Source organism: Strix uralensis, chromosome 23 (assembly GCF_047716275.1).
Source record: "Strix uralensis isolate ZFMK-TIS-50842 chromosome 23, bStrUra1, whole genome shotgun sequence".
Lineage (NCBI taxonomy): Eukaryota > Metazoa > Chordata > Aves > Strigiformes > Strigidae > Strix > Strix uralensis.
In genome coordinates this window covers 9,721,275-9,790,814 of record NC_133994.1, presented here as the reverse complement: position 1 = coordinate 9,790,814, position 69,540 = coordinate 9,721,275, and the positions used below count along the sequence as shown (strand labels likewise).

General features: G+C 49.2%; 4 protein-coding genes and 1 pseudogene across 4 annotated transcripts; 4 read left to right on the top strand and 1 right to left on the bottom strand.

Moving 5' to 3' along the window:
• Positions 1 to 2,862: 2,862 nt before the first annotated feature.
• CNTROB (centrobin, centriole duplication and spindle assembly protein) lies at positions 2,863 to 5,609 on the bottom strand. The gene is made up of 4 exons (XM_074892878.1): positions 5,527 to 5,609; positions 5,048 to 5,191; positions 4,319 to 4,617; positions 2,863 to 3,061 (listed from the first exon to the last, which is right to left on the bottom strand). The coding sequence occupies exons 2-4, from the start codon at positions 5,099 to 5,101 to the stop codon at positions 2,863 to 2,865; spliced, it is 552 nt and encodes a 183-aa protein (XP_074748979.1). The 5' UTR covers positions 5,102 to 5,191; positions 5,527 to 5,609.
• A 1,893-nt stretch (positions 5,610 to 7,502) lies between these two features.
• On the top strand, positions 7,503 to 10,768 carry LOC141953932 (E3 ubiquitin-protein ligase PHF7-like). The gene is given in 12 exon segments (XM_074892877.1): positions 7,503 to 7,560; positions 7,801 to 7,892; positions 8,152 to 8,253; positions 8,504 to 8,628; positions 8,745 to 8,915; positions 8,917 to 8,961; positions 8,963 to 9,100; positions 9,313 to 9,426; positions 9,577 to 9,695; positions 9,872 to 10,066; positions 10,190 to 10,324; positions 10,731 to 10,768. Coding segments are annotated over 12 exon segments (1,332 nt in total).
• Positions 10,769 to 24,958: 14,190 nt separating this feature from the next.
• LOC141953931 (serine/threonine-protein kinase pim-1-like) lies at positions 24,959 to 27,801 on the top strand (annotated as a pseudogene).
• Positions 27,802 to 33,816: 6,015 nt separating this feature from the next.
• Positions 33,817 to 41,871, top strand: LOC141953847 (TBC1 domain family member 22B-like). The gene is made up of 8 exons (XM_074892735.1): positions 33,817 to 33,950; positions 34,841 to 35,019; positions 35,518 to 35,588; positions 36,026 to 36,154; positions 36,612 to 36,677; positions 37,585 to 37,699; positions 38,088 to 38,181; positions 41,495 to 41,871. The coding sequence occupies exons 2-7, from the start codon at positions 34,950 to 34,952 to the stop codon at positions 38,114 to 38,116; spliced, it is 480 nt and encodes a 159-aa protein (XP_074748836.1). The 5' UTR covers positions 33,817 to 33,950; positions 34,841 to 34,949; the 3' UTR covers positions 38,117 to 38,181; positions 41,495 to 41,871.
• A 2-nt stretch (positions 41,872 to 41,873) lies between these two features.
• Positions 41,874 to 48,080, top strand: LOC141953849 (guanylin-like). Its single transcript, XM_074892736.1, has 3 exons — positions 41,874 to 42,463; positions 45,421 to 45,610; positions 47,017 to 48,080. Exons 1-3 carry the CDS (start codon positions 42,389 to 42,391, stop codon positions 47,082 to 47,084), a joined length of 333 nt encoding a protein of 110 aa, XP_074748837.1. The 5' UTR covers positions 41,874 to 42,388; the 3' UTR covers positions 47,085 to 48,080.
• The last annotated feature ends 21,460 nt before the right edge of the window (positions 48,081 to 69,540 follow it).

The window sequence follows — 69,540 nt, the reverse complement described above, 5'->3', positions numbered from 1 at the left end:
GTACCATTCGGATAAACAATCACCTAAATGAAGTTTTTAGCCCTCTGGGAGATAAAAACACAACTTATTTTCAAACCCCAAGGACTGCTGAGGGACCATTTGCCAAAGGTACCAAAGCCAAAAAGGGCCATTACTGGGTATGTGGACATACTGCCTACAAACAACTACCAGCAAACTGGTCAGGGATTTGCTATGTAGGGATCATCCGACCCCTGTTTTTCCTCCTTCCAGAGGCAGATGGTCCTCAGTTAGGAATAAGACTATATGATAAGCTAGGGAACAAAAGGATTGACCGCAATAAGCGATCTGTTGAGTTTAAAATAGGCGGAACTCAAAAGTGGGGGAAAAATGAGTGGCCCCCTGAAAGAATTATTAAACACTATGGACCTGCCACTTGGAATCCCAATGAACTGATATCAGGGGCAAGAGAACCAATTTATAATTTGAACCGTATAATTCGACTACAAGCAGTTTTAGAAATCATTACTAATAAAACTGCTAATGCTATAGATCTTTTAACTCAACAATCTGAACAGATGCGCACTGCAATCCTTCAACATCGCATGGTTTTAGACTACCTATTAGCTGAAGAAGGTGGAGTATGTGGAAAACTAAATGTTTCTAATTGTTGTTTGGAAATAGCCGATGTAGGTGAAGTAGTCCTTCAACTAACCACAGACATTAGGAAACTAGCTCATGTCCCCGTTCAAACATGGAATGGCTGGAGCGGTGATTTATGGTCTTGGCTACCCGGAGCAACATGGGTAAAGCAGCTTCTATTTTATCTCATATGCGCATTTGCCGCCTTGATGTTTTTGCCGTGTATTATTCCTTGCTTTATTCAGCTAATTCAACGTGTTGTTTCTAATATGCAATTTGTATCTACTGTCTCACCTGATGGTGTAAAGCAAATTCGTATCGTTCGCCAACCGAAACCTGTAGCTGTATCAATCATTTAAACCTTAATATTAGGATAGATGTTTTTAGGCCTAAACAGCACATGCGCTCTGGACTGAGGGCATCCATTTTGGCAGGTCCCCGGCTCAGGCAAGTCCGACCACCATTCGTTTTTTTTTGGCGTTGCAGCTTGGGATAACAATCAGAGTGTATGCCCTTTTAATACTCGATTTTTTGGCTCTTACTTTGTTGGCTATTGCTGTATTTACTCTTGCGTTTTGTATGTTTTCGTCCGGCAAGTGTCCATGTAAACCGTCTTGCAGTTGTGCTGTCTCGTGTAAACAACCACCTCCCTCCCCTCCCCGCCGCCAAGGGCCGAGAGCACATTTCTCGGTCCGCCCTAAGACGGGACCAAGGGCACATTCCTTGGTCTGGTCTGAGACGGAGCCGAGAGCTCATTCCTCGGTCCAGTTTGAAATGGAACCAAGATCACATTCCTCAGTCCGGGTTGGGATAGAACCGAGGACGCATTTCCCGACCCTGGCTGAGACAGCGCTTTAACTTTATTTAGTTAAAAACCTGTTAATCAATACTGTTACTGTTATCGTTTTATAAGTTTATTTAGAATGTTGTTAATGTTGTTATGGATAGTGTTGTTCATTTACCTTTAAGTTTGGGAAAGAAGTTTCTAGGCCCTAATGACGCACGCGCAGTGGGAAAAGGGGGCAGGGAAAGGAATTTTTTCCTGCTGCGCATGCTGATCCCAACTGCAGCGGACGGCGTGGACGGCCAGAGACTCAAACGTTTTGTGGTATTTTTGGTTAAAACTGCGGGCAAAGATGGAAGATGTGTCGGATTTGATTTTGATTCACGTTGTAATCTTTGCTTTCTTGATCACTATCCTAATTGTTATGCTTATTCTCCTTTTTTGTCCCTGTAAATGTCAATCATGTAAACTGCCATTACGTTCTTCTGTCAATTCTTCGGAGCCTTAAAATTAGTTCATAAGATGCTTTGGCTTTATAAAAGTGATTAGTTGTAAGCATGATATATCTGTTAAAAGATGTTATTGGTTATATGTTTGTCAGTTAAAAATGTTTATATTTGTCATTAATGATATGTTTGTTAGTAAAAATGCTTATACCTGTTAAAGATATTGTTAAAGACATGTTTATGGAAAGAAAATCTGCTGGACATCGTGTTTGCTATTGTATTTTGCACTTTTCTGGTCTTTCTCTCTCTCTCTCTGTACTGTTATCTTTATCGCCACCACGAAGACAGCAATGTTGAGCCACGGGGTGGTGTAAGGAACTGTGTTGGACTTTTGTCTCAACATTGCTGTAGCACCACCACCATTTCCTGGCCCCAGCACCCCGTTGCCATGGAGGAGTATGCCCTGAAGGAGACGAAGGGTCCCAGACAAAACCACAGCATCCGCCCGAAGCTAAATCTGGATGTGGGAGATGCGCCAGCCAGCATGACCAGCGCCTGGGCATCTGCGCATGGGGGACCATGAGACCAGGAGCCCCATGATCGGGGTGAGACGTGCAGGCTGGCACGAAATGGGCGGACTCCTTGGAAAAGATCGAGGGGACTGGGACAATAAAAGGACTGCGTACTCCTCCCAGGGGGCTCCCCTCTTCAACACCTGCTACGTGGGGCCGGGACCTCAGCAGAGCTTGGAGCACCACCACCCGCACCGAGTCCGAGCCACCGGAACATCGCTGGATCCCTGGTGGTGGTGGTAATTAGCTGCATACCTACCGTCTTTCTTGCTTAGGGTTTCTGACTTTCCCCTTCTTTTCCTCTCTGTCCTATCGCTAGTACTAATTGTTATAGCAAATAAAGTTTACAAGGTTATACAGCATCTGACCTCGTTTGCATCTTAATCTCGCTCTTGGGATCGTTTAAGAACCCGCCCCGATATTGGATCGGGACAGAGGCCTACAAGCTGAAGGTGGTATTCTATGCCCCTGGAGAAGAGGATGCTAGTGCACAGGTCACCTGGTTGTTGAGCTCTTGTATTTCTCTTCTGTGGTTTGAATGGAGCTGCCCGGCCTGGTGAAGAGCAGAAAGAAGCTGAGACACCTTGTTGTGCTGGGCAAGGTTGTTTTCTTCCAGGGTTTTGAGGCTCAGTTCCTTTTCTTCCAGAGACACAGTCAGCCTGAAAGTCAGAGCATGCAACTCATTACTACATGGTATATAACATTTAATAAACTCTTAGGACTTCCACCACCAAGGGGAAAATTGATTTGTCTGATGTGGTTTGTCTGAACAACTAGGCTGCTTGTTCAGTCCTCAGCCAGGCTGGCAACCACACCCAAGCACGTGCCCACTACGCTTTTTTTCCACAGAAGAAAGGTGAATTATTGGCTAAATACCCTATTGTTTTTGAGATGGGAATGTGAATAGAAACACAACAAAGTCTTGAAATGAAGACATTAGGGCAGAGGAAAACTTTTCTTTTGACTAATGAGACTCCAAGGGAGAGGTTTTGTCAATAATGAAGAGACATTTTCTTCCCCTAACTTGTATGTCCTGGTAGGAACAGCAGCAACTGACAGCCAGGTGATCTTTGGGCAGTTCCATAAGACTTGCAGCACCCATATTACTTTCAGCTAGAGAAATGAAGGCTGATACCAGAAGCAGTAATGGAGCTTTGGAGGAAATACTCAGATCCTTACATAAGATGCCAGATCCCTCACGGGGGAAGCAAGAGGGCACGGCCTTTTATTTCTCTTCTTCAATGAAGGTGTGTGTTGAAGGCTGGCAAGACTTCACCAGGTGCAGTACCCTACCTACCCTTTCTCTTCTTTCTTGCTTTCCTTGGACAGTCAGTAACACCTGTAACTGGTGAGGCTGGCAGGGACCCTGCTCAAGCCCTTCCAGACACCGGCTGGGATTTTTTGAGGAATGAGGAAACAGATGGCAATAAGAAACATGCTTATTTCTTGGGTGCCTCAGAGGGGAATCTGGCTTAGTTCAAAATCATGGTTTTAACCAAAGGTATCAGGATGGAAGACTGATACAGATCCCAAATGTTTAAAATTTACTAGACCCAAGACAGAGCTGATGGATGTATCTAGCTCATTACACTGCAGCTCGTTCTGCCTCCTTTGGTGTGTTTCAGGTTTGAAACCCCTGAAAGTTCCATTTAACAGCATTAACATGCCGACCTAACAAAACACCACCTCATTTTAAGGAAAGGACTACTCCAAAAGCGTCTGTCTTCAGAAAAACTGTAACTGAAGGATTAAAAGAAAAGAAAATGAAACACCACATCAAGAGAATGAAACCTATCTGCATGGATAGTTCAGAACTCTGCTTTTTATGAAATGCTGCCAGAGCCACTTGGATATGTGAAGATCTGAAAGAGGGAATCCATTAAACAGAACAGAGAGTTTCACAGACTTTCTTTTACCTGGCTTTTTCATTCTCTAGGGCCTTCAACAAAGCCTGAAATTCTGTGTTGTGACGCTTCACTTCTCGTCGACTCCTTTCCCTCTCCAAAGACTGCAGACACACTTGCAGCTCCTTGTTCTGATGTTCTACCTTCTCCCATTGACTCCTCTTCTCCTCCAGGATCTTCTGGAGGTGCACAACCTCCAGCACCTTCTGCCTTGACAGTTCCTGTGCCTCACTCAGATCTTGCTGAGCTTTGCGGCCAATCACTTGCTGGGACTCTTTGGAGGCTGCTAGTTGAGATGTCAACTCTTCCACCTCAAGGAAAACACAACAAAGCAGTCAAAGACTACAGCTTGCCACTGTCAGCCATATCATATACTGTGAGGAAAGGGAGAGAACAACTTTAAATTTCACCCTTTCATGACAGTACCAGATTCACAGTGGATACAGCTGGCTTGTTTAAAAACCTAAGTGGGTCACCATGTTCATCTGAAAAAGCACCTTAAAAAACAAGGCTGGCAGTAACAGGCCAGCAGAAATCCATTCTGATGAGTGCTGGCAAACAGGCACAAAGAGCAGCCCACCTGTCCAGGGCAGCAGCTGGCCGGTCAGTCTCCTTCAGCCCAGCTGAGATGGAGACCACAGTGTGATGGCAGCCAGAGGGACTCACCCCATCCCCTGCTGCTCTGCCATGGGGAGAGACCACCTGGTTGATGACTGCAGTGGCTATTGCTGTTTCACTCACCTGGTTTTGTAGAGCATCCCTCTGCTGAAGGAGGACATTAATTTCTTCTTTCATGGTTTTGATTTCTTCCTTGTGCCTTTTCTCCACTGCCTTGATCTTACTCTGAGTTTCCTGCAGCTCTGCTTGCAGTTTTTCTGTGATGTTCTGCAAACACAAATGGAGAGCAAGCTGCTGGGACCTGCCATCAGGTTCAGCTTTCTCTTCTTTCTGTCTCAAAATCACATTCATTCAGCCACTTCTGCTTTTCTACCCAGCTCTGCTTCCACTGTAACACTTCCTTCCTGTTGCTGATCTCTGGAGCTCATCAGGCTCTGGGCTTTCAGTGCCTGCAGCAGTCCCTGCCTCCTCAGTCACAGCACTTAGGCTTTATTTCCTTGTTACTGCCCTTCACTCTGTTACCTGGGTCTCTCAGTGTCTCTCAGCTTACGTCCAGTTGCCAACGGCCTGTTCCTTCAACCCACCCTACTAGTCAGACTTACCTGCCCATCCTCGCGCTGCTCTTTCACCTCCTGCCTGAGCTGCTCCAGCTGCTGGTTGGCTTCTCTTAGCTCTGCCTGAGGCTGAAGTACTGTCTCTAACAAAGCACTCTCCTCACGCTCCTTTTCTTGCAGGACCTGCACAGAAACAAAGAGAAGACAGGTTTAAACTTCCCACACAGAATTTGTGTGGCAAGGCTCCAACACTGACAGGCTGACGCGTTCTCAAAGTGCTGTGCTGCTGCTCTCCCAGGCCCTTCTCTGCCCACTTGCAGACACAGCTTCCTAAGTGAGACTGGCCGTATGAACATGGTCCAGCCACAGTCCCCCTGTGATTGAACCTCCAACAAACATCTAACGCCTAACAGGAAAATGTGTGGCACTTCTCAGATGTCTCGCCTTGCTGGTGAGGGTATCTCTCATCTTCTGCTGTGTCCTGTTTGTCTTTCAATAGCAACTTTTGCACCTAGTTAGCAGCAGAGAAAATGCAGGGGTGCCAGAGGGCTGAAGCGAGCAGCTCCTTCAGAAAACTCATGTATTTCAAGTGGTGTTTGGTGAAAATTACTTCATTTTTAAGGTATTCATTAGACTTTGGTAAAGTACTGATATTACAGGGACACACTGTCATCTCTGAGCACTGCCCTGGCATTTCAATGCCTGCAGACACAGTTGGGGTACTGCTGTCCCCAGGCAGACTCCGTGAAGAGGACTTTGGGTGGGACACAAGAAGGATCTCACTGTGTGACAGGGTTGCACAGGAGATCTGGGCACAAAAGAGCTTACCAGCAAGTGACTTAAAGCAGCCCAGAAGACACCCCTGTTTTACTGCTCAGAAATATTTCAGAGGAGTCTTTAAATTTTTTTTCTTTTGTCAACAATCTTGCCATGCTCCCCTGTCCCCCCCAGACAAAAACCCCATCCTCATGGGGATTCAGTCCTACAAATTCAGTTTGGTCTTTAATGGAGTTAAGGTTATAAGCATGTATCAGTAAAGATCAAAAGAGAACTGCTAAGAGAACTGTGAAGAAGTCTTAAAAAACCCAGCACAACAGCAGCACAAAAATCTCAACTGAAAGGGGATGCTTCTGCCCGGCTTCCTCTGACAGGTCTCACTCCTAGTCCCAAAGAGAACCCTGCTTGCCTTTCACCTCACCAAATTCAATGTAGAAAACATGTAGAGCATGCTCCACACAGCCCAACATCCAGACATCTCCCACGGCTCTAGCCTTGCAAAAAAGCTACACAAATTCTCCTTTCACAGTCTTTACCTCTTGCTTGGCATTTTCAACTCTGGTTCATTCCTCCTCTTGTTGAGCTCGCATGGTAGCAACTTTCTGCTTAATATCAAACAGCTTCTTCTCGTGTTCCCCTTCTGTCTCCGCCTTCTCTTTTTCCCATTGCTCCAGTATCTTCAGCAGCTCTGAATGATGCCCTTCCCGCTCGCTTGCCTGATGAGTGGAGGGAAAGACTTCAAGGTGAAGTCCCAGTCACGCTCCTCAAAACAAATGTGAAGCTTCATCCCTCCCACAACCCCCCACCTCAACAGTGCACAACAATGGCTTTGTGGTCTCCATAAATCATGTCCTGTCAAGGAACTTAAAAGGCGGGTCAGGGGTGTCCCTGCCCATATATGGGGGTGTGATGTCACCGTGGCCATGGTAACCTGCCAGGGGTGTCCCTGCCCATATATCTGGGGTCCCAATGTCACAATGGCTGCTGTGACCCATGGGGACAAGCCTATAAAAAGGATCGCTGGGCTCCAGCCGAGCATCAGTGCGACCTGGGAGGTGAGGAGAGGGCAGGGGAGGGATGGGGCTTGCGGGGGGCTGCCAAGGGAGAAGGGGGGGATCCCATGCCTCGGGGCACTGGGGCTGTGCTGAGACCTGACCTGTGCCCCGCTTCTCCCTCAGAGTCAGCCGAGGAGCATCTGGGAGAGACACCCCGGTGCTGCTGGGACAGGGACGCTCCCAACACTCGCTATGGATGTGTCCATGTCTGAGAGGAAAGAGGAGGAGACCCCCGACTCGATGGATCAGGGTGAGAGCAAAGTTTCCCTCCTGCAGTGCAGCAGAGGGGCTGTCGGGGCGGTCAGCGTGGGGCCGAGTGCGGTGGCAGGGGGAGGCAGTGCCTGCGAAGCCCCTTCCTCGCCACGGCCCCCAGCCCTGCCCCTCAGCCCCTCAGGGACGGAGCAGGCCCCTGGGGACAATCCCTCAGGGACGCTTCCCTCGGCCCCGCAGAGGTGCTCATTCCCGCCGGCATTTGCTCTCTCCCCTCCAGCGTGCGTGCTCTGTGGCCAGGCAGCGGTGGACCTGGTTCTCTGGGGGCAGAAAATCGAGCAGGAAGAGCTCTATGCCCATTTCTTTTGCCTGGTGAGTGCCCCGGGGCTCCTCCAGCTCGCCGACAGGCACTCCCAGCCACGCTCTCCTCATCAGCTCCTCCTCTCCTCTCCTCTCCTCTCCTCTCCTCTCCTCTCCTCTCTCCTCTCCTCTCCTCTCCTCTCCTCTCCTCTCCTCTCCTCTCCTCTCCTCTCCTCTCCTCTCCTCTCCTCTCCTCTCCTCTCCTCTCCTCTCCTCTCCTCTCCTCTCCTCTCCTCTCCTCTCCTCTCCTCTCCTCTCCTCTCTTCTGCAGATTTTTGCCAGCAAGCTGCTTTACTGGCAGGACGAGGAATCAGGGCAGCGGAGATTTATCCCTGAGGACATTCCCTGCATAGTCGAGCGGGTAGTCGACAAGGTCAGGGAGATTTGTGTCAGGAGAGGTTTGGGGGAGCTTAGCCCAGAGCCCAGGAAAGAAAGCCCAGCCCCTCCAAGCAGCTCCGGGACAAAAGCCTTGTTCCCAGCAGCTCCAGCCCAGGAGCCTCGTGCGCCGGGTGGATCTGTGGGCTGTGGCCCAGCAGCGGCGACATCCTGCGCCCTGCCCAGAGGCGGGCTGGCTGGGGAGGCCCTGAGGCTGCTGCTGACGGGGGCTGTTCTGCTCTTTCCAGCAATGCTTCGTCTGTGGTGAGAGCGGGGCCGCCATCACCTGCTGCCGGGAGGGCTGCGACCGCAGCTTCCATCTCCCCTGTGCCGCAGAGGGTGAATGCGTCACCCAGTACTTTCTTCCGCACAGGTACCTCCTCTCCCCTCCTCACCCCCAGTGGGGAAGGACTCAGCGCTTCTCACCTCACCTCACCTCACCTCACCTCACCTCACCTCACCTCACCCATCCCTTCCCTCTTCCCCCAGGTCCTTCTGCAGGGAGCACCGCCCAGAGCAGAAGGTGGAGGCAGTTCCAGAGAAGGACACTGCCTGCATCATCTGCCTGGAGCCTGTGGAGGACAGAAAGTCCTACTACACCATGGTGTGCCCGGCCTGCAAAGACGCCTGGTTCCACCGGGGCTGCATCCAGGTAGGAGCTGTTCCCTCACCCCCAGGACACGGCAGGTGCTGGGCAGCACCAGGGCCTCACTCCTGCTGCTCCTGTTTCCACTGCAGGGCCAGGCTCGGCACGCTGGTACTATTTCCTTCAGCTGCCCCCTCTGCAGGGACAAGTATGAATTTCTGCATGACATGCTCACCATGGGCATCCGAATCCCCGTGAGGTTGGTGTCCTGCCGGCTCACAGGACAGGAGGCTGCAAGCCCTGTGCCATGCCAGGGGCTGCCCCTGCAGTCCTGGCCCTCCGCTGTCCCGTCTGCCTGGGCTTCAGCTTCACGGAGGAGCTGTAAACCGGGCAGGGGGGAGGAGCAGGGCTGCCCTGCATCGGCCTTGTGCCGGGGCAGCAGGGGCTCAGCCATTTCCCTTTCTCCATCAGATTGCCATCACAGGACAACGGGCCTCCAGACGGAGCACTCATCGAGAGGCACAGCCACTGCGATGCCCGCGAGTGCCTTTGTCCCGGAGGCAGGGAGCAGGCAGAGGAACAGGGGTAAGTTGCCAAAGCGGCACCCTGGGCTCTGCACGGGATCTCTGTCTCGCCAAGAGCTCAAAGCGGAAGGACTGAGAACAGGAGCTGTGCCGCACAATCCCGTGCTGCAGTCACTTTGTCCTCACAGCCATGAACCATTTTATTCCCCAGGCCCTGGGAACTGCTCCTGTGCAGCTCCTGTGCTGCCGAGGGCACCCACCGGTGCTGCTCCAACCTGGGGACCAGCAGCACCAGGTGGGAGTGCGAGAGCTGTGCTGGCCAGGGCACCGGTAAGAGGCAAAGCACCTTCATGGCCCTGGGCTGGGGCCAGGGCCCAGGCAAGGCCTGGCAGCGGGTGCCCAGGCTGGGCTTGGTAGAGCCTCTCTGCCCCAGGAGGGCTGGGGGCAGCGCTCTGGCCTCTCCACAGTGGCCTCTGTGCCTGTGACCTTCCTGCTTCCCCTTACAGACTCCAGTGACAGCTCAGAGCTCGCTGGCTCTGGCACCGGGCCATCCGACGACTCCCCAGCGCGTGAGGGCAGCAGCTGCTCCAGCTCACCTGGGCCCGACCACAGGCAACGTCGCTCCCGGGTGCAACGTCGGGCCCAGACGCCCTACAGCCGGCCCAGGAGGCACCGGGAGAGGAGCCGCGCGCCAGCACCAGGTGCTGAGAGCAGCACCCCCAGCCAGGCAGCGCTGGGGACGTCCTGCAGCTCCCCAGTACCGGCGACCAGCAGCCCCAGTACCGCCAGCCAGCTGCCATCGGGGTCCTCCTGCCCGTCTCCAGCACTCGAGAGTGTCAGCTGTTCCAGCCGCCGTGGGCCCGTGCGGATGAGGGACTGCTCCCGCATGGAACGTCGGGTCCAAAACCCTTACAGCCGGCCTGGACACAGACGCAGGAGCAGCCGTGTGCCGTCCCCATGTACTGGCCCTGATCCATCTCCACCAGCGCAATAAAGTGAGCCGTTAATCTCTGCCCTGGGAGAGTCCACGCTCATTTGTCGGCTTCCTCCTCCTCTCCCTTTCTCGAGGGGCAGCGTTTGGGTTTGGACCCAGAGGGTTTTCTTCCCCCGGGGCCTGGCAGCCCCTTGCCCAGCCCTCCCTCCTTGCGGGCTGGCCTTGGCTGGCTGCCCAGCACCATGGCCGTGTGCTTCGGGCCTCGCTGGCCCCGCAGCCGGCTCAGTCTCCCTGGGGAAGGTTCACACCAGTGGCAAAGCTACTTTTCTTTACAAGTTCCGCTCAGTGTCATGGCTGGAGTTGTGACATGAAGATTGCTGTAGATTGTCTTGTGACAGTAGCCAAAGGGCGTTCCCGTTGCCCAATTCCAGGTCCTGTTGCCCACCATGATCGCTGCTATACCAACTGAAGCTTCCTCCTTACAGTATAAGGCAAGAAATCCTTTAGCGCAGAGACTGCAAACTCCTGGTACGGAATTTACTCCACAGAGCTCAGGGACCCAGGGCAGTACCTGTGACTGAGGGCCAGAGTCCCCTCATACGCCTCCGAGAGAAAAAAAATCACACGTGCTCTACGGGAGGGTAACAAGGGGCCTGGGCAATGTCCATCGTCCGGAAGGATTTCCCTCCTGTTGGAGACCTGCAAGTACCCTTCTAGTGCAGGGAGGGGAAAGGATTTGGTTGCAGAGTCACTGCTGAACAGCTCTGTGGAAGCTGGTGGCGAGCTAGAAGGCTGAATCAAAGAATGATGGTGACCAAAGCGGGAAGGAAATCCCATGGGGTGGCTGTACAGATCTGAACAACCCTCTGCTCTTCAGGCAAGCTGCTGGTGGTCTTACGGTGTGTGCGTTAAGGGCCTTCCTGAGAGGCCTCAATGCAGCATGAACGTTGACTCCTTCCAGGAGAGAGCAGCTGTCCTCTGGGAGGCAGGCAGGGGAACTGGGGAGACCTGAGGGGCTTTTCTGCCAACAAAGAGACAACGAGGAAGGAAAGGAGGTAGAGAGGGTCCAGAAGAGAGCTCGGTGGCAGCACTTTGTCCTTCCATTCTTGACTGCTGTGACTGGGAAGCTGCGAGGTCTGGACGTGGCCAGAACAGGTCGTGCTCTGCAGGGGGATTGAGACGGGAGCTCCGAGGCCCCCCTGAGCCCTGGAGCTCGAATGGAGCTGCCCAAAGAGCTGTGGGCGTGCACAGCCCCGCTCTGAGCCGAGGCGCTTGTTCCCTGGCCCCGTTCCCCTCTGCCGGCATCTCGCCCACGGAGCTCTGTAATGCCCGGGCGTCGGGAGGCTGAGCGGTGTGTCTTTTGTGGGACTAGAACTTCTCTAATTCACTGTGCTTTGTTTACCTTAAGTTCTATCAATAGCAACCAAGTTCTGCCATAAATCTGAAACGGCTGTGAGCTTTGTTCTCTCAGTTATTTCAGTAAAACAAAGCAGCTTATGCTTTAAACCCTCAGTGAAGTTTACAGTTTGCCTCAACTTAAAAAGGCCCTGCATGCTATCATAAGATAGTGACAAAAATGTACACATAGAAATTGATAATTGATCATGTAATTATTCAGCGGTTACTACGCACATACAATTGCACATATGGGAAGAGTATCGCCTTGAAACCTAATCAGCATTTTAAAAAAGACTTAATATCAGTTATTGCCTTCTCCTTGAGGGCTGAGGGTTTGCTTTGCTTTCTTTTACGTTCAGCATTTCTTTGTAATAGCTTGCATTCCTCTGTTTTTAAATAGACAGCTTTACATAAGCAGAACTGAAAAAGATGCTTTTTGGTTCAACTTTTTGGTTGATCGTAAGAGTTGTACAAGTGATAAGTGCAAAATACCACAAACTACTGCTGCCAAAATTGTATCCAAACAAATATTTCTTGAAGGGGCAGAAGAAACCCCAGCAGACATAAATTTACAAGTGTTTTCTTGTTGTCCTTTCCCAAGATTTATCAGAGCTGTATCCCATCCTCTGTGTCTCAGAGGTGTGTGGTTCCCAGGAGTGAAAAGATGGGCCAAACAGCTCCTCCAGAATCTCCACAGGCCAGCACTTGAACGTGCCACTGCTCACAGCTCCTTCTAAAAAAAGGTCTTCATAACTGTAATAGATTAAAATCCCATGAAAGGGTAAGAACTGTCAGGGAAAGGCACCAGGAAAAGGGGGGAGAAAGCAGCACCCAGAGACGGGGTCAGGGAAACAGAATTTATTTTCTAGTTCATAAAGCCCTGCTGCAGCCCTGCTAGTGCTGCCGGCGGGACGGCCTCTTGCAGGGCTGGGGAGAGTCCTGGGAGCCGGGGGCCCTCCTCTTTGGGGCGCGCCTGGGCCTCCCACTGGAGCGGTTGCTGCGCTGCCTGGGAGCGCAGGGGCTGTGGCTGCAGCCCTGGGCAGAGGGTCCTGCAGCCGCCGCCTCCCCCAGCCCCTCCTGGGGCTGCTCCTGTTCTGCCAGGACAGGCGCAGATGGGGGGCGGCCTTGACCCCCGCGGAGGGTGGCCTCCGACGTGCCGGCTTCCTCCTCCCTGTTAGAGCTGTCATGGCTGCTGGAGGAGGTGTTGCCAGTCCTGCACCAGGAGCAGTTGCAGCTGAAGAAGGTGGGGCTGGAGTTGGCCTCAGACCTCTCACCCTCCTCCCCCACAGCCAGGGAGCACAGCAGCCTCCAGGCCTCCTCGCTGCACTGGCTCGCGATGGTGTCGATGATGCCACGGGCCAGAGGTGCTGCGCGTTCCCCAAGGCCAGGCTGCAGCACCCGGACCAGGGCCTCCTCCACCGGGCCGCTGACGCACAGGGCGTGCACGATGTTGCCCACTGCACGACGCATGTGCCACCACATTGGCCCGTGTATTGTCCACAGCTCCTGGCGCAGCCAGGCCAGCACGGGATCGAGGAGACATGCTTGCCTTTGGAAAAGTTCTGCCCAGACCTCGGGCAGGAGGCCCCCCACGGCCTCTGGCTCTGCAGCCCCCTGCTCGTGTGGGGACAGTGTCCCCTGTGGAGAAGATGGAGGGGACGCCGTGGGGTGACAGGGGCTGTTCTCGGCCCGGTGGCTGGGAGCTGGGCCTGCCTGGCTGCTGCCTTCTGGAGACACTTCGAGGAGTGTCATGCCATACTGGTGGCCACCAGATCTTCCCTGCCCGGAAAACTGCACAAAGTCCACCAGTCCTCTGCAGAGCGGGCACTGTGGTTTCATCTGTATCCACCGCAGGATGCAGCCCAGGCAGAACCGGTGGCAACAGGGCATCGCATAAGCGACATCACCTCGATCATGGCGGCAGATGGGGCAGATCTCCTCTGTCTCCGAGGCCATGTTCACGCGCTGCAGGAGGTTGGGGAGCGCTGAGGACGAGATGCTGCTCCCGCTCGCTGTCGCCGGTGCCACCAAAGGGTGTCACGTGCTGCAAAAGTGAGAGTGGCCCTGGTCACTCGCTGTCCCGGGGAGGGGAGGGGAGGGGAGGGGAGGGGAGGGGAGGGGAGGGGAGGGGAGGGGAGGGGAGGGGAGGAAGAAATGCCCAGGCCCCTGGTGAAGGACACCCTCCCGGCTCCCTGAGCCCAATCTCACCCACCCCAGAGCTGCCCCAGGGGGACGCTTCCCCGCACAGCTCACCTCTGCTGCCGCAAGCACACCCGTTGGTGCCTGGCTGCCTGACCCAGGGCAGCCTGCCGATGGCAGCCCCCAAAGCACCACCCAGCACTGGGAGCAGCCTTGCTCGGCCCTTCAGACCTCGCAGGCTCGCTGCCAGAGTCCAGGCTCGAGCCAGACTGAGCCAGGCTCTGCCGGTGCCCAAAGCTTTGAGGGGTGTGAGGTCACAGTCCATCGCCCGCTGATGTCACAGCCCACCACTTGGTGATTGGACATCTACCCCGCAGCACTGGTGCTTCCACACACACCTCTGGGGCTACTGCAACCCCGCTTTCCTCTCCCTCTCCTCAGCTCTGTCTTCTGCTTGCCACCGGTGTTTCATGCCAGTCGCCAAGGCCTTGGCTGTATCTTCAGCCCTCTCAGATGCCCCAAACTTCACTGTGGTGGTGCAATTCCCCCCTCACCCCTCCTCTGCCACTTAGTGTGGTGATTAGTGTGATTCCTCCCCTGCTCCTGGGCCACAGACCAACCTGAGGAGTTAAGTCCTGCTGATGGCAGTAAACAGAGCATTAAAACACAGCCCCTCACCTCCTAAGGGCCTGGGAGAACAATAAGAGAATTGCACACCCAGTGTTCAAGTATTCCCCATGGGAATGCCACCCCCAACCTCAAGCTGGGAATATGAAAATATTCTCTTGGCATGTGGACTCAAATAACAGAAGCAATTCCTAAAGGAGTTCTGTGGCTTATGGAACCTGCTACATTTGAATTACAATACCAAGGTCTGTCCACATAAAGCCAAACCAGATGAAGAGGGGGACCCTAATCTGCTAAGCATCGAGAGCAGACTAGGTGTGAAACCCAGACAGCCAGCTCTGCAAAGGGAATTTCTTCCTATCTCTTTCCCACCATGCCTGACCTTTAGGCAAGTCAAAGACTAGACCCAGGTGAATGATGTCGTTTGGCCATGGCCAACAGATGTGTCTGACGGGGCCCTCCCAGCACTGCTGCACTCACCTCCTGACAGCCAGACAGGACTGGGGCTGTAGAGTCGTGCAAAGTTGTGCCCATCAGCACGGGCACAGCAGCTTTTGATGAGAGCTTTCCTACTCCTCACCTGGTTCTGCAACTCAGCTCATCAGTGACTGCAGCGAGCCTGAGACTCCTCCTGCAGAGAAAATGCAAGGATTTCTTTTTAGTCTCCAGTCTGGTCAGGGCCATGGTCTGTACTCAACTTCTGTTGGGTCTATACTGGGGGGCTGCTGCCACTGGGATTTGCCATCGTTCCTCCGTATGGCCAGACCCTCCTCCCACCAAGTAAGACCCTGTTCTCACCTCTCTAGAAGCAGGGATCTTGTGCTGGTCAGAGAGGGAAAATCCTCGTGCATCTGGCAGCGATCAACAACATCTCTTCAGTCTCCTCCGTTCATGCTCCACCTGCACGTCGGACAGGAGAAAGGGTCACAGAAAGCTGCCACCAAACAGGAGGCCCCACCATATAACGAGCTGCCAGAGGAAGAGAAACAATATGCCCTGTTCACTGATGGGTCTTGCTGCATTGTGGGAAAACATCGACGATGGAAGACTGCAGTGTGGCATCCCACACAAGAAACCACTGAAGCTGTTGAGGGACAAGGTGAATCGAGCCAGTTCGCAGAAGTGAAATCCACCCAATTGGCTTTGGAGATTGCTGAGCGAGAAAAGTGGCCGAGGCTCTATATCTACACTGACTCGTGGGTGGTGGCAAGTGCCCTGTGGATGTGGTTGCAGCAGTGGAAACAGAACAACTGGCAATGCAAGGGCAGACCCATCTGGGCCGCTGAAGTATGGCAGGACATTGCAGCCCGGGTGGAGAACCTCGTTGTGAAGGTGCGCCATGTGGACGCCCATATACCCAAGAGTCGAGCCACTGATGAACATCAACATAACCAGCAGGCAGACCAAGCTGCTAAGATCGAGGTGGCTCAGGTGGACTTGGACTGGCAGCGTAAAGGTGAACTGTTCATAGCCCGGTGGGCCCATGAGACCTCGGGCCACCAAGGCAGAGATGCAACATACAGGTGGGCTCGAGATCGAGGGGTGGACCTCACCATTGACACCATCGCAGAGATCATCCATGGATGTGAGACGTGTGCTGCAATCAAACAAGCCAAATGGGTGAAGCCCCAGCGGAATGAAGATTGATGGATGAAAGTATGGAGAGGCCTGGCAGATCAACTACATCACACTGCCACAGACCTGCCCAGGCAAGCGCCACGTGCTCACAATGGTGGAAGCAACCACTGGATGGCTCGAAACTTATCCAGTGTCCCACGCCACCGCCCGGAACACCATCCTGGGCCTTGAAGAGCGAGTCCTGTGGCGACACGGCACCCCAGAGAGGATTGAGTCGGACAACGGGACTCACTTCCAAAATAACCTCATAGATGCCTGGGCAGAAGAACACGGCATCGAGTGGGTCTACCACATCCCCTACCACGCACCAGCCTCTGGGAAGATCGAGCGCTACAATGGACTGTTAAAAACTACATTGAGAGCAATGGGGGGTGGAACCTTCAAACACTGGGACACACATCTGACAAAGGCCACTTGGTTAGTGAACAAAAGAGGATCTGCCAATGGAGCTGGCCCGGCTCAGTCAAAACTTCCACGTGTTGTGGACGGGGATAGAGTCCCTGTGGTGCGCATGAGGGATCTGCTGGGAAAAATGGTCTGGGCTAGTCCTGCGCCGGGCAAAGGCAAACCCATCCACGGGATTGCTTTTGCTCAAGGACCTGGGTGCACCTGGTGGGTGATGCAAAAGGATGGAGAGGTCCGATGTGTACCACAAGGAGACTTGATTGTGGGTGAAAACACACCGTGAGTTATACCGTGCTTTTGTTAATTTTTCCTTGTCAATGCTAATTGCTAAGTGGCAGCTGGATGTGACGCACATGGTATAGAATAAAGGGGTGGATTATGTCCTGGTTTAACCAGGATAGGGTTAAGTTTCCCCAGCAGTGGGGGGGAGCTCTAGCTGGGTTATTCAGATACCATGTGGACGTCACATCCTGGCAGGTCACATTTTTCCTGGCGTGGGAGGGCGGTGCACTCGTGGTTTTGTACATCGTGCTTCCCACTGCTGTATTTGGTAGCTATTTTGCTCTGTTCATTGCTATCACTATTACTGTTATTGTTATTGTTGTTATTTGTTGTGTTGCTATTGCACTGTTGTATTAAACCTTTCCTTATTTCAGTCTTGGGGCTTTGTATTTCACTCCCTTTGTGGGGGAGGGGCAGCGGCCGCGTGGTCTCAGACCCCGGCAGGGGCTAAACCACCACACCGGCACACGGGAACAGCCCGCTCCTGTGCCTTTAAGACTTCTCTCTTGAAGTACATCCAGCCTTCCTGGACTCCCATATCCTTCAGGGCAGCCTCCCAAGGGATTTTGTTAATGAGTCTTTTGAACAGGTCGAAGTTAGCCCTCCGGAAGTCTAAGGTGGCAGTTTTACTGACCCCTCTCTTTGTTTCTCCAAGGATCGAAAACTCAATCATCTCATGATCACTGCACCCCAGATGGCCTCCAACCTTTACATCCCCCACAAGCTCTTCCCTGTTCACAAGCAGCAGGTCCAGGAAGGTACCTTCCCCGCTTGGCTCACTCACCATCTGTGTGAGGAAGTTATCCTCCACACGTTCCAAGAACCTCCTGGATTGTTCCCCCTCTGCTGTGCTCTGATCCCAGCAGATACCGGGAGGTTAAAGTCCCCCACAAGAACAACAGCAAGTGACTGCAAGATTTCTCCCAACTGTTTATAGAAAGCTTCATCCCCCCTCACTGCTTTGGTCGGGGGGTCTATAGCAGACTCCCACCGCAAGATCTGCTTTATTGGCCCTTAACCTAACCCAAACACTCTCAACCCCGTTATCACTATACATGATTTCTGAGCACACATAACATTCTCTAACATACATACAGACACAAGCCTGTCAGCCTGTGCATTCCCTTCTGCTAAAAATCCTGGTAGGGTACTGTGACTATGAATGTGCAACACATAATAGGGATTCTGACGTTTTTGGATCAATTCCCACAAGAACCGTAACAAATTAAACAATTTTTCATTATCCACTGTTGCCGGAGAATATTGGACTTGCACAACTCTTTATTTTTCCAATAGTACATACTTATGCTCTCGCGAAAGCTCTTACTTCATCATTAGCAAATCAGCAATTAGACAGCTATCAACCTTCTCTCCTACCAGCATCAGACCCCTCTAACACGCGCTGTGCAGACCAGTCACCCTCTCGTTCACGCGCTGTTCACGCGGCGGTAACTTCTCACAGCTCAGCACTTTCCCACAGCTCAGTGTTGCAGCTGGCCGTTGTTTTTCCCTGAGACCTCGGCACAACTCGACAGTTTCTGATCTTTCTCCCCAGGCCTGTTTCTCATCAAATCCTCGCTGCTCCTCAGGGGCTGCGCAGGGCTGACAGGCCGATGCCTCCCACAGGCGACGACCCTCACCTGCCGTCTCAGCGGGGGCAGGGATGGAGACAGGCAGCACGGCAGAGATGCAGGGTAGGGACGGCTCAGGAGTGGAGATGAACTGTAGCAGGCGATTTACAGATGTTACCGCAGCAACTCTGTCATGAGATAAACACTCAGTTATTAGTGTTAGTGTAAGTACTAAGAAGGAATTTCACAGCGTGACTGAGCACAACGCGCTGTGTTCTGTGTTAGAGTGTTTGCTCTTGAGGTCCCACAAATGAAGTTTTAACGGCTGAAGGTGAGTGAAGCATCTTTTGTTTACTCTCCAAATCAAACCGAGCTGCGAAATTGTCTGTTGGGGGGAAATCCTGGATAAATATCACCTGTAGGATGTGTGTACTTAGAGCTAAGTTCTCATTAAAATCCATTAATTAGGGCAGCGCGGGCAGCGCCGCTTCAGCACCCTGGAGAGCGCCCGGCGGCAGCGGCGCGGGGACCGTGCGCGGACGCGCCCCCGCCCGCGGAGTCCCGGCCCCGCCCGGAGCCGAGACACGGCCACGGCCACGCGCGACCGGCCCCGGGAGACGCAGCCGCCACCCCCCGCCGCAGGCGCAGCGGCACAGGCGCGCAGGGGCGGGGGCACACGGGCACCGGGGCCGGGCGGGCGCAGAGCCCCGCGCAGAGACAGCGCGTGCGCACGCACCCGCGCAGGCGCACACCGAGACACGCGCGCACACGCAGGCACAGGGGCGCGGCAACACCCGAACCCCGACGCCGACACCCCCACAGACCCCACACGGCCCCGCACCCCACTCACGCCGTCGCACACGCACTTTCTCACCCGCCGCAGCCCCCGTCCGCGCTCCCACAGTCCCACGCGGACACCCAGCGACCCCCGGACACAGTCACACCCGCGCACGCACATCCGGACCGCGCGTGCTCCCGCCCCCCGACACGCGGACACACACGCCCGCGGGAGGGGCGGCTGGCGCCGGGGGAGGGGGACGGGCGCCTGCGCGGGGGGAGCAGGCCCCGCCCGCGCAGCCCGTCCCGGCGTGCCCCGGCGCCGCGGCGGGGGAGCAGCGGCCAGCCCCGCCCGAGCTGGCGGCAGACAGGGACAGCCCGGACCGCTCCGGGGCTCCCCCGGCGCCTCCTGCCCCACGGTCAGGCTGCGCTCGCGCCCGGCGGGGGGGGGCGGCTGGTCCGTGCGCGGGCGCGGGGGGGCGCCGGGCGGCGGCAGCTCGCGGGGCTCGCGCGGCCCCGCCGCTTCCCCCGGAGCCGGCGCCGGGCTCCGCGCCGAGGGGGCCCGTCTGAGCGGGGCCCGCGCCCGCCCTCGGGGCCGCTCCGGGCAGCGCCCGCCCGCGGCTGCGCGCTGGGGACGCGCCGCCTCCGCCGCGCTCGGTCGGGGCCGCGGGCAGCGCTGCCGCGCTTGGGAAGGTAAGACCCGGTGTTTTTTCCCCGTTAACGGTTTTTTTTGTTTGCTTGATTATTTTTGTTTGTTTGTGTGTTTTGGTGTACTTAACCTATTTTAGAAACAACACATGAATTGTTTAATTAGCAATAGGTAGCTGAACTCTAAAGAACAGGCAAATCTCCATCTGCTGGAGAGGACTTTTCCCTGTTAACCGAACTGTTTTGTGTACCGGTCTGTTACAAGGGCTGGAAGAATCACGCCGTTCATGGATAGTTTGGATAGATTTTCTTGTAAACTGGTTACAGGTGGTTATTTTCTTGGGTAAGATAGTACTGCTGCTCGTCAGGAGATGTCCTGATCAGTGTATGAAGTCAGGTAACGCTGGGTCAGATCCAAAATGCCACCAGTGAAGAGCGTGTTCTTGAGCAGCATCTTTCGTACTGACCTTGTGCTCTGCCCCAGCACACTGCACAGCTCCAGGGAGAGCTGAGAGCCTCTCTGGTCTGGGGCTGCTTCCTGCTGGGGCAGCTCAGGAGCTGCTGCTGTGTGTTGTGCAGGTATGTAAATATTTATTGCTTTGTGTAGGGTGTCTGTGATTATGAACATGAAGAGAAGCGTGTGACCAGCTGTGAAGGTGTGGAGGATGTAGACAGCGATGACTGGCTGGAACTGTCTGGCAGTTCAAAACTTGTTTGTTATCAGCGTTATTTTTAATCAGCTAAAGTGCCAGCTAATTGTCCGTATACTTTTTGGGACAAGCAAATTTTATATATATGTGTGGCTTTAATAATATACTGTGCAAGATATTCCCAAGGCAGCTGTGTGTTTTGTAATACAAACATAAAGGCAAAAGACCTCTTGGAAGGAGGAGCCACAGTCAGAGCGTCTCCCCCCGTGGAAATCTCAGCATTGCTTGGGTCACGAGGCAGCTGATCTCTCTCTGTGCAATGACAGCACAATTGACCTCAGACTTTCCGTTGGCATTCTGAAGGCAATGAGAATTAGGCCTTTACCTTTAATCCTGAGTTAAGTCTCTAGATTATCCCATGTGGCATAGCAGGAGCTTGTTAACCCTCCAGTCGTGTCAACGAGTCTCCTGTAGCTCAGCATCATAAAGCTCCTTGTAGGACAGGTATGATTATTCAGAAGGTGTATAATTCCTTAGCCTGCACACCCAGGGAGCATTAGTACAGTCTTTCATACAAGCTTGCAATAATTGTTCTATCCAGTCTGGGAACTGGTGATGTCATGCAAATTCATTTTATGTTCAGGATTTCAACTAATATATTGGCTTATGTGGGGTTGGGATTTCTTTGGGCTCTTGGAGATTCGTTTGCTTTTCCTATAGAAAGGCAGATTTAGTTCATAAGTGCATCTTTCTATGAAAAACCTGGGGTAGTAACAAGGTGGCGGTGTGAAAGTTGTCTTGGCGATATAGAACATGACAATCTGTCCTTAGCCCAGGATGGGAAGGGCTGTTGGTCAGGCCTGTGACCTGCTGAAGTCAGGCCTGCGATACTTTTTAATTTTTATCAAGTTTTCCATTGAAAACTACTTATGAAAATATACTTTCAAATGTATTAGTTTACTCTGTCTAAACAAAATAAGATTAATGTAAAACATTAATGTCAATTCACACATTAATCTGTGAGCGGTCACTTTTCTGGTCCCTGTTTCTTTTTTTCCTGATGTTTACATCAGGTGAGAAGAAACCTTTGTTCACAAAATAGTTTGTGTTAATCATTGTTTACCGCTGCCCCAAGAAATGCAGCGTGAAGAACTGGAAGGCTGACTCTGGGAAGACACTGATGTTTGGAGCGTGTGTCTGAGATACCTCAGTTCCATTAGAAATCGGATTTCTATATCTACATTTGGGTACTTCTCAGTAAGAAAGGAGTAGGGTCAATGCAGCCTCTCGATGAATCCGGGTCACTTCTGATTTCCCCCCAGCAGTGGTGGCTGGGCATTACAGCCTTGGCTCAGAGCTCACTGCAGTTAATGGCCATCTCTGCCCTGCCGTCAGCGGGCTGTGGGGCGTCGTTAGACAGATACACAGACCGATGGTGCAGCTGGGAGCTCAGCAACCATGGAAACCAGCAGAATATACTGCAGGTTTTAGAACTGACTGAATTCTGATTTTTAAATTTTTTTTAAAGGGGAATAGGGTTTTTTACCATGGTTTGACAACAGGGTATGTGTTCATCATCTTGGGAAGGGCTTTTGCTCTGCAGAATGTAATGCGGGTAAGTCCCGGGCGATAACTGTGTTTAGGGAAAACAAGGTACTATGAAATGTTAGAATGAGTATAACAAAGCAACCTTTGTAAGTGCTTGTGTTGGCTCTAAGCTGTTAGTCATGAAAGGTGGGCTTGCTTAAGAGGAGAAAAGAAAGCAGGAGGTGCCGTGGTTGGGCTCCACATGCCCACAGAGAGCTTCAGATCCCAGCACCTTCTGGGAAGGGGCTGCTCTGGCCCCACAGGTGGGCCAAATTCTTGTTCATGGGAGGTGTGCTTTTCTCCTTTGAGCCATCTGCAGATAATATAGACTGACACCAGATGTGCTCTGGCGTGCTGGGCTGTGTCACAGCCTATAACATCTGACAGGATCCCTCGTGGCCAGGGCATAAGTCTCCTGAGAAAGGCTGAACATCTGCCCAGCCCACCAGAGCGATGCCAGGGGAGTGAAACGGTTTCTCCGTGACCCCTGAGGACACGGGTTTGAAGCTCAAAGTATGAGATGTGTTGGGTCTTATTTAGAACACGTGAATGTTGCTGCTGCTTGGTGGTTCCTCTCCAAGCTTTGTTAAAAGCAGGAACACATCCCGGCTGTCTGTGCCCTGAGCTGTACCAAGGCTGCACACCCTGCTGGCTGCGGGTCACTGCAGGTCCCTGCTCACCTCTCCCAGTGTAAAGTTTTATGCTCTGTATTTCTGATAATGTAGGCTCATAGTGCCATTTTTTCTGAATATTTCTAAGCAATTTTTTTCCTTGCATTTTGTCTTTTTTTGAGACTGTAGTAAGAACTTCTTGGTGTTGTCTGGGGGCTGTGCCCTGTATCCTTGGGTCAGAGGGTGAGCTTGTGGGGGTGCAGTTCTCACCCCTCCCACCCCTCCTGGTTGGGTGCTTGGTGCTGGGTGTGATTCCCCCCACCTCCCCCAGCTGTGCCCCGTCTGTGGAGATAAGGACTGAGAACGTTACTGAGCCTGGCTCCTGCCCTCCTGCCTGCTGGGAATGGGTTATAACAGCCCCTCATCTCCTCAGGGCCTGGCACACCTGGGCCTGGGATGGGCTCAGATGCGAACAAGAACAGAGGTTTTTTAAATAAAACTAGATAGTTGTTAAATATACCTGAGGCATTTCTTAATCTTGTGTTAGAGCAGAATTCAATATTACTTCTATAATATTCTTCTAAGTGAGCATCAGATCTTAGCCTGGAGTGCGGGGATAAGAAAAAAGGGTGCAAGTGAAAGAAGCAGATCATTTACTATTTTATCAGGTGGGAGCATGCTAGCACGGTTTGTTCACAGTTGCTGGACTGCAATGTCAACATTTCCTAGGTGCTGTTAGATCTTGCAGCCTGTGTTACTCAGAGCCACTTAGCCCTTCCAGCTCGTGCTTGCCAGCTCATTTGTCACACCCAGTGTGTCTGATTCTCCTTTCGAGGTGTTGCCCTGAAAGTACTTTCTTCAGCCGGACATTAACTGTCTGCAGCCCAGTTATGTCACTCGTAGAGGGAGGCCATCAGCGAAGCAGTCTCAGGTTTCTAGATGCTTTTGACACTGAAATGTTATAAAACTCTCCAATTTCCAGTTTTGTGATGAGACTGAGTAGGTATTCTAAATCGCAATTGGTGAGTACTGTGGGCTATCAGCTTGGCAAATTATAACCACTGACACGTACCGATAATGGGGAAAAAATCACATTCCTCGTATGAGTATTTAACCCAGTGATTGATTCTTCAGTTAGCAAATCTGTTACGTTTATATCCAATTACAGAGTGATTATATATACACGTTAAGCTTGTTTGTGCAATCAGCAGTGTTAAATCTAAATTCAGGAATCTGCTGTGCTGGCTGCTGCTGCTGCAGTCACCCCCGTGCCCTGTGGAGGAGGAGGCTCCCCAGCCCCTCTGGTTTCGTGCTGCAGAGCGAGCCAGGGCAGTTCAGTTCTGTGAAGGGACAGGATCTTCATGTGCCGATGGGTTTGTGATGGAAACCCGTCTGTGCCAGATACCGAGTTAATGCTGGTCAGTTTGTCTTCCATAAGCTCCTCGCAGTGAGCAAAAAAGCGAAGAAAAAGAGTCTGTTGAGTTGGTGTGCAGTCTGCGCTTGGAACAGAGTGCTGCGGTGTGTGGCTTTGACAACAAGCTGGAGAGCAGTGGCAATACATCCAACAGGATTTATTTTGCATTCTCTGAGCTTGTTTATTTATCTAATTTATTTATCTTATCTCTGGAACTGGGGGAAGTATCTCAGACAGTGACTTCTGAGGAAAAAGAAAGGGGGGGGAGGGGGGGAATTTTAAAAGGATTGTTAGTCAAGAGTGCCCAGCTGGAGTCACCGCTTTTACTAGAAGAGGGAAAAGTTGAGGCAGCGGTTTGCCGGTGGTGAAGTACCGGCAGCGCGGGGTGGGAGGGCGGGACGGGATCCACCGGGAAGTTGTGAGATCGCAGGAAAAACACAATAACGTGAAGAAGAAGCCAATAAAACATGGGGATTTTGGTGCGGATGCGGGAGGAAGAGGAGCTGCGTGGCTGCCAGCCGGCCGGTTCTGCCGGCCCGGCAGAGAGAGCAGCCGGTTGGGACTGATTGTGGGCCCGATCCCGGGCTGGCGGCAGGGCCGGGTCAGGCTGAGCCTGCCGGTGCCCCCTGCCCGTGCCCCCTGCCCCCCGCCCCCCCCCGCGCCCCGCCCGGTTTGCATTGTGCGAGCCGTGGCAACCGCGGAATGCGTCGGGGCTCCCTGGGCAACGGGGCCGCAGCCGGGCAGTCGGGCAGCGGACGAGCGATGGCCAGCAGCAGCAGTTTGGCTCTCCCGGCGTTTCTCGCCCCCGACCCGCCCCGCGCGCCTCTGGCCCCTTCCCCTTCCCGCCGCGCCGGGCCCCGCCGCCTCGTCCCCGCCCCGCGGCTCTCGCCCTATTGGCGGTGGCGCCGCTGGATGGGCCGGCGTGGCTGGGCCTGGCACGGCAGCGCCGCCCCCCGGCTCTGCCCGGCCCAGCCCCGGTCCCCGCTCCCCCCGGGGCCGGTGGGGGGCTGCTGTGCCGAGGCCGCTCCCTCCCCGCCCCACCCCGCCTCCGTCTCCTCCTCCTCCTTCTCCCCGGGCTCCCCAGTCCGCCCGCAGCCACTCGGCAGCCCGAGTGCCGGCACAGAGCCACCGGTGCCCGGTCCGGTTCGGGAGGTGCCGAGCCCGGCCCCGGAATCGGGCGAGGGGGCCGGCGTGCCGCTCCCGAAGATCCCCTCGCCGGCCCATCGACATCCCGGGAGCGGCGCGGAGCTACACGCAGCCAAAGCAGCGCCAGGTCAGAGCGGGACGGGCCGGTTTGGCTGGGCCCGGTTCGGCGGGGGGCGGGGGGGCGGCTGGGACGGGGCGGTGACGGCGCGGTCCGGCCCGCAGGGAAGGAGAAGGGGCGGCTGGAGGAGCTGTACCAGGTGGGCCAGCTACTGGGGAGCGGCGGCTACGGCTCGGTGTACTCGGGCATCCGCCTCTCCGATGGCACCCCGGTAAGTGGCGGGGACAGCGGCGGGGCGGAGGGGAGGAGGAGGAGGAGGAGGAGGAGGCTCAGCCTGTCGCTCCCCTTGGCTTGCAGGTGGCCATCAAACATGTGCCCCGGGCACATGTCACAGCGTGGGGTTTGCTGGTGAGTGACCGGGGCTACCGGGAGAAGCCGGGGCATCACGGGGTGGGGGATAAGGCGAGGCCCGAGAGGGTGGAAACCGGGACACAGCGGGGGGAGCGGGCGTGGAGTCACTGGGGGACGCGGAGCATCCCGGGTGAGGGGCTGCCCAGTCCCGGGGGGGCCGGGCGGGGGGCACAGGAGCATCCCCTTGGCAGGGGGGATCCCCAGGCACCGGTGGGGCTGAACAAGGGGCAGCGGAGCATCCCGGGTGGGGGGGGTGCACAGAACTGATGGGGCTGAGTAGGGGCGCACCCGAGCAGCGGTTCCCTAGCAACGGGGGGCACTGGGGCATCCCCTTGGCAGGGGGGATGCCCGGGCACTGGTGGGGTCAGGCAGGGGGGCACTGGAGCATCCCGGCTGGTCCCCCTGCAGCCCAGCGGCACTCGAGCGCCGATGGAGATCGTGTTGCTGAACGCGGTGGGCTCCTCCGGCTTCCGCGGCGTCATCCGCCTCCTCGACTGGTTCGAGCTGCCGGACGGCTTCGTGCTGGTGCTGGAGCGTCCGGAGCTCGTGCAGGATCTCTTCGATTTCATCACCGAGAGGGGATCCTTGTCGGAGGAGGTGGCGCGGGGGCTGTTCCGGCAGGTACTGGAGGCCGTGCGGCACTGCAACGCCTGCGGTGTCCTGCACCGGGACATCAAGGCGGAGAACATCATCATCGACCTCGCCAGCGGTGAGCTCAAGCTCATCGACTTCGGCTGTGGCACCTTCCTCCAGGACACGGTCTATACGACATTTGCCGGTGAGCCCACAGCCGGGGCGATGCTCCCGGCACTGCACGGCCCAGCCTGACCGGGCACCGGTTCCCCCTTTGGAGGGGTGGGAATTAATTACTCAGCCGGCTGCCAAGATGTTTTTGGCGCGGGGCGCATGTTGTGAAACGGGAGCCGGCTCCCAGCCGCTGCCACCCACCTGCCCGGGGCTGGGGTGGGGGGATCCAGCCTGACAGAAACAAACACCCGTGGGGGTAGCGGGGTGGGGGGGGTTGCAAAACCCGTATGCTGGCCAGTTTGGATTGCAGGCGTGGAAGGGCTTGGGCTGCTCCACTCCCCTTGTTTGCCTTGGCGTTTTTTAAATATTTTTTTTTGGCTAAGGCAGGGGGGAAAGGTGTGGGGTTTTCCCACCTGTGGGTTTTTTTTCCTTTTTTTCTCCTTCCCCCCCCCCCCCCCCCCCTCCCCCGCACATAACGGTCAGGCCTTCCCCAGGCCCATGCTGCCCTCTTCCGGCACCGGCGGCTTTTTTTTACAACCCAAAGTTTGTAAACAAGAGTCCCGTGTTGGCGAGGGGGTGGCGGGTCACACTGTGTGTCATCATCCCCGGTGCAGCCCCCATGTCCCCAAGGACGCTCGGGTGAGGATCCGGGAGCGGGCAGCATCCGCCTGACGAGCTCCGCCTGTCTCCCGTAGGAACACAAGTGTACAGCCCGCCGGAGTGGGTCCTCTACCACCGCTACCATGGGCGTTCAGCAACAGTCTGGTCCCTGGGCATCCTGCTCTATGACATGGTCTGCGGGGACGTCCCCTTCGAGCAGGATCAGGACATCGTCAGGGGCCAGCTCTTCTTCTACCAGCCGATCTCCCTCGGTGGGTCCCCGACTTCGTGGTGGGCAACGGGTTTGGGAGATGGCACCGGGTGCACGAGTATCCCCGCTCTTACGGCTGTGGAGGAGGGTGATCTCCCGTGGTTAGCTGGGGGAGGTGGCACGTGAGGAGGGTGATCTCCCGGGGTTAGCTGGGGGAGGTGGCACGTGAGGAGGGTGATCTCCCTGGGTTAGCTGAGGGAGGTGGCACGTGTCCTGCCATCCTACTCTCCTCCAACACAGCTCCTGGATCGCGAGGTTTGGGGGTAGCTCTGAGCACACCCAGCATGTCCTGGGCACTGCGGACGGGGGTGGAAGGTACACAGGAGCCTTCTCTGACCGGCGGTGTCTGGTTTCTCTCCCCAGAGTGCCAGGATCTCATCAGGTGGTGTTTGTCCTCGTGGCCTTCAGACAGACCATCTTTGGAGGACATTTTCAACCACCCCTGGCTGCGAGGCACTCACCTGCCCTAGGAGATGGCAGAGACCCCACCTGCACGGTTTGGCCCGGGACCCTGGCACATAACAGCTCCAGGCATCTCCTGGCTGTAAGAAGCAAAGAAGACCAGGCTTCCTCACCACCGTAGCACTGAGCAGGGATCGTCGGGAACACGCACATCCTGTCCCGAAGCTGGGCTGGAGACCTGATCTTCCAAGTGCTGGTGGCCACCATCCAACCCAGCTGTCCTGGGCTCCATCTGAATGACCCTGTCTCATTTGCTGGTCTTGCCAGTAATTTTTTTTTTTTTTTTTTTGGTTTTGGTTGTGTTATTGGTGGAGAGAGGAGACCTTATTGCAAACCATCTGGTTTTGGTGGCTCCCAAACCTCTTCCTGACCACCTGAATTCGGGACGGCGAGAGGATCAGAGACCTTATTGCAAGAGAAGCTTCAATGGGGGAAAAACAGTGGCCGAATGGCTGCCGCCTCCGCTGTCACTGTGCTCGAGTGCCTTCAGCTGAGATCTGGGCTGTGCTGGAGGAAATACTTGAATTTCCCTACACTGCTGCTTTTCCAGGACTTGCCTGGGTATAGACTTCCTTTTCCCCTTTCAAAAAGAAAACAGGTCAGAAGACACCTGGGAGCCAAGCAGGCGATCCCTCACCTCCCGTGCCTCCACCTCGCCTGGATTTTCTGGGTTTCTTTGCTTCCCGGCGCCCTCACGAATGCACAAACAATGCAAACCAACAGAGCTGTAAATATATATTATTTATGAATGTTATACAGGAGCGAAGTTTGATGTGCAGTTGTTAATAGTGATAACGTTTCACCTTTTTCTCTTTTTTCCAGTTTTTGTTTTTAATTTATTTTCATGGATTTGTTTATTAAAGAGAGAGTTCTAGCCAGTAGTTCCTTAGAAAACTCGCCGCAGAAAGGCTGAGCAGGTCGGGCGCGGGGCTGGGTGCTGGTAGTCACTTTGTTTCCGCCTGTTGCTGATGATTTTGTCCCTGCCCGGCGTGTGCTGCAGGAGGGGAACGGTGCCATCGTGTCCCCCGGCAAGATCCCGCTGCCCGGGTACCGTTTTGTCCTGCCAGGGTGACGGGGTGTACCCAAGGTTGGGTGTTGGGAAAGTATCGGTGCGTGTTTGATCCCCGTGCACCCGCCTTCCTGTGCAGTAACGCCTTCACGGGGCTGAGAGCCACCAGAGTCATGTCCCAGACCTCTGCCACGGGGACAGGACCACGGTCGGTGTGACGGGAGACCTGAAGATGGGCAGCCGATGCCCGTTGCTCCCCTCCACATCATGGCATTGTGGCACAGGGGCTGGGGGAAAGGAAAAGGCCTTTTCACCCCTCATTTCTCCTCGACAGGGAGATGTTCGCTGCCCTTTGGGGCTGTCAGCTGTGATAGGAGAGGATGAAGAGGCAAGAGTTTTCCAGCAGGAAGCGATTTGGAGCCAGCATCGCACTCCCACCTCTATTTCACAACTTTTTATTGCTCCCCGCTGTCAGCAGGGGAAGGACGCACATTTCGGAAAGCAGAAAAAAACGATGAAGCAGGAGCAGGATGAGATTTCAGACTGTTGGACCTCCCGCTCTGGGAGCACCGGAGTCCCGTGGATGGCTGAGGACTTGCAAAGGGCCAGCACTCATCACACCTGTGGCTTCCTGTACCCACCCATCCCCAGCAAAGGTGCTTGGTGATGCAGAAAGGACTGGCCAGGGCAGCCTGCAGCCACAGCAACAGCGAGGGTTGTGTTTCGCACGTCCCTGTGTGGGACTGAGAGATGAGCAACAGCCAAACCCCTGCCACGGCTGGAACAACGCAGATGAGCACCGAGGAGAAAAACCCCCTGGGGAGCGGGGGCCGGGCTCGGGCAGGGACCCGCAGAGCTGGAGACTCGGAGGTGGCATGTCACCCCACGTCCTGCCGCAAGGAGAGCATCCAGCTGCCCCCGAGGCGGCATCTGAAACCCTTTGGCCCTTCTCAGCACAGTGAGGCACAGGAGCTATTTTAAACACCTGCCTTAGGATGGGGTGAATTAGCAGCAAACCAGGTGTCCCGCGGCTCCACCCCCAGTAATGAATCCTGGTGGAAGTCGGTCTCCAAAGGCTTTTTGCCGAGGGCCTGTGTGGCAACAGCACCACCTCCACAGGGCAGGTGGGGAAACTGAGGCACGTGTGGCAGGTGCATCCGTCCAGTGAAAGCAGAGCTTCTTGGCTGTTGAAACGTGGCAGCTTTTGGCTGTCTTTGTTTTCAGGGTCTCGCGGTAGCTGAGACCTTTTGACCAATGGGAGCTGCTATTGACTACAGGTCAGATTCGGCCTGGGTATAAATGGAGTCCCCTGGGGGAGCCATTTTGAGCTCGTCCCCTGGAGCTGCACGCTGCGGTCAGAGGACTCTCCCCTTGGGTCAGGACGCTGCCCAAGGAAACTCCTCGAGGTACTTTGGGTCGGGACGCTGCCCTGAATAGGTCCTCGAGGTTGAGAGCCCTCACTTTCTAGGTGAGTGATAGAGCGTTCTGGGTTGTCGTTAAACCCTAGGTAGTGAAGTTTTGTTTACATTTGGGGTTGTCGTTAAACCCCTAGGCTGTGAAGCTTTGTTTTACGTTTTGGGTTCTCGTTAAACCCACGAAGTGAAGTTTACGTTTGGGGTTGTCGTTAAACCCCTAGGCTGTGAAGCTTTGTTTTACGTTTTGGGTTCTCGTTAAACCCACGAAGTGAAGTTTTCGTTTGGGGTTGTCGTTAAACCCCTGGGGTGTGAGGCTTTGTTTTACGTTTCGGGTTCCCGTTAAACCCCAGGAAGTGAAGTTTTCGTTTGGGGTTGTCGTTAAACCCCCGGGCAGTGGGGCTTTGTAAAGTATTTCGGGTTATTGTTAAACCCCAGAAAGTTATTCTGTTCTCCTCTTGTGGACATCCGGATCTGTAATCTACGGAGAGCTGACTGGTGGTTTTATGGAAAAAATAAATCTATTTATTTTTTTAAATTGGTGGTGGGTTGCTTATTTGGAAGCCTCCGTAACAGCACGGAGCCCCAACCTGCTGGAGATCTTCTGCGGTGGAGCTTGGGCTCACCTGCCTTTCCCTGCCCTACCCCTCCTTAGGCTGGGACCAGCCGCAGAGGAGCTCCCAGCTTTAAACCCCTGATGGCCCCACATCCCCCAGGCAGGGGATTTAGTCCGCCAGGAGTCGAGACTAAAGCCCTGCACCCCCCTCAGCATGAACCCGGGGTGAAGCCTGTCCCTTCCCAGCCCTCCTCTGAAAAACAAACCCCGTGCTGTGACAGTGGGGGCGGCCAGGTGCTGGTGTCAGGCACCTGTAGCCCCGCTCCAGACCAGAGTCTCATGTGTTGGGGTTTATACCGACCTTCCTGAGAGTGGGATCTGCGCTAACCCTGCCTGCGTGACACGTCGAAACTGCATCACTCGGCCTGAGAGGTGGTGGGGGTTTTGATGAGGAAAAAAACACGTTATTGACTGTAAAAAAAAAAAAAAACAAACCAAAAAAAACCAAAAAACAACAAACAAAAAAACCCCCAAACAAATCAAAAACCAACAACCGCAAAACCTTCCAGTGTGTAAAGTTGAGTCAAATTTCGCAGCTTCAGCTAAGGAAACGTATTTTTTACAGGGGTGATCGGAGTGTTTCTTTCACCCTTTTCCAAGCTGTTGGTCCCCTTTGTCCAGGGTAATATTTCTGTGTCCCTGATCACTGTGTTTATTACAGTTAGGAGGGGGTTAAGCAACCCAAACATGGAACAGCTGCTCCTGTTTCAAATTGAAGCAGCCGCTGCAGTGACCCTGCAGTGACACCCAGGCACGCGTGTGCACCTGAAAGGTTGCAGGGATGGAGCTCTCTCCCCGCTGCAGAAGCTGTGAGAAAAACAGAAGCAGCAAAATGTCATTTCAGGTCAACCCCTGCCAAAAGTCTTCCTCTTGCCCCAGCTCCCCGAAACGGGCGGGCAGGCAGGGCCGCCGGGCCCCCGGCACACAGGCGTGGCCTCGTAAGGCATCAGCACCGACCCCAACGGAAACCGCCCCCGTGCTGCCACCCACGCGGCACGGGTGTGCCACGCCAGCCGTGATCTCGGTGCCAGGCTACTACTCGTGGTAAATTACTGGCTGTAGCATCGCTACGTGTGCGCATGGGTGCGTGTAGATCCCTCCAAAACACATGAATTTGGCTCAGACTGGCCCAGGTTGGCTCCTGCCGTCACCAGCTGAGACCTGACGGCAATCGAAGCACAGCTGAGGATGCCGAGGACTTGGATTTCAGCCCTTTTCCCCCATCCTCTGGGGGGGGTTTCTCTCCTTTTGGGGAGAGGAGCAGGATGAGGGCAGCGTGGCGACAATGAGCCAGGGCGGAGGGGTCACTCTCCTGCTGCTCTAGCAGGGTGTTTCCAAACAAAGTCTTAAAACAGTTTATCCCCGTTTATTCAGGAGGTGACTGCTTGTGCCTCACGGCTTGCCCCATGATGGCGGCTCCTCCCTCCCCTTGGTTGTCGTTACTGAGGGGACATTTTGGCACCGGGGCTTGGCTGGGGGCTGGAAACGGCCCCAAAAGGCTTTGAACCCTTGAGGGGACCACGACAGCCGCGGGTGCCGGCGGAGCCACCCCGGGGTGCCGCAGGGCCCCAGACGGGTGCTGTCTCCCCTCAGTGCCGTGTCCCCCCCCTGCCCCGCGCCCGGCTCTGTCCACCCGCTCCCTCCTGTGGCCCTGCGGGTGGTTTAACCCGCTTCCTCCCACCCCCTCCCGATGGTTTCGCCCAGGGGCTTGCTGGGCGCCTCCCCACCCCGCACCGTGAGCAGTCTCTGCCCTTCCCCAGGACGGTTTAACCCCACCGGCCCTCCCCTCCTCAGGGTCCCCCCGGCCCATGCAGGCACCGCCGCCCCAGGCCCGCTCTGGGCCCCGCTCCATGCGGGCTGCTCCCCCCGCCGGGGCGGGATGGGTTATTCCCTCCCCCCCCCACCCCTCAGATGGTCTCTCCCGCCTCGCGCAGCCCCCTCCAGCCCCGTAGGCCCCGCCCCTTCTCTGACGCCACTCCCCCGCCCGCTCGCCATTGGCTGATCCACAGCGCCTTGCTCGACAGCAGCCAATGGCGGCGCTCTCTGCGTCCAGATCCAAGATGGCGCCGCCGGGGGCCGCAGGAGAGTGGTGGTGAGGCGGCCTGCGGGGCCCGCCCGGCCGGCGGGCTCGCTCGCTCGCCGGCCGGGCCCCCCCCACCCCTCTTCTGCCACGGCGGCCGAGAGTGGCAGGCAGTTCTGGAAGCGGCAGGCGCCAAGCTGCCGAGCAGGTGAGCGCGGGCCCGGCCCGGCCCGGCCCGGCCCGACCCGGCCCTACCCCCCCGCCTCCTCCGGGGAAGGGGTGCAAGGGCCGCAGCTCCCCTCCCCAGCTGGGGGGCGTTGGGTAGGGGAGCTGGATCAGCCCCTCTGCCCCGGGAAGGGGCTGTCAGGAGCACCCTGCCTGGCTGTGGGGCTGGGGCCCCTGGGGTACCCCCTGCAAGGGTGGGGGGTACCAGGGGTATCCACCCCGGCTGTGGGCCAGGGGAGCTGGCCGGGGGCCCTGGGCTTCCCCTCTGCAATAAGAGTGGCTCTAACTCCTGACATGCCTCTCCCCAGGTCGCAGGACATTTTTGGGTGTTAATCTACCAGTCGTACATCTCTCCCCTTTACCCTTCTGAGCTGGGAAGCCTGGCACCTCTCCTGCTGTGTGCTGGCACTGTGGCCTCCGTGCCCTGCCATCGTACCAGCTCGGGCTCTGCCTCCTGCCAGTGGGCAGCCTGGAGAGACTTAACAGGTTCCATGGGTTTGGGAGGAGGAATGGGGAAACTGGAAGAAGGGACTGGGTGGTTGGAGTGAGGACGTCGGGAAGGAAAGAAAATGGAGTGGTGTGACAGCACGGCTCTGATACTGTTTCTCTCTGCCTCCCAGCTTCATCAGGGACCACTCCAACACGCTGCCTATGAAAAGCAAGAAGGCCTCCAGCTTTCAGAGTTTGCCTGCAACACCAGTGTTGCCTGGGACATTGGTGATGATGAAGATGAGGACTTCTCTTCCTCCTCTTCTTCTTTGCAAACTCTGAACTCTAAAGTGGCCAAGTCCACGGCAGCCCAAGTTCTGGAGAACCACAGCAAGCTGCGGTCGAAACCCGAGCGGACCCAGTCCGCTCTCAGCGACGTGCCCACCAACTGCAAGGTCATCAAGTCCAGCAGCGAGGCCCAGCTCTCCAGGACAGCTGGTAAGAGCCATCTTCAGGAGAAGCCTCGTGCTCTGGCGCTCCCCTGACTGACTGCTGAACTCAGCCCCTTGCTGCTACTTGCATGTTACGGCGAGAGGCTGTGGCACAGCCTGTAGGCTCAACAGAGGCTTTCGCCTCCTTGTAGTATCCTGTACTCCAAGGAGCCATTTCTGGAGGCCTGGTCTTGATGCCTCAGTCTCCTGTGCTGCTCAGTATCCTGCGTACAGGCCCAGAGGATCCCGTGTTCTGGGTGCTAAGGGATTGTGGAGATCTGTTAAGCTCTTGCTTGGGGTTGCTCACTGTCTGCTTCCTTTGTGGCCCAGTGTGCTGCTCTTAGTAAAGGTCTGGATGAGGTCCTGTTGACCCCAGGTCAGGGCAGTTTGGGCAGAGAACTAGGCAGCATCAGCCCCTGCTCATCGCAGGCAACCGGCTGCCTGTGCTGTGGAAGTCTGCCAGCAGGTGGCATTGGCAGCCCATAGCCTCCTCTCTGTGCTAGCAATTAGCTTGATCACTCTTTAGATCAGTGGTGAGCAGAACAGATCTGAAGGTTGGTTCTTGTGGGATTCCCACAGCTCCTTCTTCCTCATCTCCTGTGCCCTTCTGCCCATGGCTTCCCATGGGAAGAGGGAATTCTGATCCCCTGGCAGCCAGGTGTCTGATGCAGGAGGAAGGGAGGGAGGGAGAAATGGGAGGGAAATAATGGAAGAGCCACAACAGATGCCTGTGAACCAGCTGATCCATCAGAGTGGGCCAGCGGTGCTCTGCTGGGACTGGGGAAGAGAGGGGTGGAATCTGCAGCAGCAGGTCTCTGACAGTGGCCAGAAGAGCGAGGTGGGGTTGGAGAGGTGCAGACTCCATCCCTGCCTCACCGCAGCATCTGCTCCTTGCAGAGGAGGCTTGTGTGGGGACCCCCTTCAGAAGCAGCAGTCCCTTCCCCTTCGGCCCATCATTCCGCTTGTTGCCCGAATCTCTGACCAAAATGCTTCAGGTGCTGCCCCCATGATGGTGAGGGAGAAAACCCACCTGGAGAAGTTTTGGCAGCTCCTTTCCAGGCACAGCACGGACCTGGGTGAGTGTGGCAAAATGGGGGTGCCAGCAGGTGGGAAGGGGAAGGCAGAGGGGGCCTGCTGCCTGCTTCAGGTTGCAATCAGGTCTGCTCTGGCGTGGATGAAATGACTACCTGCAGTTGCTCCAAGCGGGGTAGTTGCACAAACTGCTCTGTTGGCAGATGGTTATGTCCTCCACCAGCTGCCTGTCTGTTTCCAGTCTTTCTCCATCTCACAAATGATTGTGATCACTGGGGGCTGTTTGGCTCTGCATGAGAACGTAGGCTCTGGAGGATTGTAGCCCCTGCAGCCACCAGTCCTGTGCCCAGACTGAGCTGAAAACGTCTCTCCTCCCCTTGCTGCAGACCCACATCCCCTGTCATTGCTAACGTGGAGCCTTCCTGGAGGCTCAAGTGTCTCCAGAGCCTGCAGGAGCAGACTGGGCTTTCCTCTCCTTCTAGGTGTAGTGGTGCCTGGATGTGCCTAGGATCTAACCCACTGCCACCACTGTCCGTTTGCAGATGAGCTGAGGAAATGCAGCTGGCCCGGTGTGCCCAGAGAGGTCCGGCCCGTGACATGGCGTCTCCTCTCAGTGAGTACTCGGAGCTGTGACGCAGGAGTCTGGGAGGAACGTGCCAAGCCAGGGACATGTGCTGCTAGACCTTCGTTGTGTCCCGTATCCAGGTTTGCTCATTTTGTATCTGTGCCCAGCCTACGGGTGAGCTGTAGGGCTTTATTTGGTTGGGGAGTGTAATTGCTACATCCTCTTTGAGCACAAAGCCCAGACTGGTGCTGGGAACGTGTGGTTCCCCCTCTTGTTTTGGGAAACTGAATCCCATGAAGTTGGGTTGCTCCAAGATCAGTAAAGACATCAGGGGCTGGGAAAGCCAAATCCCATGAAAGCTCTTTCCCCAGCTCCTGAGTCTCTGTGCCTGACGCTTCCAGGTGCACAGCTGACCGGCAGGATTTCAGGGAATGGTTTGTGGTGAGGGAAGAGGCTCTGCCCTGACACAGCTTTTCCTGCCACAGGGTTATCTCCCTGCAAACATGGAGCAGCAAAAGCTGACCTTGCAGCACAAGCGGGAGGAGTGCTTCAGCTTCATCCAGCAGTGTTATGATTCCCGGAACGAGGAGCACCATCAAGACACCTACCAACAGGTACGAGCCCTCTGCCCGTTGCCTGGCTTTCTGCCTTGGTTATGTCCCTTTCCTCCCTCTTGCTGCCACTTGTCCGTGCGGTTGAGGTCATGCGAGGACTTCCTCTAGCTGTAGCTATCAGGAGTCTTCTCCTTGGGGACAGGACACCATGTTTCTGTCTGTCTTCTTACAGGCAGTAGTTTAAGCCTTCCCTAAATCGACCTAATAACTAGAATTCAGACCCCAGCTCTTTCCCAGCTCAGGGCACCTGCCCACGCCTGAGCAGAGGAGACTGGAGATTAAACTGTAGATGGTTTTCTCAGTGCAGCCATCACCTGCAGCCCTCACTGCGCTTGTCAGCAAGTGCAGCTCTCGCCTGGGGGGACACTGAGGGGTGGATTCCCCTCTGTTAGCCCGTGAGGAGTTACTGTGCCCCTGGAAAGCACGGCTGGTGTGTGTAACCCACCCTCTCTTCCAGATCCGCATCGACGTTCCAAGGACCAACCCGCTCATACCCATCTTCCAGCAGCTGCTTGTCCAGGAGGTAAGAGGGGGAGCGAAGCTCCTGCCCCACATTTGCTGTGGGATGTGTGTGGGGTTAGACCAGCACTGCCACGAGTGAGTTGGTTTTGCAGGGAAACTTCCCTGGCTGACAGCTGCTGATGCGAATGCCTGCTGAAACTTTGTCCCATGTTTCTGAAATCAGACTTGGAGCTCAGGAGTGATGAGATCAGCTCTTTTGTGGCGAGATGTAGCCAAGAATTGGTAAAAGACCTGAAGCTTTTGTTTTGAGACAAATTCAAGGTGTTTGAACCAGAAAAGATCAGTTGTGTTTTGCTATGAAACTTTTTGTGCGAAGCAGGATGTGAGAAACGCGGGCAGGGAGGGGTTTGAGAGGTGGCCAGGAGGTGTGAGCATCTGTCCTCTTTAGAAACGAGCTCAGCGTGTGTGTATATGTCAGAGCACGGTGTCCTGGGGCTGGGGCAGTCTGGAAATAACACGGTGGTTGTTGGGGGGAGGCTGCTCTATTGGGAACTATCCAGACCCATGATGTTTTGCCGAGAGAACTGTGCTGATAACAGATAACAGCCTTGGCTTTCCACCTGATGCTCAGCAGGGTGTGCTGCTCTGCTAATGGGCAGCCCTGCCCTAGGGGTGGAAGGGTCTTAAGCCACCTGGATCTTGAAAAGTTGGGTCTGCACTTCTTCCAACAGAGGCTTTGAGGAGCCTGGGCTGCTTTGTTTGGTGAAGTGTGGGCTGGCCTGTGTGGGGGATCTGTGGGTCATACCAGAGTCTCTCCTAGGACTTGCATGCTTCTTATCTCACCTGTATTGCTGCAGAAAAGCCTGTCAGCGCATGATCTCCGCTCCCTGAGCTTAGCAGTTATGCTTTTCTGCCTTTCCTTTGTGCACGGCTAATGCAGGTACCTGCTTTCCCTCATTCTTCCCTAGATCTTTGAAAGAATCCTGTTTATCTGGGCCATTCGACACCCAGCCAGCGGCTGTGTGCAGGGAATCAATGACCTGGTCACTCTGTTCTTCGTTGTGCTCCTCTCTGAGTATGTTGGTAAGTGACTTTTGCTGTTTGAAGCACGGTGCTGCCTCTTCACCACAGTGTTTGAAATGGTGTGAAGCGCTGGCATCAGACAAGTTTGCATTGCTGGAGGGGATGATGTGTGTGTTCTTCCTTCCCAGAACATGATTATTTTTAAAGGTAAAATAGCTCACGAGGTTCTAGGGACTGGGCGGTTTAAAGGAACAGTTACAGAAGCTAAACCTTTACTTCCCAAGCTGCTGTCTCAATTCCCATTCATGTATTAGTGAGCAATGTTGCCATCTGACAGCTGCCTGCAGCTCACATCAAAATGAGATGGTGGTACAAGTCCAGTCCTCGAGGCTGAAGGGAAACTGGAAGAAAGCAAAAAAAAAATAAGCCCCTCTAATTTGTCCTGCAGGTTGGGACCCTGTGGGCACCCTTGGCTGAGTGCTAAGAACAGAGATGGGAGATGCATATGTGGCGTGCTCTGCCTGGAAAGACTCCTCATCTTGGTGAGTAAACTCACCGGTCCTTTGCAGGTCAGGGTGTGACTTATGCTCCAAGGTGCTTCTCAGCAGGAATGACCCAACTAGCCAAATGGGAATCTTAAAATGTGGTGGATGCTGCGTGCTTTCTGTTAGCTGAGAGATGTGTACCTGGTGGGTCAATTTTCTTTGAAAAGACTCATGTTTAAAGAAGTCTCTGATTTCTGAAAAACATGTACAATTGCTTTGGCATTCTTGAAAGTCCTTCTGTCTTCCAAGTGTAACACACTTCAAGGCTTTGCAGGAATAAGGAAACAAAATTTGACCTTTTAGATGAATCAGCTCCTACCTTTGCAGAGACAATAGCAGATCCGTAGATCAATACAGTGCTAACGTGGTGTCGTTATAAGACCACAGGTGTTACCTCCAGAACTTGCCTGTAATCCGAATATTGCTGGTTTCATACCTTGATTTCAAGTCACTAAAAAGCTGCATAGGCCCTCTAGGGGATAAGAAGATTGGAAAGGAAAGATTGGAATGGACAACACAGGGAAAATAATCAGTGATGCCTGAGTTCCAGGAAACAGACACTCTCCTGGGAAAATGTCTTTTCCATCACTTATAGTTACAGCTGCCCACTGATGACCCCAGGGCCAGGGTGAGACATTAGATTAAGACCATCAGGTGTGCTGGATGGCACAACCTGGCTGATGTAATGAGTTGTTCAATAGGTATTCTAACTGATGTGAATTAATCTCTTCACTGCATGACTGGATCTCATTGTTAGAAGTCACGTTGCCTGCTCCCACACAGCCCCAGCACGAAGAAGCCATCCCCTCTCACACACAGGCCCCACAGCCCCACAGCTAATCCCCAGCAGCTCTCACAAACCCCTCAAGGAGTTTGTCTCTTGTTGGGTCCTGGTTTGCTGTGCTGGCTACTGCCTGCCCAGTCCTCAAAGGCCCAAGGGGCTCTGATGGCACTGGAAGAGGTGCTGAGGGAGCTCTACCTGTGGCTTGCAGGTCCCTGGGGGATCCTTGGGGCCTTCCGTGAGGCGCCTACTAGGGCTGGTGAGGCAGTCAGCAAGTGCTAAGGGAAGGGGAACTGGAAATGAGGCCCAGAGTGGAGCCCTTTATCCCCTTGCCTTCGTGGGCTGGGAGCAAGGCATGAGGGGCTTCTGATGTGTCTGTGCCCCTGATGTGTCCCCCTGCCCCTCAAGCATGTGGGAAGCTGGCACTAGGTCCAAGGAGATCAGGTGATGAGACAAAGTCTGTTCTATGGGGATCCAGGGACAGCTGGGACAAGGAGGCCACTGTCAGCAGGGGTGGTCGCAGTGCCCACCCATGGCAGGGCTTAGTCAGAAGTCATCAGCTGGAGGGCAGATTGCACGGGGAACCAACATCCAAGGCACCCAGTGTGGTGCACATCCCCCTGCTGCCCTCCCAGGCAGCAGAGCAAAGGCCCTCCGGTATGTGAGACCTAGGCAGGGCAGAGCCCCCAGCAGGGCTGGGCCTTGAGGAGCGCCCAGGCTGGAGAAATGGGCAGCCAGAAGTCTTGTCCTCTGCAACAAAAGGAAATTCAAAGTCCTGGTTCTAGGAACGAATAGCCCCATACACCAGTAAAGGTTGGGAGATCACCAGTAGCTTTACAGCAACTTGGTCTTGGTGGCCTCAAGTTGAACATGAGTTGTCAACACACCCTTGTGGCAGGGAAGGCCAAAGGCTGCATTAGGAAGAGCTTGGCCAGCATGTTGGGGAGATGATCCCTCCCATCTACTCAGCACTGGTGAGGCCACATCTGGAATGTCCATTTTGGGGTTCCCCAGTAAAAAAAAAAAAAGATGCAGACACACTGTCTTTTCATCATACTTAAAGATCCATCTGGTATCAGAAATCTCCTTGTAGCTCTTTCTCTACAGCTCTCACCCTTTTCGTGGATAAACTCAGGCTGGCTACAGATTGAGCACAAAAAGCATTTAGAGACCTAGTTTCAGATTTATGCTTGCTGTAGACCTTTTAATTCAAAGGCACAGCCTCAAAAAAGTCATTCCTGGAGGTGACTAAATGTGTTAGGTGCCTCTCTGTTTCTTCTTAAAGACCCTATCCGCTTAGATATGTGACCTCATCATCCCTGTCTATTCCTGGGGAATGTCACGTGGGAGCCCTCTTAAGATTCCAGGTGAAGGCATTTGCCAACTATTCTGAGGAAAGGCCCCATTTCCTCTAATGCATAAGTGACTCCTATAAATTAGGAACAGGATACCAAACAGGGGAGACACATGATCTGAGTTTTGACAGGGAGTCTTTCTTTTCAAGCTACTTGGAAAAGCTTTTGAGTTTCAAAACTTATAGGTGGACTGAATAAATCCAGGCAGCAAAGTGCAACAGTTCCACTCACAGATTTAACTTAACTGGTATTATCTGAATATTGCCTAAGCAAGGCCAAAACTGGTATCAGAGCTTGATGTAACTCTGAGGTGAAGTAGTAAAAAAAAGTGTAAGCAAGCCAGCCATAATTCTCTCTGGAGGTTTTTTAATAAAGATGGAGGAGAGAGTGTGTACCTCTTTACTGTCAGAAATGCAGCTGGATCAGAATCACGGGGATTGTCCGCTATGGCATGTCAAGCGTGATGCTGATGGAAAGTGGTAGTCCATGACAGGTGTACTGACCCAGCAGTTTGGAGAACCAAGGATGTAATGGGAGGTGGGTTTCAATCCCATTTCATGTGTCTCAGTAGATCTTTTTATTCCCTACATTTGATTGTTTTCTTACCCTTGGCTTCACCTAATTGGATTCCAGGCATGTTTGTCTCATGTGACACCTCTGCAAAGCTTCTAGGAGGAGGCTGTTGCTATACTCTGCTGTTATAACCCTTGACCAGTGTTAGAGTAATTAAGGGCACAGGTGTGAGTTGTTCTGGAGTTGTAAGTGGCTGTTAGCAATGGCAGCACGGAAAGCAGAGAAAGCGTAACGGCAGAAAAAGCAAGCTTCTAGGGGTTCAAATTTCATGGATAAGGAGTAGACTGGACTGGTGGAGGGGAGAGAAGTAACGTTAGTAAGCAGTCAGAACTGTCATTTAAGGGATGGCTTCAGCTTTACTGAAATTTTTGGTGTATACAACCAGAGAAGTCTCATTCCCTCCCTACAAGCCCACTGCCTGGGAAGTCCAGGCTGCTTAAGTTTCTGGAATTTCATACCAAGCAGCATGGTGGTTTTCACTGTAATGTTAGCACTAGATTGCAACACAGTAAGAAATAGAGACTTTTCTGGCATGAAACTTTGCTGAGATTTAACCTACTTAGTGGCTGACTGTTGCCCTCCTCTGTTCTGCTGGTATCAGGAAGATTGTTTGGCATGGTGTCTGTTTTTACTTCAAAGCCACAATATTCCAGAAATCATTTACAGATTAAAGGACCTGAGCTTGATGGGCAGAACTGAGCTGAGTGAGGCATGTTGATCCTTCTCCATCTGTGTGACATTACCTTGTTTCTGGGTAAGTCTGAAAGTCACAGAGAAATAGATTTGATTCATGGCAGCCTTTATCCCTAATAACAATCCTCATGCCTTTTAATGTGTGCATTTTAATTAGGTGCTGCAAAAAGCAGCAGCAAGATGACATTTTATAGCTGGTCGTATGCAGGCACAGCCTCTGTTTATCTGCCTTGGTCCATTGCTACCCTCTTAGTACCTGGAATCCCAAGAAGAGGGAACTGACTGGCCAGCAACTAGTGCAAGAGAGCAATTTGTTTCTATCTACCTCCTTCCAAATCTTTCTTTGTCACAGCTCTGCAGCAAGTGGCCAGAAACCTGAGTTCATTCCCCATATGGAGACTGAATTTCAGATGTTGCGTTAGATCAGTCTCTACCATTTATTTATTGTAGGCTGGAATGTTTTGCTGCCTGTGTCATGTTCAGTTTCTCAAAGTGAGAGAGACTCATAAACCCCAGGATCTGCCTGGGTGTGACTGGCCTACTCTGCCAATGAGTAGCTAACTGATAGTCCACTGAGGGTTTATGATATGTCAGTAAAGAGTTTAATGGATTACCAAGCAAATGCTGTGTGAAGTCTTTATAAAGCTCCAGCTTTGCACTGGGAGCATAGAGCTCTGGCTGTTAGTCAGTCTGAGTGCTAAGAAGAGAGGAAGTCTGAGACACAAAAGAAAGACAGAAAAAGACCAAAGCCAGAGAAAATAAATTATATTCAGGTTAGGAAAGTCTATACTTTGCAGGCACTATGAAAGGCTTGCTTTCTTTTACAGTCCTTGCAGTCCTTTTACTGGTGCCCAGCTGCCAAGCAGTCTACGTTCAGGTGAGTTCTCTGCTCTTTAACTTGTTGGTATTAGAACTTCAACGAAGTACTGTTATGATGTGAAGTGTTGTGGCTGCAACAGGAATCTTGAACTAAACTAATAGACCTGAATTTTTGCTTTGCTCTGGCTTGATATCCAGCTTCATGTCCCTATGATTCAGTTGTTCTTTCTGTAAGGTATTACTAACATGCTGCTGCAGTTTAACTTTACCAGCCGTATCACTGCTCTGAAATCCCTTGCTGACTGAGGCATAGCATTTCCAGAGTTTCCTTTTGCACATAACCCCTTTGTGTTGTGAAGCTGCAAGAACAGGGAACACCTCTAACTTTAAAGAATGATGTAAACAAGATGTGACAGAAGAGAAATTGTCTTGTCTTGACTGCTTCTAGGCAGGAAGTTCTTTATGAACATGATCTGCAAGCTTATGTGATGGATCCTACACACATCTCACGTATTAAAAAAAGGTGGAAGAAATGCTTTGGAAAGAAATCCAAATTAATAGGCAGATAAGCTATTAGAGGAGGCTATATCAAATTTTCCAAAATACACAGCACCTATGACTGATATTACAGGCAACGTGGAAGCAGCTAAGAAGGTGCTTCAGTGCTCTTGTCTGTACTTGGGACTGTGTTGGACCTGTCTGCACTCATCCTTAGAAACAGTTCAGGAGATTTCAGTTTGATTGCAATGTAAATAACTTCCTCAGAGTACCAAGAGAACTAATATTTCTTAAACAGTTCTTGACTCTCTTTATATGTGTGCAGTAGGTATGCCTTGAAGTATCCTCTCTTTCTCCTTTGGATGTCAGAGATATCCAGAGATATCAGGTTTAAGCTATTCCTTTCTTCCAAACCATTCTTTAACATTTAGAGTCTCCGGGAGAACACATATCTTCCTACTTAATGAAAAAAAAAATCTCAGTTTTCCACTTGGAGGCATTAGAAAACCCCCCTAAATGTGACTAGTGTTTCTAGGTTGGGTAGAAGAGTAGAAAGTGTAGCTCTGGAGTTTTAGCTTCTCTTTGCAGATTCAATTCTTATCTCATTAACCATTAAATCTGTATTTTCCCCAATATATGTGCAGTGTACTCTGCATGTGTGTTGCACTCCGTTCACTTGGACTGCTTGAGGTCCCTAAGGTCTGACTAATTAGTGCACAACGTTGGATTGTGCTCTTGTTTTCTGAAATGCTTCCCAAGACTTCCCTTCCCTCTCTTGTACCATATCAGAAGCTGTTCATTTAACAGAATGTTTTTCAAAGCAGAAGTGAAGTTCATGTGACTTCATATCATGTTTTTAAAGACTGAGTATCACTATCTCCACACTTTCAATCACAGATCTTGAATGAATATGGTGGAAGAAGATGGTTTACTAGGTGTGGAGTGAAAACAGAAAAACTACAGAGTTGTATTGTTTTGGCCTGCACTATTTCTGTGATAAAATCATGTTCAGCAACACAGTATGCACTTTCACCTTGGAGGAAAGATGCTGCTCAGATTGAGATCTCTCTAATACATCTTTTTTTATCCGAGGTGTTAGGGTTTTTGTTTATTTTTTTAATTATTCCTTTGGTTTTTGTCACCAGGACATACAGGTCTCAGGGTTCATTCCTACTTTCCGGTTTCTCTGAAACTATACCTGTGGAAGTCCATCCTTTTTTAGTTCTGTTTTATGCTTTTGAGATCTGTGACCAATAGCTGAATCTAGAAATGCATTTATACAGTAAAAGTTAATTTTTCATAGGCAACAAATTAATCTGAATAAAATCATAAACTGATTGCAAGTACAAGAGAGTTTGACTTTAAGTACATGCATGTTCAGAGTTTATCTGGTGGTTGGTTTTTTTTTTTTAATTCTTTAACACCAAAATTCTGTGATTCTGTAAAAAACCCCAACAAACCAAAACCAGCTACACCCTCCCACACACCCCAAATCTCACACTATTCAACGTTGGGCTTATGAGACTATGAAACGAGTGACAGTATTTTGTCTCAAGCTCTATCAGAGTCACTTCACTTTATTTCTTTGAATGAGTAGATGTTACTTGACCAACTTGCTGACCACATGTTGGTCATTAAACCAGGTTAAAACACATGCTAAAGATCAATTTGAAAATGTTTATTTCTCTTTTAGCCAAACTGATTGTCTACAGACATAAACAGACTTTATGCATCTAGCTTAACAACAGCAACACCTCCAATTTAAGTTTATGACCTCAGCAGTGGGATTCACTTGAAACTGAGGGAATGACCATTAGCAGATTCACAGGGTCTAGCAGTCTAAAACATGGAGTAATATTTCCCAGAATACTCTCCCAGCCTTCTGAAGCTTTTGGTATAAGCTTTGAGTCAGAAGTGTCTTGTGTCTATGCTGTCAATAACTTGTGTTTCATTAATTGTGTGGACAAGTTTTAAATTCATGGAAACTTGCCACAGTACCTTGGGGTGAGGGATTTCAGCTCTTAACAATGTGTAATGTGAAGGAATAGCTCCTTTTGTGTGGTTAGAGCCTGCCACATGACAGCCAACACTTGAAATTTTCACTGGTGTATTAGAAGGAAGAGTGAACAAAATAAATTCCCATTTACCCTCATTCAATTCATGATTTATGTAAATTTCTACCACATATTGCCCAGTCATCTATTTTCTAGGCTGAAGATTCCCAGCCTGTATCTTTCAACCCCAGATTTTATGGGTCTGTCTCATGGGAGTGAGAAGTGCACTAATTCTGCCTCCATCCATGTAACACAAGACGTGCCACATCACTGCTGCTCTGTCTTAGCCTTGAAGAGCTGATCATTTTGCCTTCACTCAACACTGATTTTATCTAGGCTTTGTTTCAACACTTTCTTTTCCCTGTACTATAGTTTTTTGGAGAGCTTATGGTTGAAATGGAATGGATTTGGCTAAGGACTGACTTCCTGACACTTTTTTTTTTTTCTGGTTCTGTCTACATAGGATGGAGACTTGAAATTCTCCCTTGAGTCTGTGAAGAAGCTAAAGGAGCTTATGGATGAGAACAGACACATCCACCATCGCATGGTGGTTCCAATGTCTAGCTATTCTCCTTGTCATGAAAAAGATCTCCCTGAGGAGTTCCAATCTGTGTGCAAAAGAGAAGATGCATCCGTGATTTTTGAGAGGCTGAGTATGTAGCTCATATTTCACAGTTGCCATTTTTGTCACACTTTTCAACCTTAAGCATTCAAATAGCAGCAGGCAAAGAAACGTAATTACGGTTCTGTCACTTTGAAAGAGGCTGAGAGAGTCCATGTTGCCTTTCTACTACCCCTTCTACAAGGGTTGGACTACACCAGCTGTGAGCTCCCTTACAAGAGAATTCCTGCTGTGCTGAGCTTAGCTGTAGCCTGTACAGATCAGGCTGCTGTAACCTTGAAAAATCTTCTTTCAAGTAGTTGCACACTAAGTTACATGACTTAAAGGGAGAGAGCCCACAATCTCCTCTGGTTTACAGGAAAAGCAGGGTTGTATCACTCAGTTCTAGCTAACTACAAGTTGTGAACAGGTCTAATTGCTCTCTCTAATCAGTGTAGAAGAAGATGTTTTTCCAGGTAGCCTAGAAGAGGTGTGAGATATAAATGAAGTGAGTCAGTATTTGGCATGATCTGTCTCCGAGACGTGCACAGTGATTCTTGAACTGGCTGCTTGTGGCAGGTGCACCCGCCTGATGAAAGTGGGGGCTTCCTGGCTGCTGAAATGTAGTGGCTGTTGATTTCCTTTTCCCATGCCCTCGTTCTCAGGGCTTTATGGTATTTTGGGCCCTCGGCTAATGGGAGCCGATATTGACCACAGATCAGATTTGGCTTGGATATAAATGGAGTCCATCAGGGAGCCTTTTTGAGTGGAACATCATGCTGCAGTCGAGGGGTCTCCCCTTGGGTTGGGACACTGCCCAAGGAAACTCCTTGAGGTTCCTGTGGGTCGGGACACTGCCCTGAGAAGTTCCTCGAGGTTGAGAAACCTCATTTCTTTATGTGAGTGACAGAGCGTTTTGGGTTGTCGTTAAAACCTAGGGAGTGGTGATAGTTTTGTTCTCCTCTCACAGACATTCGAATCTGCCATGGTATGTTTGTGGAGTGCTAGTTAATTGTGTTGACAAAATTTTTTTTTTTGGTTGTTGTTTGTTCATTTGAGAGCCTCTGCAACACTGCTACAGGGTCTGATTTTTTTATATTATTATTATGTTGCATATATCTGTTGTCCAGTACAATGGACACTTCAGGAGGAAACACTACCAATATAATGAATGTTGTGATTCTACAAGTCACATCCCCACCACCCTCCCACAAGATGTCCTATTGTTCTCTTGCCTCCACGTGTTCCCTTTATTTCCCCGATGAATTCAGGTTTGATTTCATTCTTTAAGCCAGACTTTTACAAGAACTAATTTTACTTACCAGGAATAACTCCAAGGAACATTAAAACTCATAAAACAGTAATGGAAAGAAGTCTCCAAATCCCTTGATGTGTGGCTGTGCTCTCCAAGAAATTCTTTTGCCATCTCACTGAAACCCTCTCTTTTCTCTCCAACAGACCTGGCTGTTCAAGACCCCGATTTATGTGAAATCTGTGCCAATGCTGCGTGCGCTGGTTGCTTTTGAGTAAAGGTGAAACAATCCAAAGAAGATGTGTCAAGCTAGGAAGTTTGTGCATTCATACTGCAAGATCGCATACTTTCACAAATCAATATTTGGGCTCCATCTCCAGTACAGTCAAACTGGAGCTGCTAACTCATGTAGACATACCAGGGGTAGTCCTGAAGTAGTCAGATAAGGTGTCACCAGCAGTTCAGTTCTGGCAACAAGGAGACTGTAAACATCATCTGAGAGGTTTCAGCCCTGCATGAGTTGTATCACAACTGGAACGAGAATGTCCTAGGCACAGTTTCATTTTCCAATATTTTGTCTGGATTGGAACACGATGGGTGAAATTGAGCAGTCTTCTGCAGCATTTTTAATATCTAAATCTGCCTGTGATTTGGCCTCACCCACACCTCACACCCCACAGCATTGGGTTATCACCTTTTCCAGCCCATGGTTTCCATGGTGTGTATAACTATGCCTGTAGCTCTACATGTGACATGTGTGTTTGTAACAGAACTGCAGCAAGTAACTTGTCCCCATGTTACTGGTGTTTAGCAACACTTTCATAGCTAGAAAATTCTCAGTCTGTTACTTGTACTACGTGTTGCCAATTTAGGGAATGGATGTGGAGGAGCACAGGAACACTTTCTGCATAGTTGTACGGAGCTCCCTTCTTTTGACAGATATTCATGTTCATTAAGCTCCATTTAGGAGAACGGAAGTCCAAACTGCAATGCTGGAATCACTTTGAAATTAAAATATTGCCTTGTGTTTTTATTTATTGTTGGCAAGATTGTGAAGAAAGGATCTGCCCATGTTTATATGCTGTGTATGAAATAAAAGCTAGTAATAATTTGGGGTTTTTTTGGTTTATGTTTTTGCTGGGTTTTGGGGCGGGTTTTTTTGGTGATAGTCTGCTTGCCTACTTGCTTCTCTCCCATGTAAAGTCTTTCATGTCTGGGTCTTCACTGGAATAAAAGATATATTGTTGATATTGTCCTGAACTTAAAACAATTTGTGGTCCTTATATGAACCATAGTAATATAAGACTGCATGATAGCTTTTAACTTATTCCCTTTTAACTGTTGAATTATTATCTCAATTTCATATTTATGGGCCCTCAACTCAGAAACCGAATTCTCAAAAGACTGTCAATGCTATAGAGCATTTACATGCTCTATCCCAAGATCTAGGTAACTAAATCAAGAACTGATGTTCAAAAAAAAATAATATTAGGTGTGTAAATTCCTGTTTCATATGACAGAAAGGCTATGTGGATGCAGAAAAGAATTCCCTACATCCAGTACATTGACCACTCCAGGACAAAAACTATCCAACAGCGAATGCCAAAGAGAGAGTCTCACACTAAGGCTTTTCCTGCTGACATTGGCACCTCTGGGAAACTGGATTTCCTGACTCAAAACACTACCTCAGCTTATTTTAACCCTAAAGTTATTTCTCTGAATATAAAAATGTGGCTTATTATTTTCTCTGAAAACTAACTTGACAAATTATTAAGTCTTAGCACAACAGCTTGGAGCGGGTTGTGTAGAGAGGACAGGTTATGCACTTTGCAAAGAAAACCTGCTGGCAACAAGACTAGAACCAAGTTCTTCCTGCTGACAGGCTGCCAGTGTTCAAGTGGGGTGAGAGGGCTGGACTGGAGACCCTCATGTGTGTTCTCCCACAAATCTTCTGCCTCTAGATATAGTGCCCAGCCATCAGCAGGAACACCACAGACTGATTATGGCCTAGGGTGTAGAGCACTGCCTTGACATACAGAAAAAGGGGGTTAAAGGAGGGACTCAACCTGTTTTGCACTTGCTGGATGAGATTTCGAATAATTATACAGAAGGAGGATTGTATCCCTGTGGGGGAAGATGGGGGACACACAGTAAAAGAACCAAACCAAGAAAGCCGGGAAACAGCAGGCAGGAGTGAGTTCCAGTTTTGTAGCAGGCTGTAGAAATCCCACTAGAGAAAACAAATTCTGAGGACTGCATTTTCCAACAGTCTCTGGGAAATGGGGCTGTAGGCACAGCATGCTCCGAGCAGAGCAAAGATTTCTTCGGGCTGGGTTACCAGCTCGGCCACCAACACATCGTCACCTGCACACAGTCTGTGGGAAATACCCTGCAGGCTTCGTGCTTGTGCAGAGACCCCGAGCGGACTTGCTGAACTGCTAATGCCGTGTTAAGAGACTTCCTAGGCGCTGGAGGTGTGCATGTATTAACTAGCAGGGTGTTATTACTTTAATGGTGAAGATTTATTTGCTTTAAGAAGTAACCTCCATAGCAAAAGTAAAAAGTGCTTCTCTGCACAGAAAAGCTGCTGACCCTGTGTTCATCAGCATCACCTTCAAGGCCAGCGTACTAAACACACGCATAACAAAAGAGCGAATGAAGGAAAAACAAGATATATTTCAAAGAAATATCCTCTAGTTTTCGTTGCCTTTATTGACAGAGATAAGACAAAGTCTTCAGCCTTTTGCTCAGAAGTAGTAAGCTGCTGGCTCAGCTCAGTTGTCTCACCTAATTGCACCTTTCAAGGGTAGAGGGGAGAACCATCCTAAAATCTAACATTAGCCAGTATCCTCAGGTGTGCCAGATACCCTGAGATGAACAACATATTTTAAGTCAATTCTTCCTCCCACAGCCTTGACTCAAAGCATGTTGAAGGGCAAACAGGCTGTTGGCTGATGTGTGCGTACAAAGCTCTGCCAACGCCCGGTGTGCAGGGATCTGGGCAAACACTCTGCTCCCCCAGACACCTCCACTGTCCTGAGCCACAGCAGACATCCATGAACAACCTTTGTGGCAGGAAGGTCTGGACATCAGAACTACCTTGTATCCTTGACTAGATGAAAGCATGGAGATGGTCCAGAGACCTGGATGGGAACACTGTAGATTGGTGTAACAGCCTGAATTTTAGCGTGATTGCTTGGACTGAAACCTGGGAAAAGTAACAAGTGTTCAGCAAATGTTATATAAGCTCCTTCTAATTTGTTGGTCAACATAAAGAAATGCTAAACGGGTGATTATTCTATTTTGAAAAAACACATTTCAAGGTACGGATAGAACAAAACTGCATGGCATAAACACACTGACATCACTTGGGAAAGAACAAACAATTGCACACTAATTGCCTTTGTTCTCCATTTTGATTTACAATTGTCGAGGGACAGAAATGTAATTTTTAGCGCATGAGTTTTTGAGAACCTTTGTGGTACCGGACCCTGACACTGGAAAGGTTTTTACATAAAACAAGCTTGTATTCTATTTATATGAGAGGCCTGTAAAATCACACATTGTAGAGAATGATGCTATGAACTGGTCCCAGTATCCTCGTCCATGCTAAGAAATAAATAGACTTGCAACAGCAGCAACAACAAAGACCTACAGACCCTTTTCAACATCACTGCCATAACCTCAGACCAATGTGAAATGCAGTATGAGGCCTTAAATAGAAGCATATAAGAATTAAAAATGTTCAGGTGATAAGTAAGGGAAGCTGTTTCTGATTAAGCAGTGTCAGATGAATTCCAGACTAAAGAGTTGGGACTGTTTTCAAACGTTTTCTGGCTTTTTTCCTTCCATAACTGAGTTGAGTGGATCATGTTCAAAGCAAGTTTATTACACAAATTCAGTGTTGAGTTTTAGTACTTTCCCCCCCTAATTTAATAGTTCTTGACTTTCAGAAAATATTTTAGTGGGCAATTTCATGCAAGTGTCCCAAAAGATACCCTAAAAGGCATTTGAAAAGCCCATTAACGGGGCTGGACCTGCTGCCTTTGCACAGTGTATTTTATCAGAAGTAGGCAATGCTTCATTTCTGATTTATGGCTCTAATTACAAATTGAAAGTGCTGCCTTTGCTCTGCTCTCTGTGATGCCAACAGACATGTAATCAGATCAGGAGATGGAAACTCATTATTGAAAGCTGAGTTTATTTCATGAATTTCCTGCAATGAGCTCTTCCACCATTTCTAGTATTTCTGTTTCATGTTCACATCTTTTGAGAACAAATTCTACTATGCTGTTTAATTCTGATCTTAAAATGTGATTTTAATTTTGGTCTAACACTGGATTTATGAGAGAACACCCAGGAAATATGCATTTTGATGCTGGGCTATAAAAATAGAACAATCTTCCAAATTTGTACCTCGGACTACTAAAAATGGGTACAGGTCGTATATTCCCTTGTATGCATGAGATTGAGGAGTTCTCTCTTCTGTGATTTTATAAATTATCTCTTGGGATTTTGTGTTTTCCTGAAAGTTCTGCCTCCTGAATTTACAGGATTGGAGAAGAGATTCAGTTTGGTTTTACACAGAAAAGTAAAGGGTTGAAGCTTTTTCATTAGGAATGCAAGCTTCAGGGTGTGTCTCGAGCACACATTGACTACAAATCATGCCAGAATTTTATTATTTTAACATGGAGAGCAGAGCCCCCACTCCAAAGGCTGAGCTCCAAACTCCTTCTCTCTTCCTCCTATCTATATATGAACCCAACTCTCAGGGAACTAAAAGAGTAAGAAAGCAGACCATGTGTCTCTGCCTGGCCATAGCCCCAACCCATCGAACAACTCCCCAGCTTCAGCTCAGACCTGTCTCTTCGTTATGGACCTGCCTGGTGATCATGGGGCTCAATCTGATCTTTTTTACTGTTGCTGGCCCCAAATCTGGTCCTGACCTGCACAGGGACTTCCTGAATTAACTTCAGACCTGCCTCATCACCATGAATTCTCCTGAAAATTTGAACTCTTGATTGAACCTGTCCACAGTCTTTGGGTCTGCCCTGCTCAACTCACCCAAGTGCTGTGGGACTGCTCTGTGGCACCCCTGCCCCACTGGCCGTGGGATTGCCCTTGGTTCCAGCTCCCCATCCCTTAGGGAGCAGATGGCTCTCACTGCACTCTGACAATTCTTCATGATGTTTATGTTTATAACCCAAATGTTAAGTTGAATGAAATCCTACATCAGCAAGAACTACTTTTGACATAGTCAACTTCTGGGCATCAAGCCACAGTCCAAAAGTCTTTCTTCAAGGCCTCACTGGAAATTCCACTAGGTAATTTGTATTATGAGAAAAGATCAGGTTGATTCCTTCATTTTTCACCAAACCACTAGGCTTGTGTTACCTAACACATCTTTCTAGTTTCCAAAGAGATTATTTTTCCCTTAAAATCCTCCATTATAAAGTCATTCTTTTCTTTCACTTCTGTTCTACAAGTGATTCCTGAATCCCAATTCTTTGTGGGGATGGAGAGCCAAGGGGAATCCCATGGGTGATGGAGGCAAGGGCAAGGGCCTCACGAGTCATGGCACAATCCCAAAGTCCCTGGCTAAGAAGACCATGGCAGACCCAGCCATAGCCAAGCTCAACTAAATCCAGATTATCAGAAGAGTTTACGGTGAAGAGGCAGGGCTGAGGTCAATCTGGAAAGTCAATGTGCAAGTCAGGTTCAGGTCCAGTGATGGCAATCAGAAGCTAATTCTGCTCCATGACTGCCAGGCACGTCCATAATGAAAAGACAGGTCCAAAGTTAGCCTGGGAAATCAGACCATGGGTTGAAGTCCCTTTTAATGGGGTTCATGACCACAGGTATGTCTGTGGCGGTGGTGGAAACAAAGCTCAGGCAGGGACTGAACCCCATGGGCAGGGTATGGGTGGAGACCCCGGCTAAGATTGGTCAGGACCATTAAGGACTATTGGTGCCCTCATTTGATCTAAAAAACCATTCAACTTTTTCACAGATTCCAGTGGCTGAGAGCTCCCACTTGCAGGGGAGAAATGGCTGTTAAGTCTCTCAACTCTTCTCACTCTTCAGTAGTTCAAGAATACCTGAGCTTTTTCTATGAAAAAGGCCAGCATTGCAAAAAAATTGATTCAGAAGCCCTGTTCCTAGCCAAGATCATCGTGCAGTCACTTCTTATCACATTAAGATATACTTTGATTCACAAGTTACTCTTTTCTTTTAATAACAGCACTTGGAGAATGTGACACTCTCAGAGCCAAAGTAAAGGGACAGACTCCGTTCCTTATGTTACCCAAAAATCATATTCATGTCCAGTGTGCAATGAACCAATCTTAACATGCTCAGGGAGATATTGTAATTTATTCAGGCCTGGGTGCTCAGTGGACTTTTCCACAAATCAAGGCCAACAGCAGGTTTTTGTGCTCCTTTTATACACAAAAATCAAAAGTTAGTACTTTTCCATAACACGCCTATTAGATACTGATTGGTTAATGATTAACATACAATTATAATATGGCTTACCTAATGCTTCTAATACTATGCATGCTCAGGGGAAGGGTCTTAACCCAGGCAGGGGGCTTTTTGAGCTGCGGGTGTGTTTTTAGCATTATAATGAAGGCAGTTCACTTTCAGGACACACAAAAGTGGGTTTCATTGCCAAGTTAACTGATTGATTAATCACTTTGTCAGGTTGTCAGATAACTCATTCTCAACACAATTCTATACATTGTCTTTATGGTCCAGGACATTTCAGTTATTTTCTAAAGTCTGGAGAACAAAGCCTATTTTTTATAAATGTCAGTGTCTCACCTGACCATCCCCAGGTGTGCAGTAGCTATAGCTACTAGCATAATCATTAACTATGAAATTTAGTAAATATGAAGTATACTATATCACTTAGATATAGGCTTAGCTTTCACAGGTGAGTGTCTCAAGAAAATTCAGTCTGCTTTTGACTTTTGCTCCTCAAATGACTGAAACCTCTTCATGGTCAAGGGCACATACTATTACATTGCAAGTTAGAGGGCTTGTTAGTCAACAGTTTTAACATCTCTCAGATGGCTCAAAGAGATTCATAACAATGTTCATTTGTTCCGCCAGTTCCTGTGTATCCAATGTCCATCATGTCATGTGTGTTCTATCATTTCCTTCTCAGAAGGTAGTTTGTGCTCTTCATCCAGTTATTTACTTGGGCTATGTTGAAGAGCTCACAAGGGAGTTGCACAACATGAAGCAGACCCCGCCTGCTACAGTGATTATATCTCTGTAAGTAAGTAAACATCTCTGTAAATTCTCCATTTTTTCTCGTAAACAGTCCTGTGCTTTCCTAAGAAACAAGTTAGACTGAGCTTTACAACACATCATTCTTTTTGGAGAAGTCAGGATTGCCACTTATGGTCATTTATTGTCTGCACGTTTCCTTCATTTCCTGCTTCCTATTTACAACGTGATAAAAGTTACTGAGTTATGACAGAAAAAATTGTCATCTCATTCACTGAGTTTTCTTCTGTATGAATGATAAACAAATGTTCTTTTTCTGAAGATAAAAATAATGATTTACCTTGTCATGATACACAGTATTTTTTCTTTCAAATTACTTCTGCCTTTCATTCAACTGAGATAAGTTTTTATGAGTATTCCTGTCTCCGTTTAGTACTTCTCAAACGAGCTTCACAGGTTAAGCTGAGGTTCACCATATCCTTTCTATTATATCATAAATGGTTTGCATTATTCCAAGTAGTCAGCCAGGGTTGGGGTTATGGAACTATGTTTGGTACTAAAAGGGTCTGCAGCCCATTCAGATATGTCTGGGAGCTACAGCTAAAAATGAGGAACCAGTGACTCAGGAAGAGGAGTTTTATATGGATCATCTTCTGAGCCATCTGTCTTTTCTGAACAGCCTCTGACTGCAGTGAAGTGGGCTAGAAAAGGAGAACAGGGATATCATACAGACCTATTCTTCCCAAGAAAAGATTTTACACTCTGGCATGTGACAGACAGAATCTGGAAATCTGAGTAGTCATAACAAAGCTTCATAAACGCAATCAGATGTCACTGTTCCTTACCCAAATAACCCGGGCATCTAGCATGCACCAGGTCTAGGTAAAGGACCAAGTTCCCTTGCGCTGCGGTGAGGGCTGCACAGGAACAAGCACACTGCCTGGAGGATGCACGCTGGCTGGCACTGGTGAGGTGGCACACTCCTTTTACCATGCCCCAAACTGTATCTGCTTTGGAAAAAGCCTAGGGTGCTGGATGCAAGCTAGCCCAAGGCTCACAAACATGATGTAGACATGGAAATCAATACTGAAATCGTCCAGTAAAATTTTCTTCCAGTAAGATTCTGGAGGGACCATTTGGCCACTTGAGACTCAATCAGAGATTCAGCTGATGGCTACTCAGACTACACATTGCCTAAGAAAACCAGCCACTTTTGCTTTTGCATCCAAAAAATGGTTTTCATTGGCTAACTGACATTTTAACCTTTGGAAATTTGGATTGCAGTCTGTGACTTGAGCTAAACTTCCTTCATATTTGTGAACAGACATAAAGGGATACATCCCTGATTCATAAAGGACTGTGATGCACTGTCAAGAAGCAGGTGTCAGCGCATGATGAGAGCAGTTGTCTCTGGGGAAGGGTTAGCTTTGGCCGTGAGTGAAAACTCTTACCATGGACTGTGAGACCAAGCAGCCAAGGGGCATATGCAGAAAGCCACAGTCAAAAGAGCATTTGTGAAGCAAAGGTCTTTTAAAGTCTTTCTCAGGTATTGTTGTTGTAAAACATCTTTGAAATCAGTCCTTGGTAGCTTATAGTCTCCCAACATGTGTTTTAAAGGGTGCCTGTGGTAAACAAATGACCACCATCCTGTAAGTTACACTGGCCTGGTCAAAAGCCCATAAGACACTCTGAAAAGGAATTACAACCAGATCAAAAATAACATGTGAGATGCCGTAATCTGTTTTTTTTTTTTTGTTTTTTTTTTTTTTTTTATTATTGTTGCATCAGTTGTGTTTTATACATCAGTAAATGTGTACAATTTCAGTCATGAATGGCAGGCAGTTCACTTTGTGGTGCAGATGAAAGGTGGATAGCACCATATTTTTAAATTACCAGAAGGGTCAGCTCCTCAATGTCCATTAGGATACAGCCAGACTCCATAATCCCTGAGGATTCAGATTTACTTCGGAGCAGAGGATTACATAACCATCACCGCCACCATCCTGATGAAAAACAGCCTGACTTAAATTTGATTTCAGAAGTGTGGTAGTTCTGGCATGCAGGGATCAATTTCTAACTGTATATGGTACCCCCATTAAGTACCATCAGATGCTGCAAGGTGTCAAGTGCCACAGTGGAAAGGAAAAGAAAAAGAGGATGAGGGGATGAAGGAATTCTTCTCCAGTACAATGATGAGATCAATCCTGTGAGTTACTGAGGCCGCATAAAATGTCTTAGTGTTCATTAGGCTGCTACAATTTAATTGGTTCATTTGAGGCAACTATTTGAAAATTACCCCTTTTACGTTAACAATAAAAAGAAGAAAAGCAAGATCTTCTTTTGGGTTTCCACATTCTGAAAGTCTGAGAAGGAAGGAAATGAGAAAAGATCACTTTTTCTTTCTAGCAGAGACTGCTAGTTTGTAAATGCTTGGACTGATTCTTGGCCATGGAAACAGGATCACTGTAGTGTGAGGAATGCTGTATCTCCACTGCAGCTCTGGGCTTTGTCTTCCCTTCCCATAGCAGGCGTTATGTAAAGACTGTAATTTGGTCAGAACTGCAGCACTAAAGTCAAACCTGCCTCTGTCAGCTGTTGGGAAGGTGGTGGATACTTGGGGCAGATTAAATGCCACCATCCTCCATGCTGCAAATGCTTCCCTGAGAGTACTCAGGGGCCTATCCCAGTGGGAAAGGGCTGAGAACCAAAGGAGCCTTTTGTTGAGGCAGTGATCTTCTACATCTGGATCACGTTTAACTAGTGGAAGACATATCTTACCTGCATGATCAAGTTCATTCATCTGCCTGGAAAAGAGAAGGCTCGGGGATCTTTGTGAATGTATATAAATATCTGAGAGGAGGATGCAGAGAGAACGGAGCCAGGCTCTTTTCAGTGGTGGCCAGTGACACAACCAGAGGCAATAGGTACAAACACACAGGAGGTTCCCCTGAACATCAGAAAATGGTTGTGCACTGAGAGGGTGACTATGCACTGGAGCAGGTTGCCCAGGGAGACTGTGGAGTCTCCATCCCTTGGAGACAATCATACACCATCTGGACAGGGTCCTGGGTAATTGGCTCTGGGCAGCCCTGCTTGAGCACGACGGTTGGACGAGATGACCTCCAAAGATCAGTTCCCACCCTCAACCATTCTGTGCTTCTACTATTCTGTGATATATATGACAATATGTAGCCTAGTGTAAACAGTATATATGATATATAATAATATACTGCCTAGTCAATGTATGATTTGCAGATATCATCCAATTATAAATGTCCTTTTAAATGGTTCATTCTCAGATGTGGACTTATATCAGTTTGAGGCACTTCTTGACCTTTGAATGAATTCCTCTCTGTACCTGGGGAACAGAAACTCCCTTTACCGTGCAAAACATCTTGAGCACCTCATATCTCTGATGTACAGAATGATATGGTCCCAATGGAAACAGTTTAGAGGCACCCAAAAATGACACAGCAGATCAACACCATGTTCCTACATGGCAGCATTTTCAACAAGGAAATGTTAGCTACTCCTCACAACGTCCCTTCACAAAACATTCAGCATGTTTTTATCCAGTCTACTTCCTTTCTCCATGTTGTTATTTTTCCAGTAAGATGCAACGTTATGAAGTTGTTGCTAGATAAACATACGAAGAAAATTCTTATAATGATCAAGCAGCAATAAAGCGGTCATGAAAATAATTTCTCTTGTGTAAATTCAGAAGACAGTAGAACAATAAATGAGTGTGAAAAGTATTTCTAACTGTCCATACTTGTGTTTCATGCTCTGCTCATTTTACGCTCAAGGACACAACACAGGAGTTTTGTGCCATGGACAGCATGTACTTCATATGGCAACAAACCTGCAATAAAGTACCAAAGAGATCGCAAAATTGTAGAATATAACATTGCCCATTGCTGGTGGTCTGGGCAACATGTAAACTTATTTGGAAGAACTTACCTAGTTATTTCTCATGACATGTTCCTCATAATCTTCCCTGAGCCCATGGGCGGAAGACGGATGTGATCTTGGAAGGATGTGGTCTTAAGTTAATGATTGTAGTTAAGTTTGTGACTGTAATGATTGCAATTAAGTTAATGATTTTGCTCCTACCTAACCTTGAGGAATAGGTGACCAAAGGGAGTAAACACATGTAAACTCCTAGAAACTGCCTGAATGTAAAACCTCTTCCCAGTGGGAGATGGGAACCCTGTTCAAAACCTTTTCTCCAGTGGCTTTTCAAAATGTTCCTGACTGGAATACTCAAATTACAGAAATAAACGGGAGGTCCTTGGTGAAGGAAATACCAGAGGTGGTGAATGAAAGCCTTTTCTGAAATCTAGTGAAGCCAGCTGCAATAGAAGCATTTTGAAATTTAATAAGCAATTATACCTTTATTATATAAGTGTAATCATATCACATATTACCTTTTGCACAAGCTTTTGCTTCAAGGCCGAAAAGTCACACAGGAAGATTAAGAATGGATTTCAAAGTCTGCAGCTGATAACTACAACTTGAGCATTGCCACATGTTTTTTTATAACATCACATGTATACTGGAACATGCTCCCATCTCCATCTTCCTTTTTTTTCAGTAACAACTGGGATTTTGGATAAATCTTGGAACCCAGCATATTCCTTACAGGACCATTTAACCACGCAGTTGAGGAAGCAAATTCTCAGGATAGATGTCCCCACTGCAGTGCAGCATGGCTGCCTCTGCCATTCCCAGGCTCTTCTGGATGAGAGAATGGTGGCACGTGCATGCATTTCCTATTAATGTTTAATCACTAATGAGAGTGTAGACGTCAGTTGCTGGTATCTTTCTCCCCTACTCATATGAGTTTTAGAGACAATCAACTCTTGACTCAGGGCTCTTGTTAGAAAAATCAGTATCATATTTCTATATTGCTGTAATAAGTACACAGAACATGTGACAAGAGGGCAAAGAGCAGAATAAGGCAAGAAATCCTGTAGGAGTGCTGCCAACAGATCCCACAAAGAATCGATACAATATTTCCATGCTGCTTGATGCTGCCTCTCAGTCTACATTTAACCACAGCACAGGTTGGTCACTGAGGTCCTCCCCACAGTGCTAAACTCTTTAAAGTCCAGCAAGTTTTCCGGTCTGTGAGTGGTGCCTGGGATGACTTGGCAGAGTTTAATCAGTATTATGATGAAAGCCAGAGAATCAGAAGGACCCATGATTTAGCTGTAAATCACACTTTATTGCCCATGTCACTAAATCAATAGCCATTAAATCAGAACAGTAAGTTCAAAGAACACCTCATAGGAGAGAAATAGAATTCAAAGGTAAATATATTCACCACCAGAAATGCCTAATCTTCTGCAGACTGGACTTTTTTAGAAGGGTAACAAAACATGAATATTGGTGCAACCACATTTTAATCATTCTAGTTGATCGCAGATATTTTTTGTCCTTTTTTCCTTGTTACGCATATTATTTTCCTTTAATATGCATTCTCGTGTCTCACAGGTGACAAATAGATATCAGTCAGGTGAAATACACATCAGTAGGTATTCTGGAGAGCATAAGACAACATCAGTGTCAAGATTTACATGGTCATCTTCATCAGATTCACATGGAAGGCTAATCAAATTAAATATTAAGCAGTTTTTCTGCATCAGAATTTTCCCATGTCTCAGCAAGGAGATACTGCTTGGGTGCACTTGTGTCTCTCAGTTCAAATGAATAGATGAACATAGACAACAGTACGTCTCTGGTAGTGAAGTCTGTCACTGATAGCTGTACGAGGAAAGATGCTAGTGGAACAAACTTCATATACAGTTGATCTTTGGGGATTGCCCCAATATAATAAGATTTTCTCAGAAGCTGCCTCAGGAGTGGCCTTGGCTCTGAGTGCTCATACAACATCCCAGGAGGACCAGAAGTACAGTTCTCTACTCAGGTTTCAAGCGAGCTACAGGCTTTTATGTACTTATGACCTAAGACAGTTTTAAACTAATTTTGAAGTTTAGGACTTGTCCATGTTTATGTGCAAATCTGTAACTTCTGTACATTGCACTATTTCTACTCCCTCGTTAAAGGACTGACATTGGGAAAAAAAAGATAGGAAACACTAATATATACTTTTCTGTGATTTCTTTTTTACTTATTTGGGAAATTTACTCCAATTTATAGGATGCTTTTGGTAGGCACAACAAACAGTGTCCATGTTAAGCAACACAAATTTATCTGTATGCTTTGCTCATGAGAGCATGTGCAAACCAATTATGTTTATATGATCACAATAAAGCAGGGCTGCAATGATGCAGATTGCACAGCTGAAAAAAAACAAAGGTACTTTCTGCTCTCCTCCTACAGTTTCAGTAACCTGTTGTATTCCTAGTTACAGAAACAAGGGCTTGAGACAAATCACAGTGTAGGAAATTGAAAGGAGATTTAGGGATAAATCCTAAATGAAGAATATGGGATAAAGATTTCAAAGGGTTTTAGCGGTTGTGGTGGCAAGTAATCCTTTTTTTAGCAAAGTCCTCTGCTCTCCTATGAAGACAGCACAAATCCTTTCTGCAGCACTGACTCCTTGCACGGTTTCCTTTAGTCAATATTCCCTTCCTATAGCCCACAGGTTACCTCTGTGCTACCCGTGCCCTCTGCTGCAGCAAGCAGCTTGGGGCAGCCAGCCTGTGTTCAGAGTCCTAGGCAGCCTGGTCGCCAAACCCTGCATGCTGCTCAGAGCTGAGATTATTCTTAATGAAAACCAGTGGTGACTATCTCACCTGCCTGCTTTGAGACAGCTTCTAAGATAGGCTTCTTCAGGAAGATTGCTTGTCTTTCTGTTGGTGTCTAGTGACACTTACACACATTGACATGGGTTCCTCTGTTGTAGAAGGATCAGAGAGGCTTCCCTAGATATAAGCTTTAGGGACCTCCTTTTTTGCTCCTGTATAGCTTCTAGTAAAAGGGGATCCAGGAAGAGTAGGTGTCAGCAGTGTCTGTTCTCACCTATTGGATCCTTATGGTCTCCAGAACAGCATCCCAAACTTCTCACACCTATCAGACAGGGATGTCTTTTCTATATGAATGAGGCCTTCAGAACTCCATATAGAGATCACAGAGAGATCACACTTCATAGAGAAATTTGTCATTAGGTGTCTGTAAAGATCCTGCTGTCAAAGTGATTTACATCACCCAAATCAAGGGTGGTGAATGTCACATGTAGACAAGGTACAGGCTAACTGCCAAGGGGAATGACTTGGAGAACAGGCAGTCATTTGGAGGCTCAAAAATGGATTCATACACAATCCACATCCTAGAGGACTAATCTCTGTTATTCTCATTCATGATAGAGTTGTGGCTGATAATGTGGTTATTGAAGAAAAAGAAATATCATGAGTAAAATCAGAAGGTCTGATGTTCAGCTGAGTTAAGGTTTGGTCTGCATCAGGCTAGCCCCATTTCTGTTGTTGGTGAAAACACACCAGGAACTGAACACCACAGGTGACCTGGGCGGTACTTGACACTGTGGCAGTCAGTAAGCACAGGCCCAGCATCAGCAGCTGGCTCCCACCAGGGAAGTTGAGGTGTTAATTCCCTTAGCTGCTGTGAGGTCACATATTTCTTACAATTTGATCTCAAGAACTTTGTATTGATACATTCTTCCTCCTGAGTTACCTTTTGAATTGTAAAAACCTTCTTCTCCAGGATATCAGCCAGCACCTCTGTGCTAGCTGTGTACTAAACCTTCCAGATGCGGGTTCATGCAATGATGTACATTTCTCACCTATTTATTTCTCTCTCTTGGGTCACATAGGCCAGGAACCCGTGCATTGTCTGTTTTCCATCCAAGTTCTTCACACCAGTTTAGCCGCAAAAGTATTATTCAGGAACTAATCCCTGAAAGGGCGCCTTGCTTCTCAGGGGACACCTTCCCAAGAGTCAGACAAACCTTCTCCTGTATACTGAAAGCATTTCCATTTTCCTGAAGAGGATGAAGTGCTTATTGCTTTCCATGTCAGGAGCGCTTTTCAGCAATACAAATCATCTATTCTGTCACAGGCTTCTGATGACAGACTGTGAACTTTCATGTCCAGATGTATCTGTGGTCCCCTTCCCAGAAGCCACCCACACACATGACCTCCCTGTGCATTATCTTATATTTTGTGGGGTTGATTTTTATGTTCCAATTCATCCAGTGATATCCATACATGGCCTACAAAATGTAGGTAAGCTCCCATCATCACTAGCTTTGAATTCCATTTTGATCCTGCTGGTAAAGCAGTTGAGGAGTTCAGTCCAGACATAGTTATGTGCTAGCTAAGCAGAAACCATTACACACAGAAGAAATATGGCCATAACGTTAGTCTTTCAAACATATCTGTCATTCATCATGGGAAGAATTTAAGTACATGAAACATAAAAAAGCTTATCCATCCATAGCTTTGAGGTTGCATCGGCTTTTTGAAAATTGTTACAAAGACGTTACTGCCATACCACCCGTGGAGCTCTGCAGGAGTCTCCATACAGTGGGATTTGACCCAGTGACAAAAAAAATAGTTACTGTCTGTGGAACTGGTTCACAAAACCTCACTGAGTAGCTACGCAGGTGTTAAAGAGAGGTAGAAGCAAGAGGCTATGCATGAGGATGGAGTAGCAGCTTGAAGAAAACCCTCTTGGCAACTATGTAGAGTTCTGCCAAACTACAGCATTCCTATTCCTGCTGCCACAGCTTGCAGCTCTTCCCAAACCTGTTCCTACCAGCGTGATCCTGTATGTGGGAAGTGTGCAATAGGGAGTATATAACTTACTTTATCAAGAAGCGATGACTTCCTAACACAGAAGGATATTTGCACAGAGGAAAAGCTAAGCCATAAAAAGGATTTTATGTCAAGGGTGTAACAAAGTGCCAGCTAGATAAATTCAAAGTTTTAGATGCAATTTCTTTTTAGTGTGTGTAATTAAATAATGGAGCAGCTTGCAAGGGAGATTGAGTGTCTGCTATTTAAAACATTGCTGAAATACCTTTCTTAAACACATACTTTGCATCTACTTCCTTAACCACGTATGTATTCTCCCTTAACACATGCATATCTTTCTCTAGCAAATGTTAAATCCAAGTTCAGACTAGGTATGCAGAGTGGTCTTTTAGGCTTTAGAATCTATGAATTCTTGTTTCTAAATCATCACCCTCTTCCCTTATGAGCCATAGGAAGGAAAATGTGGTCTTTATTGCCCTGAAAACTCTCAGTCTTGCACCTCAGCAATAATACGGCTCACAATCATCAGTCCTCTGCTTAGTTAAAAACCTTTCAGCTTTAACTGTTGAACTAAGGTGCTTCAGGGGAAGGATTCCCTTCTGTCTGGTATTACTAGAACAGCTTCAGAATGAATGCACTTCTCCCAGGAGTTAAACACCTGCGATCACAGTCTTGCACAGATGTCCGAGCCTTCTGGCTCCAGGTCTGGCCAGGATGCTAGCAGACAAGCCACAGCCATGTAAAATGTTGTCAAACTTTTCTCAGAAGTACTGTCCAAAGTAAAGCAACTGGTAGTCTTGGCTCTATCATTGGTGCAATGCAAAGTAAAATTTAGTGTTCCCTGAATTTATGCAATGATTCAGTTATGTTTTCTTTTATGTCCTCTGCTCCTTTACTAGTAAATCCCAACACCGGATTTTTTTCCAGCTGTTGAGCACTAAGATGACAGATTCAATCAAATATGTAATTCCAAGAGCTTCTTCTGAAAGCACTGTTTAGTTCAGAGACGTGCAGCATGGTTGCTCTTCCCTATGTTCATCATTTTGCACTTACTGCCTCTGATTCCTCTTGTTATTTTATTACTCTGTAATATGGTATTATGATCTCCATCAGTAACTCTACAATCATCAGTAATCTGGGATTTTCCCTTTTCTCACTATTACAGTATGCATAGACTTTTGTGCCTGCTTTCCCTTAAATTTACCTCATCTTTCCCCTAGAATTTCTCTTACCCTTTTCATCACTCTAGCTCTTCAAAATTTACATCTTTTTACACCACCTACTGGCCTTCAAGGGCTGCCAATTCTTGTCCTTCCTACCAACAACCAGTCCCCACTCTCTTTCCCTTAGTTTTTGGAGTTCGGGTTTGTTTTTCCTCCTAGATTCTGCAATGACTCTTTTCCCAACTTCCTTTATTCCTTTCCTTTAATTTCTGCTCCTCGAGTCTCTTGGTCTTTATGTGATTTGTCTACCTATTTCTCCTATTCTGCTTAAGCTCAAAATTCTCTGGGATAAGAAGATTTTTTTTTCATAGTTTAAAAGGTATCCATTTTTACATCTCATAGTTTTGGTATCTCCTCTAGTTCTAGGTACCAGTCTTCTCAGCCAACCAGCTTTAGATACTATTAAAATTCTAATCTCACAATTTGTTTCTCAATTCCTACCCACATTACCCTCTAGTCTCACCCCAGTATCCCTTCAATCCAGACATTTTGTGTCTATCTTCTTCTATTCCCATCAACCTCCATCTTCCCACCCATCTGGACATTGTTCTGGTTTCCTGGTTTGCCCATGTCTTATATTTCACAATGTCTATTAACCCTTTTTTTTTTTTTTTTCCTTTTTTTTTTTTTTTTTCCTAAAGGCTTTATTTTGATCAAATTCAGGCAAAATTTGAAGCAAGCAGGAAAAAAGTTATCTTACTAGCAAAAACATTTCTTTCATTTCAAATGCTCAAAAATGTGAAGGGTGAAAACCATTTCTTAGGTCTTTTTGTATAACATGGGTGAATTTCTGGCTTGCCTTCTCCTAGGAAACCGAAGAACAGTTTTTGCTAATTTAAAATGAAGCTTTTGCTGAGGAAAGGAAATTTCAAAGTCAAGACCTTATGCTGGGAAAAATGCAAAATGATTGCAAGCAATTTTTATGGTATTGGTCTTATCCCTGGGTGGTGCTCTCACTCCCACCAATCATGCAAATGCAAGGATCCAGAATGAGTACTCAGCAAACACTGAACACACAAAGGTGTGATTGTCCTTTGGGTAATATTTTAACTATGACAAGGGTCAATAAAGTACTAATGATGACATGATTTGGTTTATTAGCAATAAAAAGCCTATAAAACCAATGGCATAGCCAAGGAGCATTTACATTAAGTATTTTGTATGACTGCCATGGGTTCTGATAAAAAAGAGTAGGGTCTAGATAGAAATAGCTTTAGATCTTTCGAAGAGCTTATCTTTTTTTTCAGGAATCTGAAAGACAAATTCAGTGTGCTCCTCTGTCTGGGATATTTTCACTACCAGGGTTTTTTTTTTGTTTGTTTTCAGTCCAGTCATGGTGAGATATTATTTGACCAGATCAGCATCTTTTCTGCTTTCCTATTCTAGGAGATACACTGAATCCTGATATTTCTCTTAGCATTTATCTTTTTTAAATAGCAAATACACTGCAGCTTGATGTCTCCCCACAGCTGGGTACCTGCATTTAATTGTGATTCAGTTGATTTATTACAGGCAACTGATTTTCCTTCATATCTAATGGTAGATGTTCAACTTTTCTCCTAGGTGATACCTGATAAAAAACAGCAGAGTCCAGTACAGGGCGACTGAGGTGGTGAAGGGGTCTGTGGCAAATGGCACATGTGAAGAGAGGTAGAAGCAGATGAACTTCTTTAAACTGGTAAAGAGGAGAGGAAAAAGGGGGTGAGCGATCATGTGACAGCAGGTTGATCACTGTAAGGGCAGTTAGAAAGAGAAGAGAGACAGACTCTTCCCAGTGGTATCAAGCAACGTAAGAAGGGGCAACACCACAAATTACCACCTGGGAGGTTAAAGTTTTACATTAGGAAAAGCTCCTTCACCAGACGTTGGTGCAGGCCTGTGGCAGTTCACTAGGCAGATGGGGGATCTCTGACTTCGGGGGCTTCCATAACTTGGCTAGACAATGCCACAGCTGCCTTAATCTAGGGCTTCATCTCTTGTGAACAGGGGGTTGGTTGGGAGATACCAGATGTCCTTTCCACCAGCCCTACTGGAGCTCTGGGATTTTTTTGAAAAGAGCTGAGACATTTCTATCCCCCTCATTGCCCCATCTCTGCAGACCATAGGTTTTCCAGTCACAGATCATAAAGACGACATCCTTCTGAAACCAAGCTGTCTCAGAGAAGAACTGGGACTCAAGCCTCACTTCCTTCCCAGACCCCACTGTGTCTGGACTACCGTGCACGCCCTCTAGCACTGGACATTATTTGGACTGCTACTGAACTGATCCAGTGAGTTCTGCATTTCTAAGTTGTCACTGAAAAGAGTGCAGCATTCCCTGATAAATGGTAGGGATTCTCCCAGCATGGTTTAAAATAATTAAGTGAAGAGGAGGCAGAGAAGTAATCAGGGAGACTTCTGCACAAGGTGAGAACATTTCCCACTTTTGGTGTCAACGTGATGGGTTTGAGGGTGGAGATTTCCTATCTATCTCCTTCCTCAGCTGTGGTCCTGATACCTCAATAGACAAGAACTGTCTGATGATCAGCATGACCTCCAGCCCCATGGCCATGTATTTGCAGTGCCTGTTAGTTGTTTGGTGGTGCAACTACACTCTTGCAAGTTGAGTGTTTGTCACCAGCTGAACCTCCACCTTGCATCCAAGTTCCCACTCACCACCTGGTCTTTCCTGAAGCTTGCACCTTTCTCAGCATCTTTCGTCAATTGCTACTAGAATGCTGGTGTCAGCTTTCTTCCCAGTACTGGAAGGAACATAAATGGAGCATCTTGGAAGAGTGGACACCCACCCTGTACAGCACTCAGCCTTCTTCAGGTGCCACTCTCCAGACTGGATCACCATGGCTGGGGAGAAAACTCCCGTTCTCAGATCTCTGGGTATTGAGTATGGAAAACCAAACTTTCATCTGTCTGAGCAGAAGAAGTTGTCACAGAGTCTTTCCTGGCAGAAGATCTGCAGAAACTTAAGAAGAAATTAACAACGTGACAGAGATGCTCCAAAGCAGCCTCGAGGACTCATTTCTATAACAGTACAGAAAATAACAAGAAATAGTCACTACCCTATTTTCTTTAACATAGATATTTTCCTGTGCAAGGACTTTGGATTATATTGGAAGCCATGATCTTCCCTTGGGCTGCCTTTCTCCTGAGTATGGGTAGATGAGACACAGCCAAGGGAGAAAGGGCAAAGAGATGGAAGGCAACCTCCTTCAGGTTGTTGTCCTAAACGTTTTTTGGCTATGTCTAAAAGACCAGGTTAGGATTCATGAAACCACTGTGTACTTGGGGGATATTATCCACATGCTGCATATTCTGCATGTTCTTCACAACAAATGTATAAAAAGAAAAGACATAGAAACACACAAATTTCCCAGAAGTCCGTTTCTCTCAGTGACCTGTCTTTAACAGCACCCAGTTGGAGCCACTTCTGACACACAAGAACATCTAGTGACACTTCTCTGATGCTGCCAAGGATGTGTGTCTCAGTTTGTTTATGATCTAGAGTGCTACATTTGCCTTTAATAGCTCTTGAAGACATTTTTTGTATTTATTGAAGCTTGTACCAAGTCCACATGGTGCATAATTTAACTATTTGTGGATGAAAAGGAAGTATTTGTAATTACTTTGAACCTGCTGTCTGATCATGTCACTCAATACCCTTTGTCTTGAATTATTAGCCTTTTTGTGGTCTAACCTTTGATCATCTTGTTGACTCATCTAACAGAGATTTTGTGATAAATATGAATGAAATCAGAATGGACAGATGTGGTTGAGTAAGCACACAAAGAAACATCACAACAACACTTGAAAGACTGGCTTGTTCTGATAACAAAGGCTGCCAGTTCCAGCAATAAAACTGATGAACATACTGCTTTTGGGAAGCCTGGAAGGCCTGAACTCTGGTAACTCCACAGCATAGATAACTCATCAAAGGAAAGCAGCGTATTTACAGAACATCACACATGTTATTTCTTTATCTGTTAGAGAGCAGGAGGAAGACAGATTCTACCAAAGGATTGCCCCATAGTAACTGTGGACACCAGCATATTGAAGATGTGACCAAAACCTGGTTTGTCATTGCCAGTCAAGAAAAGCCTTAGAGAGATGATGACAACTCAACAGCCTGTGTCCTTTATCGTCAGTGCTGCATCCAGGTGATCCTGGCCAGACCTCTGACATACACGCATTTTGGTGCTTGTGAATAAGTGGATGTGAGAATGTGTTTTAATGAAATTACCTCCCTTGGAAATTTTGGAAATGAATATTGCCTTCCCCTTCCATAAGGTACCACACTGAGTTCTGTTCACTAATTTCTTACAAAATCATCATTTGGTAGGGTCAAGACATAAAAGAGGTCATGTTTTTTTCATAGAAAGATGCTCGATATTTCTGAGCTGATCTATGTAGGGAGTGCCTAAATAGAAAGGGGGTAACCATCTGGGGAAGTTTGGGAGGAGCTGATAGGGGGCTGCAGCCTGCAACTTTGGACACAAGTGCACATCAGTTCTACCTCTCTCTGCAGAAAGTGCATGTGTCAAGGACCCTACAAACTATCCTGAGAAGGCAGCACCCTCTCCTGACTGTTTTCCATGCACCTCTTTCCTTAAGAGCTTGTATCCATATGTGCAGCACTCCGGTTGCCTGAGCTACCATGCCACCAGCTATTGCAATCATGTAGCTCCATGACTGCAGGTGGCATTCTAGTTCTTCTGACTCACTTCCTAGGGCCTGTGCATTTGCATACATACACTTCAGAGAGGCCCCCTTATCCCTGTTGTATCACTCATGAGGTCTCTTGTACCAATCACCCTGCATACTCTGCTTTTCACCCCTTTCCCCGCCTTGATTGTAGCCTCCATCCCCAGTCATTTGCAGTATAAATCTCTCCTCACCAGACTGGTCAACGTGCTGGCAGAGCTGCTTTTTTTGTGAGGTGGATGTCCTTTTTCTGCAGCAGTTCCTAAAAGAAGATCCCATGGTTGCAAAAACCAAACCCTTGACAACACCATCAGCTGTACAAGGTGTTGGTCATGCCCTCAACCCTCAGTTGTAGGAGAGCCATGTAGTCACTCCTGATGCATTCAGGCTCTTCCATGGCACTTTCTCATTTATGCACGTGCAGATGTGGAGCAGATGACTGTAGTCCAAGGCCCAGACAAGCCTCAGCAGTCTCTACAGTGTGCCAGACCTGAGCCCCTAGCAGGCAGAAAATCTCCCTATATAGTAACTCAGGTCAGCAGATGATCATCTCCTACCACTACCACTTGCTTTCTCTTTGTGTACACGCATGGCTCAGGCCCTGATGTCTCTGATGCTTCTCAAGACATGGCTTTCTCTACCTTGTTTGTAACCAGGGCACTGAACCTATTCTGTCATTACAGATCTGCAGAGGGAGAAGGAGCTTTCCTCCCATTGCCAGAAATAACAAATTTCCAGTCTTTCCTGTCTTGGGAGTCTCCATTTCTCCCACAGCTGATCATAGACTCTGGCTGCTGCTTCTTCACCCCAGTTGGGGGTTCAGGGTCCTGTCTTTTCAGGT

Coding starts and splice junctions, on each gene's coding strand:
- LOC141953849 (XM_074892736.1), top strand. CDS start 42,389: ATGAAAGGCTTGCTTTCTTTTACAGTCCTTGCAGTCCTTTTACTGGTG. Junction 42,464..45,420: donor GCCAAGCAGTCTACGTTCAG/GTGAGTTCTCTG, acceptor CTGTCTACATAG/GATGGAGACTTGAAATTCTC. Junction 45,611..47,016: donor CGTGATTTTTGAGAGGCTGA/GTATGTAGCTCA, acceptor TCTCTCCAACAG/ACCTGGCTGTTCAAGACCCC.
- CNTROB (XM_074892878.1), bottom strand. CDS start 5,101: ATGAAAGAAGAAATTAATGTCCTCCTTCAGCAGAGGGATGCTCTACAA. Junction 4,618..5,047: donor GGGATGCTCTACAAAACCAG/GTGAGTGAAACA, acceptor GTTTTCCTTGAG/GTGGAAGAGTTGACATCTCA. Junction 3,062..4,318: donor CTAGAGAATGAAAAAGCCAG/GTAAAAGAAAGT, acceptor TCTGACTTTCAG/GCTGACTGTGTCTCTGGAAG.
- LOC141953847 (XM_074892735.1), top strand. CDS start 34,950: ATGATGGTGAGGGAGAAAACCCACCTGGAGAAGTTTTGGCAGCTCCTT. Junction 35,589..36,025: donor TGACATGGCGTCTCCTCTCA/GTGAGTACTCGG, acceptor TTCCTGCCACAG/GGTTATCTCCCTGCAAACAT. Junction 36,678..37,584: donor AGCAGCTGCTTGTCCAGGAG/GTAAGAGGGGGA, acceptor ATTCTTCCCTAG/ATCTTTGAAAGAATCCTGTT.